General features: G+C 38.9%; 1 protein-coding gene across 1 annotated transcript; it reads left to right on the top strand.

The window, feature by feature from the left end:
* The first annotated feature begins 15,969 nt into the window (after positions 1-15,969).
* Positions 15,970-52,073, top strand: TNFSF13B (TNF superfamily member 13b). The gene is made up of 7 exons (XM_029210573.1): positions 15,970-16,106; positions 18,336-18,695; positions 18,774-18,861; positions 34,801-34,857; positions 48,403-48,515; positions 48,603-48,753; positions 51,878-52,073. The coding sequence occupies exons 2-7, from the start codon at positions 18,366-18,368 to the stop codon at positions 51,988-51,990; spliced, it is 852 nt and encodes a 283-aa protein (XP_029066406.1). The 5' UTR covers positions 15,970-16,106; positions 18,336-18,365; the 3' UTR covers positions 51,991-52,073.
* The last annotated feature ends 20,016 nt before the right edge of the window (positions 52,074-72,089 follow it).

Below are 72,089 nucleotides of genomic sequence, written 5' to 3'. Positions count from 1 at the left end.
TACAAATAGAACTACCATACGACCCAGCAATCCCACTACTGGGCATATACCCTGAGAAAACCATAATTCAAAAAGAGTCATGTACCACAGTGTTCATTGCAGCTCTATTTATAATAGCCAGGACATGGAAGCAACCTAAGTGTCCATCAAGAGATGAGTGGATAAGGAAGATGTGGCACATATATACAATGGAATATTACTCAGCCATAAAAAGAAACGAACTGAGTTATTTCTAGTGAGGTGGATGGACCTAGAGTCTGTCATACAGAGTGAAGTAAGTCAGAAAGAGAAAAAAAAATACACACACACACACACACACACACACACACACATATTTATATATATTCCATATATATATGGAATCTAGAAAAAAAAAATAGTTCTGAAGAACCTAGGGGCAGGACAGGAATAAAGATGCAGATGTAGAGAATGGACTTGACACGGAGAGGGGGAAGCATAAGCTGGGTTGAAGTGAGAGAGTAGCATGGACATATATACACTCCCAAATGTAAAGTAGATAGCTCGTGGGAAGCAGCCGCATAGCACAGGGAGGTCAGCTCGGTGCTTTGTGTCCACCTAGAGAGGTGGGATAGGGAGGGTGGGAGGAGACACAAGAGGGAGGAGATATGGTAATATATGTATATATATAGCTGATTCACTTTGTTATACAGCAGAAACTAACATCATTGTAAAGCAATTATACTCCAAGAAAGATGTAAAAAAAAAAAAAAATGATGGCAATACTCCCCAGTTTGATCAATGGATCAAAACACTCCCTATCAAACCTGTCTCTTTTTTTTGCAGAAGTTAACAAGCTGATCTTAAAATTCATGCATAAATGCAAGGATCTAGAATAGCTAAGACGATCTTTAAAAGAAGAACAAGGTCAGGGGTCTCATATATCCTGATTTTAAAACTTGCTAGAAAGGTATAATGGTCAAGACATACAGGCATAAGGATAGACGTATAAATCAATGGCCTACAGTTGAAAGTCCATAAATAAATATATATTTACAGTTAACTGATTTTTGACAAAAGTGCCAAGATAATTCATTGTTGAAAGGACAGTCTTTTAGCAAATGGTGTTGTGTCAACTGGATATTCACATGCATATGAATGAATTTGGACTCCTACATCTTACCATATAAAAAATTAATTAAAAAGGGAGTAAAGACTCATGTGTAAGAGCTACAGCTGTAAAACTCTTGGTAGAAAACGTAGTCACATCTTTGCGACCTTAGATTAGACAGTGGTTTCTTGGTATGACACAAAAGGCACAAAGGACAAAAGAAAAAAAATAGATTAATTCGGCTTAATTTAAAAAAATATTCCTCAAAGGACATTATACATTATCAAGAGAGTGAAAGACAACTTATAAAAAAGGGGGAAAATATTTGTAAATCGTATATCTGATAAGGAACTTGTTTCCAGAATATGAAGAACGCTTACAACTCAACGATATAAAGACAAACAACCCAATTTAAAAATGGGCAAAGGCACATTCTCCAAGGAAGACATACAGGTGGCCAATAAGCACGTAAAGAGATGTTCACTGTCATTAATAATAAGGGAAGTGCAAGTCAAAACTACAATGAGACACTTCTTCGTATCCAGTAAGACAGGTATAATCAAAGAGACAGAAAACAATGTGTCAGCGAGTGTCAGCGAGGATATGGAGAAATTTTGAACACTCGCATTGCTGGTGGGAATGAAAAATGGAGTAGCCACTGCGGAAAACATCTAGCAGTTTTTAAAATGTTGAAAATGGAGTTAGCATATGTCCAGGATCTGCACGACTGGGTATGTATCTAAGAGAATTGAAAATATATGTTCATACAAAAACTAGTACATGAATGTTCATAGCAGCATCCTTCGTAACAGCGAAGGAGTGGAAACAATCCAATAACTAATGATTGAATAAATAACGTGATGAATCCTACAATGTAATGTTGTTCAGCAATGAAAAGAAATGAAATTCTGATAGATGCTACACATAGACAAACCTTGAAAACATGCAAAGTGAAAGAAGCCAGTCACAAAGGACTATTCATTTGCAAAGTCCAAAATAGGCAACTCCATTGATATAGAAGGTAGATTAGTGGCTGTCTGAGTATAGGGGTATTGGGTGAGAGGGAATGGGGAGTGACTGTTCATGGATATAGAGTTTCTTTTGGGGAAGATGATAATGTTCTAAAATAGATTGTTGTGATCAATCTGTATCACAACTCTGTGAAAATACTGAAAATCATTGAATTGTACCTTTAAATGCATGAATAGTGTTGCATGTAAATTATATTCAGTAAAGCTGTTATAATGGGTGAGACTAGGAATATTCTAAGTAGAAACTCTTGGATTTAAATGATGGTAATGGATCTCGAGAGATGTGGATGGATTCAAGATGCACTTGGGTTGTAAGCCATTGTCAGAGGTGCAGAAGACTATAGAATGAATACATCTATATCTCTGCCTTTCATACCTGGTTGATTAAAAGAACCCAAGAATGTTCTGGGAGAAATATCAGGAGTTCAAGTTAAATTCGTAATGAGTTTGAGGTGTCTCCTGAAGAAGGTGTGAGCAGTCTTCATCCTTTTCAGCTGCCTAGCCCCTGCCCTTTGCTTTGGCAAATGTTCCATCCGATGGGTCAGAGCTGGATGCTCCCCTTGCAGCTGTGATGACCCAGACTTTGTCAACCAGGTAGAGGCTGGTGGTGTGGAAAAGGAAGGCCATTATCAAATCCATGCTAATGTGGCAGTAGCAGTGGAGCGCCAGCAACCAGATGCAGATTTCAGAGCCTCCAGCACCTATGCTTCTAGCAGTAGGTACCCAGAGCTATGACTGCAAGTGGTAGTCTGTGCCCAGCTGTAACAGCAGTGGTATTTTTATGGGCTCACTTCTGTATCGTGATTGCGAGAGGTATATATATTCAATCCCCCAAACATGCTTAAGCATGATTCTCTGATTCTTTCCATAGATTCTGCAAGTGACTCTAAATCCTTTCAATAGAATCCTTTCTATCTGATTAGCTAGAGATGGTTTATGTTGCTTGCACCTAAGAGAAACCTGACTGGAATAACATCCAAAAGAAGATGCTGAAAAGGCCGTTAGCTTTGGGGAAAGAGATCGGAGCTAAAGATACAAGTTTGAATAGCCATCAGTGATACTGTTGATAGAAGAATTGGTGGCGTACAGCAGTGTGATTGTACCTAATGCACTGAACTGTTTATCAAAAGATGGATGAAATGGTACATTTTGTGTTATATATATATGTCCACAATAAAAAAAAAAAGAAGGAATGGATGAGAATGTTTAGGGCACGAGTCTAAAAGGAAAGGAGAACGAAGGACCTAGGCTGAGGCATTTGAACCTTTAAAGGGTAGGAGAAAGAGATATGTCCCTAAAGGAGAAAGAGAATGAGGTGTTTATTCAGCTCTGCGGAGTAGCTGGCACTGGGCAGCCTGGAGCAAGGTTTGTAGCCTTGTTCCAAATCTGAACGAATGAATGAGTTTACTCCTCAACTGGGGAGCTCCTGAGCTTGTTGAGTGTTAATTGCATCTTTAATTACACATGGGTTATGAAATTTGGTATATAGCATCATGGTGAACAAGATTAGCAGTTGGGGTCATGGCACAGCACGGCTCCTTTTATTATACTTCAGAGTCCACAGGAATCCATGGTCCAGGACGGGGACTGGAAGACACAGTACTATTTACTCTGCACGTAATCAGAAGCAAGGCGCCGTTGCCTGAAAACACTTTTATTCAGTCTTCACATACAGTCATATTCCCGACATACACTCTAATTCAGTTTATTGTTTCTCTGACAAGTGAGATTTCGTCATGAATGTGGGCCACGTTCTGCAGCTATTATCAGCAACCTTCACTACAATCGATTGCCACACCTTTCTTTACTTAGTAATGTCCACTCTGCTAAGGTGGCAATAAAAATAATGACAAAGTTAAGTCTTATATTTTCTTTTTTCCCTTAGCTGGATACTTAGAGGTGGCAGAAGTGAACATATATATGATTAGGATAAAGAGCAAGAAAGAGAGATGACGGCATTTAGGTTTAGATTTTCTGTTACTGTGAAATTTTAAGATTTGGAATTATAACCACTCATTGACCAAGAGCAGATGAACAAGGCCGTTTTTGATAGTACTGACTCTGCTGCCTTTGTAGCAGCTGAGAGACACAGACCAACACAGAGTTTCTGGCCTTTTGACTCTGTCCCATTGACTTCTCTACCTTTATTTCAGTACCACTCGCTTACCCATTAAAGCTTTCTAGAACGTTTTGAAATCGTTTCGTGTAAATCCTCAACATTTATTCTTTTGCAAGATTTTTTCACTATTCTAAATCATTTTCATTTCCATACGAATATTAAAATGTTATTTTCTTTAAAAAAAAGACTTCAAATTGATGAACTGTTTGTTTGGGTCAAATAAATATCTTAAAAATATTCATCTTGAGGCGTTCTTTAAGTTCTCTCAGCATTCTTTTTAAATTTACAGTTTATCTTCAGATAATTTTAGACCTCTTCACGTGAAATTTGAGAACCTAAAAATGGTATGCTTATGTTCCTCCCCTTATTGCCTTTGTGCTATTTTGGTCATATATTTTGCTTCTGTATATGTTATAAATTTCACAACTGTAATTATTTTGTCATTAGTCAGTTATCTTTTTTTCTTGTGGTAAAAGTCACAAACATAAAATTTACCATCTTAATCATTATTGAGTATATGGTACGTTAGTGTTAACTATATGCTCTGTGCAATGGATCTCTAGATTTTTTTTCATCTTACAAAACTGAAACTCTCTACCTTTTGAACAACTTCCATTTCCCCCTTCCCCAAGCCCCTGGCAACTATAATTCTACTTTCTGTTTCTTTGAATTTGACTACTTTATATACTCCATGTAAATGGAATCATGCAACATTTGTCTCCTTGTGACTACTTCACTTAGCATAATGTCCTCAAGGTTCATCTGTGTTATAGCATAAAACAGGCTTTCCTTCTATTTTAAGGCTGAATAGTACTCCATTGTATGTATACATCACATTTTCTTTATCCAGTCATCAGCCAGTAGACATTTAGGTTGCTTCCACCTCTTGGCTATTGTGAATAATGCTGCAATGAAAATAGGTGTGCACATACCTCTTTGAAATCTTGTTTTCAATCCTTTGGGATATATACTAGGAAATAAGATGTGCTGGATGACATAGCAATTCTATTTTTAATTTTTCGAGGAACTTTCATACTGTTTTCCGTACTACCTGCACCATTTTACATTCCCACCAACAGAGCACAAGGGTACCAATTTCTCCATATCCTTGCCAACACTTTACTTTCTTTTTTCTTAATAGTGCCCATTGTAACGGATGTGAGGTGGTACCTCACTGTGGTTTTGATTTGCATTTCCCTGATGATTAGTGATGTTGAGCATCTTTTCATGTGCTTGTTGACCATTTACAAATTATCTTCTTTGGAGACAGGTCTATTCAAGTCCTCTGTTGATTATTAAAGCAGGTTATGGGGGGATTTTTGTTGTTGAGTTGTAGATTTTCATGTATCCTGGATACTAATTCCTTATCAGATCTGTGGTTTGCAATATTTTCTTCCATCCTGTAGATTGCTTTTTCGTTTTGTTCGTTGTTTCCTTTGCTATGCAGACGTTTTTAAGTTTGACGTAGTTCCATTTGCTTTTGCTTTTTATGCCTGTTCTTTGGGTGCCGTATCTAAGAAATCATTGCCGAATCCAGTGTCGTGAAGTTTTTCCTGTATGATTTCTTCTAGGAGTTTATAGTTTCAGGTCTTACATTTAGGTATCTAATCAACTTTGAGTTGATTTTTGTTTATGGTGTAATAGAAGGGCCCCATTTTGTTGTTTTGCTTGTAGATATTCAGTTTTCCTAGCACCGTTTGTTGAAGAGATTATCCCTTCCCCATTGTGTAGCCCTGAAAACTTTGTCAAAGGTCATTTGACCATAGAAGTGAGCGTTTATTTCTGTGCTGTCTCTTAAATGCTGTTCCATTGGTCCATGTGTCTGTTTTCATGCCAGTACCATACTGTAAATTTGTACTGTGTTTTAAAATCAGCAATTGTAAAGACTCTATAGTTTTTTTGTTCGTTTTCCTGTGAAGACTCTAGTTTTGTTTTTTGTCTTTCTTAAGACTGTTTTAGCTACTTGGACTCCTTTGAGATTCCGTATGAATTTTAAGATGGTTATTTCTATTTCTGTGAAAAGTGCCATTGATAGTTTGGCATGGACTGCATTGAATCTGTAGATCGCTTTGAGTATTGCGAATATTTTAACAATATTAACTCCTTTAACCCATGAACGTGGAATGTTTTTCTACTTATTTGTGTCTTGTTTAATTACTTTCAGCAATGTTTTATAGTTTTCAGTGTACATGCCATTTACCTACTTGGTTAAGTTTATTCCTAATTATTTTATTCTTTTTAAAGCTATTGTAGATGGGAGTGTATTCTTAATTTCATTTACAGGCGGTTCATCGTTAGTGTATGAAAACACAACTGATTTTTGTGCGTTGATTTTATATTCTGCAACTTTACTGAATTTATTTATTTTAACAATATTTTTGTGGAATCTTAGGGTTTTGTCCATATAAGATCATGTCATCTGTAAACAGACAATTTTACTTCTTCGCTTCCAATTGGGAAGCCTTTTATTTCTTCTATTTGCCTAATTGCTCTAGTTAGGACTCCCAGTACTGTTTTGAATAGAAGCGTCAAAAATGGGCATTCTGACCTTGTTACTAAGAGGGAAAGTTTTCAGTTTTTCACCATTGAGTATGATGTTAGCTGTGGGCTTTTTTAAAAAATTTATTGAAGCATAGCTGATTTACAATGTTGTGTTAAGTTTTGCTGTACAGCAGAGTGATTCAGTTATATCAATACATATATGTATATTCTTTTTCATATTATTTTCCATTATGATTTATCACAGGGTATTGAACAGAGTTCCCTGTGCTGTACAGTAGGACCTTGTTGTTTATCCATCCTATATATAATAGTTTGCACCTGCTAATCCCACACTCCCAATCCTTCCCTCCCCCACCCCCATCCCCCTCAGCAACCACAAGTCTGTTCTCTGTCTATGGGTCTATTTCTGTTTTGTATATAAGTTCATTTGTATCATTTTTTTTTAGATTCCACATATAAGTGATATCATATGATATTTGTCTTTCTGTAAGTGACTTAACTTCACTTAGTATGGCAATCTCTAGGTCCTTATGTAACAACCTAAATGGGAAAAGAACCTGAAAAAAGAATAGATACATGTATATGTATAACTGAATCACTTTGCTGTACACCTGAAACTGTCACAACACGGTTAATCAACTATACTCCAGTATAAAATAAAAAGTTTAAAAAAATCTCTAGGTCCATCCATGTTGCTGCAAATGGCATTATTTCATTCTTTTTTATGGTGGAGTAATATTCCATTGTATATATATATATACAACATCTTTATCCATTCACCTGTTGATGGACATTTGTTTCCATGTCCTGGCTATTGTAAATAGTGCTGCTGTGAACCCTGGGGTGCAGATGTCTTTCTGAATTAGAATTTTCTCTGGATATATGCCCAGGAGAGGGATTGCTGGATCATACGGCAACTCTATTTTTATTTTTTTGAGGAAACTCCATACCCTTCTCCATAGTGGCTGCACCAGTTTACATTCCCACCAACAGTGTAGGAGGGCTCCCTTTTCTCCACACCCTCACCAGCTATAGACATTTTTTTTTTTTGGCTGTGCCGTGTGGCTTGTGGGATTTTAGTTCCCCAACCAGGGATCAAATCCGGGTCCTCAGCAGTGAGAGCACAGAGTCCTAACCATTGGACTGCCTGTTTGTAGACTTTTTAATGATGGCCATTCTGACCAGTGTGAGGTGGTACCTCATTATAGTTTTGATTTGCATTTCTCTAAAGATTAGCTGTGGGCTTTTCATATATGGCTTTCATTATGTTGAGGTAATTTCCTTCTACTTCTAGTTTGTTGAATGTTTTTAGTCATGAAAGAGTGTTGAATTTTGTAAGATGCCAACAGAAGCAGACCCTGCCATGACAATTTGATCAAAGAATCAATGAATGAAGCTTCTCTTTGGCTGTTCTAGAGTCACATGGTCTCATATCTCTGCTTTCTCTTAGCAGATCGACTTCTGCTCTGCTTGGACTTAGCCCATAATTGGTGTCACCAAAGATGCCTGCAACTCCCAGCCCAGTTATTGGGCTATGCATGGGGCAGATGGTCCAAGAAGGGGATGTGAAAAAGGGAGGAGGGCCAATTAGCATCTTTAGTACTAGTTTATTTCTTTGGAATGTATGAGTTTTGGGAGGATTTGTTGGTTATTATCTTTTAAAAATCACAAGAATTTAATTTTTAGTGAAATTAGTATAGAATTAGGACTTTCTACTCCAGAGGTAGCTGGAATAACAGTTTAATTTGGTGTCAGTGTATAAACAATACACTGTTTTGTTTTTCAAGTTTAACAGGAACAAGATTTAAATAATTGATAAAAAATCTCATGCTGGCAAGAGCACAAGGAAGTGTTGCCGGCAGGATTGTGAATTGCTACACTTTGGAGACCAGATTGCATACATCTATGAAACATTAAGCTTTGTTTCCTCACTTTTTTAAAAATTTTATTTATTTGTTTATGGCTGCGTTGGGTCTTCGTTGCTGTGCGCGGGCTTTCTCTAGTTGCGGTGAGCAGGGGCTACTCTTCGTTGTGGTGCACGGGCTTCTCATTGCGGTGGCTTCTCTTGTTGCAGAGCATGGGCTCTAGGTGCCTGGGCTTCAGGAGTTGTGGCTCACGGGCTCTGGAGCTCAGGCTTAGTAGTAGTGGTGCACGGGCTTAGTTGCTCCACGGCATGTGGGATCTTCCTGGACCAGGGCTCGAACCCGTGTCCCCTGCATTGGCAGGCGGATTCCTTTTTTTTTTTTTTTTTTTTTTTTTGCGGTACGCGGGCCTCTCACCGCTGTGGCCTCTCCCGTTGCGGAGCACAGGCTCCGGACGCGCAGGCTCAGCAGCCATGACTCACGGGCCCAGCCGCTCCATGGCATGTGGGATCTTCCCGGACCGGGGCATGAACCCATGTCCCCTGCATCAGCAGGCGGACTCTCAACCACTGCGCCATCAGGGAAGCCCTGTGTTATTTTTTAAAGTAAACTTTAAAGACCTTTAAAAAATGTCCATTTTTCATCACTAATCAGGGAAATTGAAATCAAATCCACAATGACATATCACTTCACTTCTGTTGGATGGCTACTGTCAAAAAACAGACAATAAGAAGTATTGTCAGGGATGTGGAGAAACTGGAACCTTGAGCACTTTGATGGACATGTATCAATAAAATGGGTGCAGCCGCTACAGAAAACAGTATGGAGGTTCCACAAAAAATTAAAAATAGAATTAACATGTGATTCAGCAACTCCACTTCTGTGTATTTGTCCAAAGGTATTGAAAGCAGGATCTCAAAGAGATTTTGCACACTCATATTCATAGCAACATTATTCACAGTAGCTAAGATGTGGAAGCAACCCAAACTGATCATTGAGAAACCCAAGTTGATTATCATCCATCATCGATGGATGAATGGATAAACAAAATGTGGTATTATATTAATCAGTGTTTTCCAGAACCAACAGGATGTGTAAATATACATGTATTTCAGTATGTGTGTGTGTGTGTGTGTGTACACACACACACACACACACACACATACACATACATACATACATATTCCAGTACATGTCTGAAGTCCTGGGAACCAGGGGATCTGATATTGTAGGTTCCACTATGAAAGTTAGCAGGCTCAAGACCCCAGGAGAGCCAGTGTTTCAGTTCAAGTCTTGAGGCAGGAAAAGACACGTGTCCCCCTTAACAGGCAGGAGGAGTTCATTCTTACTCAAGGGGAAGTCAGCCTCTTTGTTTTCTTCAGGCCTTCGATGGATTGGATGAGGGCTGCCTACATTACTATCACAGGCAAACATATGTACATTGGAATATTATTCAGCACTGAAAAGGAATGGAATTCTGACACATGCCATCCCTGGATGAACCTTGAGGACATAATGCTAAGTGAAATAAGCCCGTGACAGAAAGACAAATATTGTATGATTCCACCTATATGAGTATCTGGAGTAGTCAAAATTATAGAGATAGGAAGTGGAATGGTGGTGACCAGGGCCTGAGGGAGGGGAAAGGGAGTTCTTAGTTCAATGGGTATGGACGTTCATTTTTGCAAGATGAAAAAGTTCTGGAGAAAGATGGTGGTGATGGTTGCACAACAGGGTAAATGCACTTAACACTACTGAATTGTACCCTAAAAGTGGTTAAGATGGTAAATTTTATGGTATGTGTTTTTAAACCACAATTTGAAAAAAAAAAATCTAGGGCCACAGGAGGCACTGTAGACAAAGGACAGTCCTGGGAATCAAAATGCCTTTCTCTGTACTGATTAGAGTGGAAGAGACCTGAAAGAGAAGTGAATTCCACAGAGGAATGAGATGAAACCCAAGGGTGAAGGGACCAAACCTAGACACGCAACTGTAATCAGGACCCAGATTTTCTGAGTGTGGCCGGGGCTTTTTCCGCCATGCACTGCCACCTTCTGGAGCCTGAGATGACGTGTACAGTGCCTCCTGCAGTCCTCTTCGTGTTGCAGATCCATGACATACAGAAGTTTCCCCAAATGAGATATCTTTCCTTCTCTGGGATGGGGTGAGGATTATAAATTCAAAAGTTAACCATATTGGGACTTCCCTGGTGGTGCAGTGGTTAAGAAGCAGTCGCCAATGCAGGGGACACGGGTTTGATCCCTGGTCTGGGAAGATCCCACATGCTGTGGAGCAACTAAGCTTGTGTGCCACAACTACTGAGCCTGCATGCCACAACTACTGAAGCCTGTGCGCCTAGAGCCCATGCTCTGCAAAGAGAGAAGCCACTGCAATGAGAAGCCCGCACACCGCAACGAGGTGTAGCCCCTGCTCTCCACAACTAGAGAAAAGCCCACGCGCAGCAACGAAGACCCAACAAAGCCAAAAATAAATTAAAAAATAAGTAAATGTATTTTTTTAAAAAGTCAACCATATTAAAGAGAAGTTGAAAAGTGAGTTCAAAAGGGTAACGTGGATACAAACGACTATATGTAAAATAAACAACAAGGACCTACTGTATAGCACAGGGAACTATATTCAGTATCCTGTAATAAACCATAATGGAAAAGAATCTGAAAAAGAATGTGTATATAGGTATAACTGAATCACTTTGCTGTACACCGGAAACTAACACAACATTGTAAATCAACTACGCTTCAATTTAAAAAAAGGTAAGGTGATAAATTTTATGTTATGTGTATTTTAACACAATTTTTTTTAAATCGAAAAGATGTGGTACATATACAGTAGAATACTACTCACCCATGAGAAAGGGGGAAATCTTGCCATTTGTGACAACGTGGATGGACCTTGAGGGTATTATGCTAAGTGTGATAAGTCAGACCGATAAAGACAAATACTGTTTGCTTTCACTTACATGTGGAATATAAAAAACAAACAGACAAACAAAATAAAACAAAACTCAGATACAGAGAGCAGATTGGTGGTTATCAGAGGGGAAGGGGCTTGGGGGCGGTGGGTGAAATGGGTGAAGGGGATCAATTGTACAGTAACAGATGCTAACTAGACTTACTGTGGTGATCACTTTGTAGCTCACACAAAGATTGAATTATGTTATACACCTGAAACTAACATAATGTCATATGCCAATTTTACCTCAATTAAAAAAACTCAAAAAGTGTCTGCAGTTAATGGTTTAAGATTAGTGTTCTAAAATACTGAAGGATTTTAATAGTCACCAGCAGAGCCCAGTTTATACTTTATTTTATTTGACTTGTTATCCTTAGTTAATTATTACTAATACTGCTGGCTGATAAGTGATAGTGGAAATTTCACATGAATTTTGTACTGCATCGTGATCACTTCTCTTGAGTGTGGAAATACGAAAATGGGTCTGGATTGTGTTTAATTTTTGAAACTAATAGAAACTCATTATTTAGTTTAAAATATGTAAACAGCTGTAGCTGTGAGATAACAGATTATGCTTTTGGTTAAAATTCTGGAAATCACCCTCTTTTTTTTATACCAGTGGTAGAAAAAAGAGGCTTATATTTAAAAGGAATAGGCAAAAATCAGCAAATTCATTTTAAATGCAGTACATTCAGATGTAATTAACAATAAATGCAATTTATGAACTCTGACAGATTAGACATGTTTTATGACACTTCACGATTATCTAATACAGCTTTTACAAAATTTCCTATAAAATTATATTTCTGTTGAGCAATCAGACTTGGTAATAAAACAATCTGAGATTAAGAGAGTCTTTATATTTTGAGTAGCAGGAAAACACAAGAAGAGAAGTTGCAGATTTCCAGGCCGCTCAGAGAGGGCTTCCCTGCTGGCGCAGTGGTTGACAGTCTGCCTTCCAATGCAGGGGACACGGGTTCGTGCCCCGGTCCGGGAGAATCCCACATGCCGCAGAGCGGCTGGGCCCGTGAGTCATGGCCGCTGGGCCTGTGCGTCCGGAGCCTGTGCTCCGCAACGGGAGGGGCCACAACAGTGAGAGGCCCGCGTACCGCAAAAAAAAAAAAAAAAAGTGACCATCCTTTCCTTTTTAATTCATCTATTAAACTGTTTCATTGGAAAATGATGGGGATCTTTTTTAGTTTCTAAGAAAACTTACTGCAGTTGAATTTTCTATTAATTTTTAGAACTCAAATTGTCCATCACCTCTGTTTTGCATGTTGGCAAGAGGATTCCTGTTTCTCTTTCCTTCTGTGCCTGTTCACCTCTCCTAAGCATCCTATCAGTTTTCTTTACTCACTCAACTGCTGGGAAACCAAGTCCTCTCCATCTGGATAAGCCGGCCTGGTGCCGGCAGAGAAGCTTGCCGTCTACTGATGAGACATGGGCGTTGGGGAGGCTTTCGTTTCCTCTCACCCCTTACGTTATCCCAGCTCCAGGGATGGGAGGAATACCTCCACTCACCTGGTTCCTCCATGCCGTCTCCAGGTCAAGGACACCTGGCACATTCATGGGGGGCTGATGGCCCCCACTGCCTGGGCCCACAGACTTCTGCTCTGCCATTTATTGAAGATTCACTGAGACTCCAGTCCCAGATTCAATACTACCTAACCTTGCTTTGGGGGAAGAAGCCTCACATCATTTTTCTTTGTCTAAGAACTGTTAGAGCCCAACATCCAGCTGCCTATGGGTTCCTCTGTAGTTTGGCTCAAGAAAGATGGATAACTCAGAGCCTGTAGAAAGGAGAAGAAAAATGGATTCAGGCTGCATTTTTCTCAGAATACCCTGGGCTTCCTTTGGTTTTTCTTTAATTCGAGGTGATTCCCTCCTTACATGGTGACCCACAATTCTGATTTCCTATTTCCCTTTCTGAAGAGGTGACTGAATTTATTCTGGGTCCACATAGAAAAGACAGATCCCTTCAATACATCTCCACAGAATGACACTTTTAAAGATGTTGTTTTCTTGTTTCCTAATTCTACTAAATAGCTGAAGTTATCAAAAAGTAACTTTAGAGTAGAAATGGAAATAAGAGTCTTCTTAGTGAGTGAGCTAGTTTTTCCAGCAATAAATGCTAGATGAAATATAAAACAAAAATTTCTCTTTACATTGTAATTTTTAACATGAAGACATTTGGAAAAATTCTGGAAGAACATTCGAAACACACAGTTTCTGGGTTGTAGGAATATAAATATCCTCACGCTAGCAGAACTAGTTAGGATGTTTCGGGATCCATTAACGTCCACTCTTGTCTCAAATTGGCTTAAAGAATAAGGCAAAAGGATTACTCAGTATAAAACATCCCCAAACAGGGAACACGAAGAGTTGATTAATTCAGCAGCGCAATGGTGCAGTTAGAGACCCAGGTTTTCTTCCTACCCTCCACCTGTCGGCCTAGACAGCACAGCAGTTGGTGGATGGCCAGCACAGTTCTGTGTGGTCATATGTGAACGTGTGGCAGTGCAGGAAGGATGTCTTTTTCTTGGGTTTCTCTTTAAAGATGATGAACTCTTTCTCATGAGCCCCCAAAGAGACCACGCCTCCCATCTGATTGTTAGAAACCTCTCTTATCCGTCCACTCTTAGCAGTCAACACTGATGTGGATGGAATCACCAGGACTGCGTTGCAGTGATTAGAATTGAAGCTTGCAGTGGGTCAGCATCCCACCAAAATGTCTATCTAAACAAAATCAGTTTCTAGATTTGGGGCAGGGAAGAGTCTGTTAAGATGGTAGAACAAAATTGGGCATACAGATGCGTCTGACTTCAGAGGCCATACATCTCACCCCCATCATTTTACTTCTCACATTTAATAAGCAAAATTTCAAATAAAGTATTAAAAACGTTTGCAAACTCTGCTTTATTCGTTTTTAAAGACAGAGAGAATTTCATAAGTAATGTTTCCTCCATGAATAGAATTAATCCTTTCTCCCAACATTTTTGAGATGGTCAAATCTGACCAGGTATTATTTGAGTGCCCCTCTGTGTCAATGTGTATTGTCTGTGTCATGCAGGTAAAGTAGAAAAATTAGTTGATGTATATGAAATAGGCAGATGATCTGACACATATTCATCTTAATACTAATGAAAATATTCTCGTAAGTATTATAAAGGTAAAGAATAACAAACTAAATTGCACTTTAATTGAAAATAGTATTAAACAGAAATTTCTTAAAAACACACACTTAAATAAACACTCAAGAGAATTAAATCTGAAGGCAGTTACACTACAAATTGAGGACAATTCACAAATGAAACTGAATTCTTAGCGGATTTTTTTTTCCAAAACTGACAAAAATTAAGCTCCAGTAAATACATACACACTCCTCATTTGAATATAACTATTAAGAAATAAAAATCAACATCGCAGGGACTGACATTATTTTTTGTATAAGAAATGACCAGTGTTGTCTATGTTTAAAATCACACCATTACTTCCTGGTTCAGTTTCACAGAGCAAATAGCACTTGGCCTTCCAACTCAGGTTTCACTATAATTATAATAGCAACTGACTGCATGTATATATTTCTACAAGAAAACAACATGATTTTTTCTGAAATTAATAATTATTTGCATCAAGCCATTTTCCATATTCTGAGCACCTGAGGAAGCCAGTTTTACCTAGGTCTATTTTTAGGTACATATGCATTTCTAGAAGAGCTGTTGTCTCCATGCTTGAGTTGTCCAAATCCTTATGAAAGACACTTTTTTCCTCAAAGAAATGGGTAAAGGATAGATTTCTCAAACCAGCCAATTCTTTATAGGATTGTTAAGCCAGAAGTTTAAAATTAAGCTTTCTGAATCTTTTTGAGGTTGTCACTATAAGAAGCAAGCAGTCAGAGTAGATGTTTGTTTTATGCTGTGTTTCATCCATCAGACAAACTCCTGACTTCAGTTCTTTTCAAATATACTCTCCCATGTTCCTATCTACTCTCTCCTGAATAGATGGGACAGGGAACTTGGGACTCACTTTGTTTATTCAGTTTGTTTCAGCTCTGTTGCAGGAGAATGTTTTACACTCCAGTTGAGAAAAAGAAGTGGCTGAAAAGGAGCTGAATCATGGAAGAGAACTGTGGCTCAGGTCCAGCCCTAAATAAACGTGAATGTGGTGAGCTAGTCAGTGACTATGGACGTGCTTGCTATCTGTTGAACAGAATTTCAGTTAAATTATTGTCACACCCTTTCCTTTGCAGGAAACAGATCCTTGATTGATGGAGTAATAACTTCCTTTTGTTCCTCTAATAAGAAATTCGAGAGCACATAAATGCCACTTCGTTTTCTACCTGTCTTCTGAGAAACCGCATCATGTGATGGCTATGGAGGACATCACCTGGCCATGTCCAGTCTGGGCCAGCTGCCCTGCTGCCTTTGGTCGAGGGAGAACTAGCCCTCCTCTGCTGTGGCTGCCCGCTGGTGGTCCAAGACCAGCTCCTGGTTCCAAACTGGCCGCAGGCAGACTGCTCAGTGGCTCTCCCAGGAGAGCAGCTGAAGGCAAAGGTAATTCCCTAAAGCAAGTTATTCCCTCTCTCTTGAGAACTTTTACAGCAGAACACGGAGCAGAGTGGCCTGCCAGAAGGGGAAGAATGTCCACTCACAGAAAGAAGCGGTGGCTGCAGGTGTCCAGGGTGGAAAAGAGAGTAATTGGTTTCTAGCACTGCCTTGAATTCTTTTATTTCTCCATGTATTTAGGTACTAGGAATGCACACACTTATAATCTGAGAGAGTTTCAATTACTTTCAGTCAGAAAGTAATCCCCAAACTAATCCTTTTGTAAAAAATTGAAATGTTACCTAGTATGTTTTACTGTGATGATCTGGAAACAAGGACTGTCACAAAGGAATTGTATTACAGTAAAGAGTCTGCACGCTTACTTATAGACGACAACTTCCACCTGAGAACAGCTAACTGGGGTGACCACGGGAATCACTAAAACCTTTTTTTAAACAGAAAAAAATTTTAAAGTCATTTTGAAAGGTCTTGGAACTTGCAGATGCAAAGGAAAAAACAACAATCCCAAGAGGTAAAAATGAATAAGGCGGATGACATCGCACTTAGTGAGACAAGGACGAAACAGGCGGTCCTGGGAGGGAGCTCAGAGACACCTGGTCAAGGTGACTGTGTGCTCTTCTCCAGCAGGTGTGTGCAGCTGTGACCAGGGGACAGGTACAAAGACGTCTATTGCAGCACTGTTTGTAAGAATGAAAAAGATTCCATGGACTGAATAAATGAAACATTCTGTTCATAATATGAATGAATGAAATAGATTCCACATGATGAATGAATGGAATGAATGGAATGAATGAAAAATGGGAACATCTTAAAGGTAGCTTGTTCTACATTCCTGTAAGTCTCCTTACAGCTCTCGGGGACAGTTATCACCCCATCCAACAGATGAGGACACAGAATCACAGGCGGGATTGGTGTCCTTACAGCCACGCCACGTCCAACAATAGAGATTTTTTTAAAAATTAATTTATTTTTGGCTGTGTTGTGTCTTAGTTGCAGTGTGCGGGCTTCTCACTGCAGTGGCTTCTCTTGTTGCAGAGCACGGGCTCTAGGCGCGCGGACTTCATTAGTTGTGGCTCATGGGCTTAGCTGCTCTGCGGCATGTGGGATCTTCCTGGACCAGGGCTCGAACCCGTGTCCCCTGCATTGGCAGGCGGATTCTCAACCACTGAGCCACCAAGGAAGCCCCCAACAATAGAGATTTGAAACTAAATTCTGTCTGGGTTGAGTCGGGTCGTCTTGTATACAGGTTAGATTGGAGCAGAGCCGGCCTAATGTGGACGAGCAGATAAGCTGCTTTAGGGAAAGAGCAGTTAATGACGGGACCCAGGCATCTGGAGCTGAGCTAAGACCTATTCTCCCCCAAATGGTGTCAGACGGAGCAGGGACTTGCAGCTCCAGAGGTGGGGACAGCAGAGGTGGGACAGCTCCTGGGGACTGGCCATCCTGTGGGTGGCTGCCTCTCTAGCAGTGAGTCCCAGGAGGAAGAGGATTACTTAGAGTCCCTTTCAAAATGCATACACCTGCATATAGAGAATCCCCTGCACACCTAATCTAAGTAGGTCCCCAAAATTTAGGCACTTTCTTCTTATTCCATTACTAAGGTGATAGTGGGGACAGTACTCCCCAGCGGACTTTTATGCCTTGTCTAAGGACATTTCATTGTATTTCCCACTTAGAGACTGTTACTAAATCACTCTCCAGCTGACTACAGTTCAATGCTGAAGTACTTAGCTTATCTGACCTTGGCATTCATTAATTTTATCACACCAGCAGGAACTTATTAATATTCTTTTCCCCCTTCCCTACAAAGCCACGTGGCCCCAAGTGGACCCAGTTCTCTCCTAATGCCTGAGGAGGAGTTCCTTAAACACCTTCCTATCTTAAAAGTTGTCTGTAGTGTGCTGGTCCAAACCCCCAACTCCTTGCCGTCAGTAGATTTAAGGGGCCCTTTTGTGCATGAGTGCTCTGAGATGCCATTAAAATTCTTACAAAAACTGAAAGTGAAATGAGGAAGACTGATTGAGCAATCACATAGAAGGGCGAATGCCAGGAAGACCTATCATACAGTAGGGGCAGAGATGCGGCCGGGCAGCGAGAAGAAAATTCAGGAGCACTCTCCGGAGGGCGAGCGCCGGGCTGGGCCATGTAGTCAATGTAGGACATCAACAAACACAGATAACAGGAAATGATCCATTCTCTGTGGTCACTTATTCAAAGGGCCCGAACCTTCAAAGTTCAAGGAGGGAAATGGATGACTCCACAGGGGAGCAGTCACGCCTTTCTCGCCTTAAGACCAGAGACGAAATGAAACTGAAGGAGACAGTCTCCATCCTCCCCCAGAAGGAAAGCCCCTCTGTCCGCTTCTCCAAAGATGGAAAGCTGCTGGCCGTGACCCTGCTGCTGGCCCTGCTGTCCTGCTGCCTCACGGTGCTGTCCTTCTGCCGCCTGGCTTCCCTGCAAGCAGAGCTGGGAAGGCTCCGGGCGGAGCTGCGGGAGCTGCCCGGCGCCCCCCAGGCGGGAGCCGCAGCCCCCAGGGCCGCCCTGCGGGAGGCTGCAGCCACCACCTCCGCCCTGAAAGTGAGTCTGCGGCAGCCCCAGCCCCATGCTCCCGCACCCAGACGCCCTGGCAATAACGGGGGCCTTTTCTCTTGGCAGGGGAGCTTTGCACTACCAGCTCCAGGAGAAAGCAACTCCAGCCAAAGCAGCAGGAGTAAGCGTGGCCTGCAGGATGCAGAAGAAACAGGTATGTTTGGGGCACAGAAGCGGCTAGGAGTCAGGGATCCCAGTTCACAGGTGAGGAGCAGAGGGGAGCCAGACAGGACGTGGAAACTTGGACACTTGCCAACTTGCCGTCCCAGCCGGGTGTGGCTCCAGGGAAAGCCAAGTCCTGGCCGATGTAATAGGCCGACAGCACGTTTTGTCCTACGGTGAGCAGGTTTTGTGGGGAGAGGTATTTATCTGTGCGGCACTTTAAAAAAGGGGAAAGGGGCCCACATTTCCCCTCCAATAGATAGTTCACTCCTACATCAGGAGCATCATCTGGCAGTGCAGGAACAAAGCACCACGTGCCAGTGTAGAATGAGCTTTTGTCAGCGAAGGGCAGCCAGACAGCATCTCCTGGGGGCGTAGCTGCCGTGAAACCACGTGTAGATTGCCCCGGAGGCAGGTGCATGTTTCTGCTTTATTTGGTGTCTTGCTTTTTTTAAAAAAGCTTATTGTACACACACACTCACACACACACAGAGATTTTAATGCATTTCTTTAATGTGTGCTTTTTCCTGGAGCTCCACACACGTTTATAGCCTCCTTGTAATAGTTCCTTAGCGATCGCTACCTTTCTTCCTGCTGCACATGTCCCACAGAACTGTGTGCGTCCCTGACACCTCAGGTTTGGTGGGGCCTCCCAAGACGTGATTCAGCTCTAGTTCCTTCATCTCAAGGCTGAGAAAGAGCATTTGAATGGCACTTACTAATATTGCAATTTAACAAATCCTTGGTGCTGTTTCCCTTTTATATTGAAGGAACCTTTTCTTGAGCCCCTAGAATGTGCCAGGCAGGCTTGTACTAGGAGAGGTATCGTCACACCTCCTGTTTCCTTTCATCTTCACGGTGAGTGTGAGTCAGACCCAACAGGTGTAATTATTTACATGTATTTGTACTTCTGAACAGAAGTGCATGAGAGACAGAATAGGTGTCCTATCACACCACACACACACACACACACACACACACACACACACACACACACAGGATGCTCCTTCTGTAAACTTATTTTTCACTAAATGCCTTATTCGTGGAAAAAATTCTTCCTCGTTTTATACAACTGTAAATTTTGTATCTGGTTATCATATCTTTGTGCCAATTATCAGAAACAATTGGGTTTAAAAATTTTAAAACTGGAAAACACTCATATTTTTACTATGCTTTAACACATCGATTATTTTCATATTTTGCGTTTTATCATCCATATTTTTTACATAATTGAAAAAATTCAGTATATATACTGTGGTATATTACACAATAAATGTTTTCCTTGTTTCTAAGTAATTCTCACACATCCATATTTATTTGTTATCATACAATTATTTATCATGATCATTTCCAATTTTTTTGATAGAATGGAACGTGCCAAAATTTTTCTGCAGATCTCTTTGTTTCTGAGGAATTTTATGCATATATTCAATATAAATTCCATACATGGAATGTCTGAGCCAAAGAGGATGAACATCTTTAGCACCCTTGCTACCTGTTGCCATACTGTTTTCAAAATGAATTACAAATGTATGTAATCAGAAATGCAGTGTACAAGTTCTCCACATTCTTACAGCATTTTATCTTTAAAAATATATTTTGGCTAGTTTAGTAGTTGTAAAAGAATGCCTCAAATTTAATTTTTTGCTTGCTTACTAACTTATTTCTGCATATTTTGATAACTTCTAATTTTATCTTCTAATTTTTATTTATAACTTCCCTCACTTGTCCTATTTTTAAAATAATTTTGAATAAACTCTATATTAGGCATATTGTTTATCAAAATTTTGATGTAAATATTTTCACGATATTTTGCAGGTTTTTAAACTTGTACAGAGATTTTGCATCTGTATATTTAATGTGATACACTTTTTAAATTTTCTGTAATATATCAAAGCTAAAAATATATTTGTTCATAATCTCTTAAGTAGTTTATTCTTTTCTCTGCCATTTTGACTTTTTTTGTAATTTAGTGTTGTAGTTTGGTATTTAATCCATTAGTCCTGGAGTTTATTTTGGTAGGTCATGTCATACTAACTTCCTTTCTTTGGAACTTCCTTCCTTCCTTCCTTAACTTCCCCTTTCTTCTTTTACTTTTTCCTTCCAAACTATTGCTAAATGTCTCGGCCAAATTCATTAGATGGTTCTTTTCAACTCATTTGCATTGGAATGCTTACTATATTATATTAAGTTCCTCATTTATAGTTGAATCTATTTTGAGACTTTTTTTTCATTGATTTGTTTCCTATTTGTATTAAATATTTTAAGTAATTTTATAATAAAATGAGCTTCAATGCCTAGTAGGGTGAGGATGCCTCAATCTTCTTCAACCTTGTCTGCTAGTATTCCCCTGCCTCTAAATATTAATATTAAAACTAAACCCTAACTTTTCCATTCCAAAGAGGATATAGACTCATTACATCAGATTTAAGAAGGAAAGAATTGAGTAAGAAATCAGTAACTCCCTGAGTCCCACTTGACCAAAATATGTTCTATTAATATTTTAAAATTTCCTCCCATGTGAATATTTTTTCATATTTGTGTTACTATGGCATCCAAAAATTGTATACTGACAAAAATTTTCCCCCCCAAATTTGCAATTTTTAGAAAGTCTGGAGAAGAGCAGAAGGTTCTAACCAATGAATCAGAATGCACCTGGTTTCCATAGCCCAGATGTAGCCACTATGGTCATTATCATGGTTTGCCTTAGATTTTTATAAACCCTAATGTAGCATATATATGGTGTTTGTATATATATATATATATATATATACATATATATGTATTGTATATATAGTGTATATATATATACTCTATAAATATACTTAGTACATATCTCTAAATCTCTCTCTACATATATTTATTAACATTCATAGATCCCACATGAAGGGTTTGAAGACCAGAACCTTAGTGATAGGTAATATCAGTTATTCCCGGTCAATGAAATTGGCTTGAATGTTGTTTTAGACACTGTCCCTTTGTGCAGGGAAAATTTATTTTGTTTAGCCTTACTCCAAAATTAATTCATATATATATACCAAGAAAGTTGTCTGAGACTCCATGATTTTTGTTTGTTTTCTGTTTGGTAGGGTCCTTTTTTTGGAATTGAGAAAATTCTATGCAGTTTGAATCTAGCAACTTTCTTTGGCTTTGGTTTCCATTCTAGTTGTTGTGATTTATTTTAAGTAAAACTCAAAAGCCAGAGTTATCCCTTTTACTTTCAAAGCATTAGTTTCTATTTTATTTATTCATTTTCTATAAACGTTTTTGTTGGAATTTTAGAAAAACTGTAACTCTGAAGAAGAAAATGAATGTTCACACTTTGAATTGATATATTCAAGAATTTTTAATATCTCTATTAAATATAGAATTTTAAATTTCACAATAAGACAGTTTTCCTTATATAGGTTTCACTATTCTTTCATAGTTAAATTAAAAAGGGTTTATTGCTATGAGGAGTCTTAGCATTTTCAAATAGCTTGTTAAACTGCTAAAAAACATAGAATTTGCAGTAAATGATTTAGTATTTGATCTCACGCTTATTTTTAAGCCACGTCAGTAGTACACTCAGTGGATCTATACTTAACAGATTTATAATATTCTTCTAGACTTTGTCTAAAATACTCTGCTTTCTGTATATACTCCTTAACATCAGGTGGTCATTATTTTATAACTGTGTCAAAAAGGTTCACAGCTGAATATTGCTAAGTAACATACCAGAATGTTACTCGTTCTTATTTTTCTATAAATCCAACCCAAATTTCACCAGGCATCTCAATTTTTATTGTGTGGATATTCAGTTTGTAAGTAAATTCCAGTATGCCGTGGGCTAGGAAGTCGAACCTCCCCAGCACACAGCAAGCCTAGTTATTGCATTGGTATTTGATACTCATCACATATTACCTAGGAAGGTTGTTTTCTTTTCATTTGTGTATACCCCGTCTGTTCAAATAAAGAGTAGAGACTTCTGTGGTCTGGTCCTATTTCTCCTTTTGTATATTCATCATGACACTTGCACCCTGTAGGTATTCCATGAATATGTGTTAATCAATTTTGGGCTCAATATCAAATAAGATAGAATGATTTGGCATCATTTTTAGGGGGAAGGGATTTTCCCCTATTTCTTCATTTGTCAGGTTTTGATCAAAGGCCATCTTATGAAATTTTTTTAACTTGACCTTTAAAATAACTAATTAACCAAAGAATGAGCATGATCATAAGGCTAAAGTCGCAGGGGCAGTCTGGAAACCCCTTGCCTCAGACTCTCTTGGTGCACCAGGTAGAGGCACTGTTTGGGCTCATTGAAAAGTCATAGAGAAGCTCCCATATTCAGCAACTTCTTTAAGTATAATTTCCTGGGTTTTTAGCTTAATTTTTTAAAATTTTAATTGACATATTGTTTACACACAGAAAAGGGCATGTATCTTCAGGACACAGGTCAGTGAAATTCGCAAGCTGAACAGCAGTAGGTGAAGGGCAGACGTCACCATCAGCCTACACACCCATTTAGTATTTCTTGCAGACCACCCCTGGAGTAAACGTGCTGCTTTTACTTCATTCTAGAATTTGGTGCTGTGGCTCCAGTTTTGTTTTTCTTAATTATGTTGTGTTTCAAATGAAAGTCTCAGTAAGTTTCATGTGTTTCATAAGATAATTTATGATTATAATATAACAAACAGAAATGTGGGGAAATCCAGGATTTAAATTGCCAAATGGCTTACAATAGCCAAAAATTCACTTTTAAGCCCATAAGTGTATTTGGAGATAGTCCCAATTAGAAAAAAAAACAAAAACAAAAACACTAAAGTGACATGGCTTTGAAAATATTACACATGAAAATTTCTTCACAGATGAAATCATGATGACCCATGTTTTGAACCTGCACTTAACTATAATTCTATTCATTTCAAGAATCTAAAGATAAGCATCTTCAGAGCCCATCAAGAAAGTGAATTCTTCCAAATGGGTTCCTACTGAATTAAAACAGTTTATTAATAAAATTAGGTGACCTTTCATTTTTTCCCTTGTTATTCAGTAGGGAGTTTAAGTTATCAGAAACCCATGTATTTTAGATTATAGAAAGACAAAAATTATTTTTTATTAATAATGTTTATTATACTCATCTCAACTGTAATATTAAAAATAGTGGTGAAAGGAACTTCCCTGGCAGTCCAGGCTGAAGACTCTGTGCTCCCGGTGAAGGGGGTGCAGGTTCTATCCCTGGTCGGGGAACTAAGATCCCCGTGCTGCATGGCACAGCCAAACAGTTAAAAAAAACCAAAAAACAAAAAAGTCATGAGGTGGTGAAAGCATGAGCATTTCAAAGAAATATAAAAACAAGAGCAGAAAAATTTGCCCATATTTTACCTTTCAAATATTTATTGTAAAATTCTGACCAATCTACTTTATTTTTCTCCATTTTTAAATAAACGTTTTAGTTTGAAATTATTTTAGAATTACAGGAAAGTTGCAATAACAGTGCAGTGAGCTGCCATATATCCCTCATGCCGTTTCCCCTAATGTTAACATCTTATGTTACCATGGTACCTTTGTCACAACTTAGAGACCAACATTAGGATTTAACTGAACTCCCGACTTTATTGGAATTTCACCAGCTTTTCCGCTAAGGTCTTACCATGTTCCGGGAGCCATCCAGGACACCAGAATGCATTTAATAGTTTTTAAAAATCAGAGTTTTGAACATAATGCACATAAGTTAACACCTAAGAGTATAACTAAAGTATTTCTCTGGGGTAAACATTCTTGTTGTTAAACATAAAGATATCAATACTATTAATATTTTTGAAATATTAACATTTCTTTCTTGAAATCCATAGTGCATTTCCTTTGCAAGAAAAGATGGGGTGTCTGAGGGGTCTGTAACATCCAGTCTTTGCTTCATTGGCATTTCGGGCTCAGCTGTAACTTACAAGGCTGTAAAGTGAGTGTTAAAAGCATGCAGTGTATAACTCAGCCATCCAATTTGTCCCCAGATGAGGCTAACAGCAGCCTCTTACCCAGCAAGGGTGTGTTCTTTCCTAGAACAGAAACAGCTGGCTGCTGTCATGGTGACCTTTGACCAGAATCTTCCCTGAGTGTTATTTTTCTTTTCTCCTGCTTTAAATAAGGAGAGCCTTCTTTTCAGTGTTGCAAGAGCTGGATTCTGTTCAATTTCCACAAAAGTATTTTAAATGAAAATAGTGACCTGGTAACCAAACCTTTGAACCCTGTTCTTATCAAGTTTAAAGTTTTGAGAAACAGAAGAGCCAGGAAGCGAATCAACCAGTGAAGCCAGAAGCGATATTGTATCTCTTCCAACCTTCCCTGACCTATAGGAGGTCCAAGCGCTGTTCTAGTTGTTGGGTATTGATTAGAAGACAAACAGATAAAAGTTTCCCGTGCATTGGAGATTACATTGCAGTGAGGTGGAAAGCCATAGAAAATAATCAATAAACATAATTAATGAGGAAATTATAATACTAGAAAATGTCAAATACATTGCAAAAGTGAAAAATGTAGGGCAGGGTTAAGAGAACCAGCAGAGTTAAGGGTGAAGAAGGGTAAGAGGACATGTCTGTATTTTAAGTAGGGAGGCCAGGGTAAGTCTTTCTATCTAATCCCTGAAAGCTCAATAATTCTTTATTGTTTCAACATTAAAAAAAATTGCAGACATTCTAGGTATTTTGACAATAAATTCATAACATCGAGGGATGCATTCTCATTAATAGTTCGTAGAAATGGGTGATATTAGTTTTAACGGTTAATGATGCTTTTTATAGGTCAAGTCCTACTTACAGGATCTGCAGTGGGCAGCTGCTCTTTTGTTGTGGTGGGATTTTCTTTGACCTAAATAGACATTTCTCCAAAGAAGGTATACAGATGGCCAACAAACACATGAAAGGATGCTCAGCATCACTAATCATTAGAGAAATGCAAATCAAAACTACAATGAGGTATCACCTCACACCGGTCAGAATGGCCATCATCAAAAAATCTACAAACAGTAAATGCTGGAGAGGGTGTGGAGAAAAGGGAACCCTCTTGCACTGTTGGTGGGAATGTAAATTGATACAGCCACTATGGAGAACAGTATGAAGGTTCCTTAAAAAACTAAAAATAGAACTACCATACGACCCAGCAATCCCACTACTGGGCATATACCCTGAGAAAACCATAATTCAAAAAGACACATGCACCCCAATGTTCACTGCAGCACTATTTACAATAGCCAGGACATGGAAGCAAACTAGGTGTCCATCAACAGATGAGTGGATAAGGAAGATGTGGCACATTTATACAATGGAATATTACTCAGCCATAAAAAAAAACGAAATTGAGTTATTTGTAGTGAGATGGATGGACCTAGAGTCTGTCCTGCAGAGTGAAGTAAGTCAGAAAGAGAAAAACAAATACCGTATGCTAACGCACATATATGGAATCTAAAAAAAAAAAAAATGGTTCTCATGAACCTAGGGGCAGGACAGGAATAAAGACGCAGACGTAGGGAATGGACTTGAGGACACGGGGAAGGGGAAGCGTAAGCTGGGACGAAGTGAGAGAGTGGCATGGACGTATATACACTCCCAAATGTAAAGTAGGTAGCTCGTGGGAAGCAGCCGCATAGCACAGGGAGGTCAGCTCGGTGCTTTGTGACCACTTAGAGGGGTGGGATAGGGAGGGTGGGAGGGAGACACAAGGGGGAGGGGATATGGGGATATATGTATACGTATAGCTGGTTCACTTTGTTATACAGCAGAAGCTAACACACCATTGTAAAGCAATTATACTCCAATAAAGATGTTAAAAAAATAAAAATTCCTCAAAGGACATATCAAAAAAAACCAAAAGTATCCCCATTTCTGAGGAGTTAGAGAAGAAACAGACTTCTCTCAAAATAGAGGAGACACCTACTGTGCAAAGCTCTGAGGTAGGCTCTCCAGAATATGCAGAAAAGGGGAGAGAAATGAAATGAAATTAGCCGAGTACGGTCCATGTGAAAGCTCTGGGTTAGACCCTGTGGACCTGTGATTATCGTTTGCCCTCTTCGTAACCCTGCAGTGCTGGCATTATTGTCTGCATTTTAGGTGAGAGAATTGAAGCAGGCACAGCCAACCCCTCTTTTCAGAAACCCAGTACTGAGTTGGAGAAGTTTTAAAAAACTAATGTAAATTTCAAGATAATAAATAATTAAAAAATAACAATGTCTTTTGCCTTTACAAAACACGTGCAAATTATGCCTTCAACTAATTCTCACAACACTATGAAATAGATATTGTTTTTCTCAGTTTACAGATAAGAAAAAATATTTCAAAATTGTGTCAATCTCATGATTAAATAGCTAATTGGTTTAAGAACTAAGGTTGAATTTATTATCTCGACTATAAATTCTGAGCTTTTTTGATCACGTGAGCTATATGTGCTTAATGTTCAAATAAAGCACCAGTTTTGAGAAAAGTTATTGGATCCTGGAGAAGCCTAAATTATTATTAATATTATTACCAGTGAGAAGGATAGCTAGTTATGGAATCACAGGATGTCAGTAGTGGAGATCACAGACTGAAAGATCATCTAGACCGTGGTCGAGAAGAGCTGAGCTGGGTTTTAAAGGTTGAGTAGATGTGGGTAAGAGGAGAGTGTATCCAAGGTATGGTAACAGTAATAAAACAGGAAATAGAAAAAATACAAGAAGAGACCTTATTATAGTAAGCGGCCGTCTCCTTGGGGATTTTTGCAAATGTTGATTGATTGAAGTTCAGGCTTTCCTCTTCTCCTCTCCATCCCTCTCCTCTGACTATCCTGTGTCAGGTAGACAAAGAAATGGAAAATAACTGCTTCATGGTATCTGCTGACACAAGTTGTGAAGCTACACTTCAGCTCATCTTTTTTCTCTTCTATCTACTACTCTAGAGCTTCTTCTGGCAACTAGAGAGTAAGAAATTCTAGAGAAATAGCACACAACCATTTACTTTTAAAAATATTATAGCGTGCTACAGTTCTATGGATGACGTTTCAAAAACTTATTGAGATTATTCGTTATGAAGAATGTTTTCCATAAAACCGTGGACCCAAAGATTTATTGTTACAGAGTTCAGACATCGTGGACATAGGTTTTTTTTTTTTTTTACTGGAACCTATTTTCCCTAAAACATTAATTTAATTTGATTTAACATGTCTTATAAATTTGGATGTAAGGATGGGGTTTTTAAAAATTATTTGGAAAGGTTAGATGTTGGTATGATGTCTTTCTTTTCTAAATTATTCCACAGATTTTTTTTTAATGTGCTGTAAATCAGACACTGCAAATTTGTAAATGATGGCCCTTAATATGAAGTGACTCACAGTCTAGGGATGGAAGCAGTTATAGAAACAATTAGTACATACAGTGAAATGTATTTCAATAGATGTACGTACAAAGTGTAATGGTATCAAATATTTAGCTAGAAGGATCAGGGAAAGATTTGATATGTGACCTGAGCCCTGAAGCATGAATGAGGTTTCACCAGTTGGAAAGGTGAGGAATATTTAGCCATAGGGAATGGCAGATACAAGGTCCTGGAAACATGAAGCCGACCTCCTGTTCTGAGAGGCGTGTTTAAGTACAGTGGGGGTGGGAGAGGAGGGTCACGAGGCTGTGCAGGTAGACTTGGATTTTGTGTGCAAAGAAATCCTTTGAAGGAATTATAAACATGAAAAGGACAAGATAGGATTTGGGTTTAGGAAGATAATTCTGGAGGAAATGCAAGTGATGGACTAGGAATTGTAGAAAATGGAAGAGGCACAACTAGGTAGACTAAGGTAATTGTGAAGAATGGTGAGGGTAAAGATCTGAATTTAGGCTACGATGCTCTCCATCTTACCATTTCTCCCTCTTTCTCTCTTTCTCTCTCTCTCTCTCTCTCTCTCTCTCTCTCCCCTTCAGCCAAACTTGCCACCATTCAAAGAAGCCTTCCTCATTGGATCAGACATCTAGGCACTGTATCTCTCTTACAGTTGCAATTTTAATTCTGTTTTGGTGCTACTCATTCATGCCTGTTCTTCCCACTAGATTGTAATCTCCATGGGGGTAGGAATTATATCTCCTTTTTTTTGGTATCCCTAAGTGCAACATGTGACACAAATCTAGTGCTCAGTAAAATTGTTGAATGGATGAATGAGAGATGAAATCTTAATTGAATGAAAGTTAAAAGTTCAAACCATTAGAACTTGGTTATTAGTTGAATTTCAAGATTGAGGAGGAAGAAATAAGGCATGTTTATAAAGTTTCTAGTTTGGGCAACTCAGAGGACAGTTATATATCCACTAAGAGAGAAAACAGAGAAGGAGTGAGAGGTGAGTGTGTGTGGAGAAGATCAAGAAATAGATTTGAGGCAGATGAAACTTGAGGTATCACTATGGCGTTCAGGTGGGAATGTCCAAGCGGGAGTTGAAAATGTAACAGCCAACTGTGCCATTTATTGCTACCTTTCTCCAGATATTCAGGTGTATTTCTATTTTTGGTTTTACCTTCCTTGACTTCAGAGCTGTTTGCACGTTGTGTTATGAAACTAATGTCCTTCACTGGTAAGTTAGTGATACCCAGTGCCTTCTGAGTATGCGTCATTAATAAAGTGAAATATCCTGGGCTTCCCTGGTGGCGCAGTGGTTGAGAGTCCACCTGCCGATGCAGGGGACGCGGGTTCGTGCCCCGGTCCAGGAAGATCCCACATGCCGCGGAGCGGCTAGTCCCGTGAGCCATGGCCGATGAGCCTGCGCATTCGGAGCCTGTGCTCCGCAACGGGAGAGGCCACAACAGTGAGAGGCCCGTGTACCGCAAAAAAAAAAAAAAAAAAAAAAAAGTGAAATATCCTAAAATAATGCAAAGAAGTCATGACCGAAGAAAAAACATATCCTGTGGAGATGATGACAACTATAAAATTGGTAATTTTAAGTTAAAATATTTGATCATTTGCAAAATTAAACAACATTAGACGAAGATGGTATTTTTGGGGTTTTTTTTATCTTTGTTACTTTTATGAGGCTATCCAGAGGGCTGCCATCTTACATATCCTGCCTTACTTTAGTCATAGAACATGATTATATTATGAGTGGTACATGGCAACTTCCAGTTCATGTCAAGACTCTTTCTGTGCACATATACACATAGAAAATCTTCAATTCAAATATATTTCTTTACTTCTATCCTTTATATTTATTTCTACTTTATCAGCTTCATTCCAAGCCCTCCAAAAATTCAGCACCCCTTTCTCACTTCCCCAAGGCCATTATAGTGCTGCCATCTTTGTGAATTCCCCAGAATTGAAAACCTGCTTTTATTATTAGTTTTTAATTCTCCTTCAAGCACATATACTCATTAGTCAGAAACTTTTAAATTTTTTTCACAGTTTGTCTTGGGTGCTCCACTTACATAATTGCATTTTAGACCAAATCACCCACATATTATATTTATTACCAGTCAAGAGCTGAACCTTGGCTTTCATTCTCCCTTTACAGCAGTTCATTCTACACGTAGACACATGTTTTGTCTTTCTCAGGCACAACATGTATCAGGCAAGCCCCTCTCAAGATTAAGAATTCCTAATATTTTTTCTATTTTCTAGTAAGTCAAATACAGACTTCTCAACCTAGCTCTCTAGAAATTCTTTCAAAACTCTCTCAATTCATTGTTTTTGTAAGTTACCAATAAGTAACTTAATAAATGTTGCCAGTTACACAAACTGCTTATCCCTGATCAAATAATACTTTATAATCCAGTTTCCACCCCTAAAATTTTTTCTTCCCATTCCAGTAGAAATGTTTATCCTAAAACCATGATTTCTTTGATTTCTTCATAAATCTATGTCCAGCATTATTTAGATCTGTAAGGGATTTCTCTTAACTAACTATTCCAGCCACTGATGATTTATTCAAAACTAGCTCAAGAAAATTCCAACTCCTACATTTGTCATGACTTCCATGTACTGAATGAAAGCTCTACAGAAATGAAGAGAGGCATCATCTCCAGAGTCCTCATTCTTGAAAAATGTACAATGTAATAAGTAAGGCAACAGAAAAAAGAAGAAAGATAAAAGAAGATGAAGGAAGGGCGTCTCACTCAGACTGAAGAGCTTAGAAGAAGCTTCTTGAATGAGATGAGTGAGAAATTTGGGAGTTAGTGGGTGTAGGTCATATGGACAGGACACGAGTAATGGGAAAAGCTCATGTGGGATGCTTTTCATGGGAACCACGTATAATCTGCAATAATTGCATTATTTATGGTAGTTTCTATTAGATTTAGCTTTGTGGAAATAATGTATAATAAACTGGATTCCAGTTTGAAAAGGTTTGGTTCCAACACAGAAAACAATACGACAGATATTAGCAATTCCATAAACCTATAAATCTCTTTTCCTGATTAAAAGCCACTTTAAAAGGTGGTTTTCAATCTCAGTCAGTCCAACCACTATTCTAATTGTGGAGTTGGTTGGATTTTATTATATCAAATATTGAGCAATAGCAAATGACTTTTGTCTAAAAGTTCTTATTTTAGGAATTCTCTTTTGTAAGCTAGTTTTGTCATCAGTATAATGTTTTGTTTTTAGAAATATTTTTCACATGGTTTAATATTATGAGGAAATTTTCTTATGCTGTAAAAATGTACTTAAGATTAACTATCTGTGGTTCTCACATCATTATAATATGAGATATATATATATTTAGAAATACGTGTCTCCCCATTGACGCAGAAATGTTTTAATGTATGCTACTGCCTTGCTTAGTTAAAAAGATAAACCATTCTCAAACTCTTGTATAATTCCCCTCAACTGTAGCAGCAGGAAAGATGTGTGAAAGACATTTGAAAACCAAACACAGTCAATTAATACTACGATTATCAATATTATGTTTCTTATATTAGACTATGCATTCTCAAAACTCTTGTGGTTGGATATCTATGCTATTGGGAGATACAAAAACAGTACTGCTCTCTTGGCCAACTTTTTGTGAGCAATAATCTATAGTCTAAAATCAGGTCTATGTTGAATTGGAAAGAGAGTCCTAAAAGACTGAACTGGAGATAAGTTGATAATAGATATCAAATTTCCTTAAAAGGAGGAGTTGAAAGCTGAAGAGGTAAGTAGCACTGATAGGGTTGATGGGACCTGAACAGCATCTAATGAGGGCAGGATGGAAAGTCCTGTTCTTATTTCCAAGAACTTATCTCCTTGAAAAGCCCAGTGACTTTCTCTGGAATAAGGAAAACTAATGAATAGCACTAGCTTTAGTGAGTATAATTCAAACACTACCCTTTTTTTTTTTTTTTTTTTGCGGTACGCGGGCCTCTCACTGTTGTGGCCTCTCCCGTTGCGGAGCACAGGCTCCGGACGCACAGGCTCAGCGGCCATGGCTCACGGGCCTAGCCGCTCCGCGGCATGTGGGATCTTCCCAGACCGGGACACGAACGCGTGTCCCCTGCTTCGGCAGGCGGACTCTCAACCACTGCGCCACCAGGGAAGCCCCAAACACTACTCTTGAACTGTCATTTTAATATCTCATTTTCTTTTCTGAAGAGTATTTCATGAAATAAAAATTTCTCTCCATAGTGTATTTTCCTCTGAAAGATAGATTTCTGCTACTGTGTGATAGAATAGACCATAGTTTTTCAATGTGTAGGTTGTGGCCAAGTTTTAGTTGGGCTTTGGAGATTAAAATTCAGATACTTTCATATCAGTTTGGTAGTTTCCAGGCAGCACTCATTAGGTAAACCCCTTTCTGTCTAAATAGAAAAGGTAAGTCTCCTACAGGAGTTTGTGGAAACAGTCAAGGAGAGGGCTAATTGGAATAGTATTTCTAGGCGGTCCAGAGGTTAAGACTCCACGTTTCCACTGCAGGGGTGCAGGGGGCAAGTGTTGGATACCTGGCTGGGGAACTAAGATCCCAGGTGCCTCGTGTGGCCAAAAAAAAAACACCAAAAAACAAGAAATAGTATTTCTAGTATTTCCTTGGGCCCTTTATCAGCTTCACCTGGTCTTCTTGCTCTCCTAATGTCCTTCCCTTGTGTTCCCAGTTTATTTGGTTCGATGCTACTAAGAACAATACCACTAATAATAGCCAAGATTGACTTTGCAATTATTATGTCCCAAGTACAGTACTAAATGTTTCAGATGTATTATCTCACTTAATCTTTACAATATGCATGCACATGACAAAGGAAAGATGGAAAGTTTGGAAATTTAACTTTGACTTTCGTCAAGATCCTCTTCTTTTTCATTGTGGAGGAAAGATTAGAGCTTTTCATGCTCTGATTGGCCCTTGCATCCCTCACAAAACTTATCATGGTGCCTTGTATGTAGTAATTCCTCAAGAAGTGTTTGTTAGAAAAATAGGTTTAATATGGTGACTCTAGACCTTGTGCTTTTCAGACTTTGGCTGCTTTGGATGTTCTGTGGTTCCTTTCTTTCAAGCTGTCCTTATTCACAGCTATTCTGCCTGTTACGATGCTTTTCCATATTTTCTGTGGCAGAGGGTCTGCCATAGTAACTGCAGTAATGAGTCACATTTCCCTATGGCATAGACACCGCTGCCATTGTTTTCCAGGTCAATAAAAGAACCACAAAGTGGCCAAAATGTTGTGCTCCTATCCAGACCATCACATTAACATAAAAATGTGTTAGAAAAGTCTCGTGGTTATAAAGGAATTGCAGTTTCTATCATTATAGTTCCACATTTAAATACCAAGGGAAATTTCTTAGCAGGTTTTCATATGTGATCACTGCCTGTAACAGTATTCTTTTTAGGCCTATGCATTTGCACAGCTTCAGAATATTACATAATTATTACATCTGTTATTCCATGTTTTCCATTAGTGACTTGCAGCAGGAACTCTCCACTGTGTTAATAAGCTCCTAAAGTGTATACATTGCGAAGCATGTTTTTAAAGCATTACTTCAATGCAGAATAAAATACCTGCTATATAATAAACGACCTAAACTAATATTTTCTTAATTTAAAGTGGGCATACTTAGGTTCATGTTCCATATTTACCGTAGATCTTGACTGCTTTGTTTCCTTTTCCTACAGGCAGTGTACCTATTTTGCTGTTACCCGAAGGCATTGTCTTTATTTAATAGCGTAGTTACGTATTCTTTGGAATACTCTGTGTAATATTCTATATGTGATGTGTGATGTGAATTGATGCTTCCCAGAAGCTTTACTGGTGATGCAGTGTCAGGGAAATCTTCCATTTTTATCCTAAAAAGACGTTGTAGCTCTCTTTCTCTTTCTAGTCCAAAACATTTTACCAAAAGCCTGACTTTGGCTCCACAGTGAAACAGGCGTGATTAAACTCTGGCCCTGTCACTTTCTATCCCTGGGGACTGGACAGGTTGTTTACACTTTCCATGACGTAGTTTCCAGTATGTAAATCTTGGGATTTTTTTGAAGTTGCCTGGATTTATATTAGCTCAATGCATTTTAGCAATTAGTTTTATTTTCAGTAATGTTAATAGTGATAGTTTCAGTACTAGTGAGTTGTCACTTAATGTTAGATTTTTTAAACAAAAAATCATTTTAGAGTGATCTGATAATTTGGCTTGTGTATTTAAGAGAATTGAAAAACAAATGACAGTGGCTAAACTTGCTTTCTATACAGGCATAAACATTTTAGAATAAGTTAAGCTAAACTGTTCAGATGATATACTTACTGTATTTCAACAGCATATAGAGTTTTTCTAAAGCTTGAATTTCAAGTACATATTGTATTTCAAGTACGAGTTATATTAAGAACCTGTGGGCACATTTCCTAAAGTAATTTTAAGGAGAGCATACAGGCAATATAGAAAGTATAACTGATTTGGTGTCACTGGAAGAGTGGGTTTACAGCTCTGTATTCGTGGTCATCTTTAGTCCCTTACTATTTCTCTTCAAGTAACTAAAATGATATATTTTTGTTTTTCAGTCACTCAAGACTGCTTGCAGTTGATTGCAGACAGTGACACGCCTACCATACGAAAAGGTAATAAAATATTCCCAGGAATGTTTCCACTTAGAATTCAATTCAGTCCAATTACCTGTACATTTCAAGTCTAAAGATTGTATTCAAACTCCATCTCAAATCACCTATCTGCCTCAAAATTTCTTACAATCAGATTTAAAATAATAAATTTATTTACAATGATTGGGGAGTAAATATTTAGACTAATGTAATAACCTAACAAAGAGAATTACCTTAAGGATACTAATACGTACAAATTTTAAATAAGTAGCACATGATAAAGCAAAATCAGTACTAAATCCAATTCAGTATTTTATTATTTAGAAATGATTTTGGCTTCTGTGGTGCCTCAAGATCCTCTTCACAAATATTCATTCTCTGTTATATTAGGTTGTAGAATATTACAATAGGATGAAGATAAAGCTGAACATACATTTTATATTAATTTATCAATAAGTATATGTACAAATAAATATAACATTTTTGTGATAAATCTCCAGTGTGAAATTATTGCTTTATATTTTACATATACTCGTTAAAAACATACAATGTTCCAGTTACTGTGTGGGTATTGGGGCTCAGCAGTGAAACATATATATAGGTCCTCATTTTTATGGAATTTACCTTCTCATGAAGGGAAAACAGAAAAGCAAACAAATGAACGAGTAAAATGTAGAATGATAAAATTAAATGGTATGGAGAAAAATAAAGCAGGCGGGGGGCAAGGGAATATTTGGGTTGTGAACCACAAGGGGGAGTTCAGAAGTGTCAGGAAGTTAAGCTGGGGGCCAGGAGTGGAGACACAAGAAAGATAATGAATTTGGATTGGCCTTTGCAATGATTCCTGGGAACGCTACCTTTCATCTATATTTTTCTATGTGACTTCAATTATCCTAAATGTAACCCAAATAATAAACTATTTGAAATTCTCTTATTATTTATTGTTCTGCATTTTCCAAAGTCATATGTTTGCAACTTTTATTAGGTAGCAAATTGTTCCCTAAGAATTAAAATAGAGCCAGAAGAAGACCCTAAGGACCAATTAAAAAATATAACTTGGAAAAGGTTTGTTTTACACATTTGGCCAAAACCAAAAATGCTATAAATCATGCAAAAAAAAATGCAGCTGCTACTCCATTGTGAGCTTGAATTTCACAGAGTGTTGTGATCTTCCTGGCGTGGTGGCTGCTCTACATTGATCCTCCTTGGAAGATCTGGGTGCTTATCTGGGTGCTTTGCCATTTGGGCTGATGCGTTGTGATGCCAGTAAACCTTGAACGTGTAAATGTTAGTGTGTGTGGACATTGCAGCAGTACTGCTTTACTGCATCCTGTAAGTTTTGGTATGTTGTGTTTTCATTTTTATTTGTCTTAAGATATTTTTTGATTTACCTTTTGATTTCTTTTTTGACTCCCTGGCTGTTCAGGAGTATATTGTTTAATTTCCACATATTTGTGAGTTTTTCAAATTTTCTCCTGTTACTGATTTCTGGTTTCATACCATTTTAGTTGGAAAAGATGCTTGATATGATTTCAGTCTTCTTTAATTTGTTAAGACTTATTTTGTGTCCTAACATTTCATCTAAGAGAATTTTCCTTGTGCACTTAAGAATGTATATTTTGCTACACAGTAGGCTAGAATGTTCTCTATATATCTGTTAAGTTCGTTTAGTCTGTAGGGTTGTTCAAGTATGCTATATCCTTACTGATTTTCTTTTGGGTGATCTATCCATTGTTGAAAATGGGGTACTGAATTATCCTATTGTTGTTGTATTGCTGTCTATTTCTTCTTTCAGATCTGTTAATATTTGTTTTACATATTTAGGAGCTCCACTGTTGAGTGCATATATATTTATATTTGTTATATCCCCTTGATGAATTGATCCATTTATCATTACATAATGACCCTCTTTGTCTCATGTGACAGGTTTTGACTTAAAATCTATTTTGTCTGATTTAAGAAAGCCACTTCTTCTTTCTTGTTTACCATTTGAATGGAATATTGTTTTCTAACCCTTCACTTTCAGTCTATGTGTGTCCTTAAAGCTACAGTGAGTCTATTGTAGGCAACATATGATTGGATTTTGTTCTTTCCAATCCATTCAGCCACTCTGTGTGTTTTGACTGGGGAATTTAATCCATTTACATTTAAAGTAATTATTGATAATGAAGACTTATTATTTCCCTTTTGTTAATTGTTTTCTGGCTGTTTCACAGTTCATTTGTTCCTTTCTTCCTCTCTTAATGTCTTTCTCTGTGTTCTCTGATTATTTTTTGTAGCGGTATGCTTTGATTCTCTTTACATTTTTTGTATCTACTACAGGTTTTTATTTCTGCTGACCATGGGGTTTACATAAAACAACCTAGTGATAATAGTCTACTTTAAGCTAATAACAACTTAACTTTGATCTTATCCCAGAACTGCACTTTTACTTCTCCCTCCCCTACACTTTAGCTTGTTAATGTGACAACTTACATCTGCTTATCTTGTTTATGTATTAACACATTATTGTAGTCATAATTCTATTTTAAAAAATACTTTTGTCTTTTAACTTTTATATTTACTAGAGCTAAAAGTGATTTACAACTCATTATAGCCATTTCTCTCAGGTTGTTTACTGGAGATTTTTTTTCTTCCTTTGTGTTGTTTTCTCTCGATTCCTCATATTCCTTGTAGATTTGCTTTGTTGTCTGTGCATTTGAAGAAGCAGCTACTTCTCCCCATCTTCTTGGACTGATTTTGACTGGGATACACTTTCACTGTCAGCAGTGCTCAGTGTTAGTCACTCTAAGGCTGGGAGCAAAGCCCCTTTGCGTCCTTCCTTCCCTCCTGAGGTAAAGTATCAGTTCTCTGCTTTTCCACAATCATGACAAAAAAATTTCTGACTATAAGGGGATGCACTCCCCTTTTTTGTTTCTAACTGTCTCAAGGGACCAAGATCTTTGGTTGTTCAGTGCTCAGTATGAGGCAAGATAGAAACCAGTTCCTCAGAAGGCACCCTAGGAGGCCCTGAGGCCTTGTGCACAATCCAACCTCACCATCCCTCCATGCGAGAATCATGGGCTGAGGCAGTCTTCTTGGGGTGGAGCTAAGCCTGTCTGGAGGAGGGACTGATGTGAGTAAATTGAAATTGCTTTTCTTACCTGTATAAATATGACTGCTTCTCAGTTTGTGCTCCTCTAGGCTGCTTCTGCTTCTTAGTTGGATCCTGAATGTGTCTTCACGGTATTTTGATAACAATATTATTGTTAAATCAGCATTTCTGTGGAGGGATGAGAGGTAAGTCTCCCTGCTCTACCATCTAACTGGCATAATTCCTCATTCAGAACCTTAAATATGTCATCCCACTGCCTTTTGATTACATAGTTTCAAGTAAGGAAACAGCTGTTGATCTTATGGAGCATCCCTTGTACTTGAGGAATTGCTTTTCTCTTGCTACTTTCGAAATTCTGTGCTTGCCTTTGTCTTTCAGCTGCTAGGTATAATGCACCTTGGTATGGATCTCTTTAAGTTTATTCTCCTTGAAATTCATTCAGCTTTGTGGATATGTAGATTCATTCTTTCTACAAAGTTGGGAAGAGTTTGGCCATTATTTTTTCAAATATTCTTTCTGCCTTTTTCTCTTCTCCTTCTGGGACTCCTATAATGCATATATTAGTCTGAAGGAGAGTGTCCTATGGGTCCTTTATGCTCTTTTCACTTCCTTTTATTCCTTTTTGTTTCTTCTACTCAGACTAGATAATTTCAATTGTCCTATATTCAAGTTTGCCGATTCCATCTTCTGCCTGGTGAAGTCTGCTGTGTAACCTCTCCAGTAAAAATTTTATTTCAGCTATTTTAATTTTTAGCTCCACAAGTTCTTTTTAAAGAAAGAGTTTGGTTCCTTTTACAATAATTTTTATCTCTTAACTGGTAGTGTCTATTTGTTCATACACTTTTCTCCCAGTTTTCTTAAGTTCTCTGTCCATGGTATCCTTTAGCTCTTTAAACATATTTAAAATATGTAATATCTTTGTCTAGTAAGTCCAATATCTGAGCTTCCTCAGGAATGGTTTCTGCCGATTTATTTCCCTGTGAATGGTCCATAATTTTCTGTTTGTTTGTATGCTTTATATTTTTCTTTGTAAATTGGACAATTTGAATATTACAGTGTGGTAACTCTGGAAATCCCATCCCCAGGGTTTGCTGTTGTTGATTGTTGTGGGCTGCAGTTGTCCATTTGTTTATTGAATTTTCCAAAACATTTTTTCAAAAAATAAACTGTACTCCTTGTTCTGTGTGGTCACTGAAGTCTTTTTTCTGTTATCTCTGCAGTAATCCTGTTGGGGATTCTTTTATCTCCAATCCTAATCCTGATAGAGATTTACTTTAATGCCAGGAAAGAAAACCCAAACCACCACCAACAACAAAAACCAAACTCCCTTTTTTCTGAGCACATTATCTCTGGGCTGGGGCACTCCTTCCACGTTTAGCTAGGCTACCAGCAACTGTGCCTTAGACTTCCCATCCTGCTTGAGCAAAGAGCAAAGATCGACTAGAGATGTTAGCTTAGGGTTCTTTCAGCTGTTTTCTGAACATGCATCCTGCTCTGGTCATGCACAACCCACTGCAGATTCCTTGGTGTATGTGGTAACCCTTCAAAGCCCTTATTCCTTGAAGTATCTTCCTCCTTAGCCTCATCCTTCTCAGGCTTTTTGTCAGCCTGCTGCTTGCCCTGTCCACTGCTCCTTGTTACAGGTGGCTACAGGTAGTGTATTTCTGTAAAGCTTTTGACTGACACCAGCCTGAGGAGCTGCTCCCATCTAAATGGAAACTCCAGGCAGGTCAAAATCCAGAGTCACAATGTTTTGAGAACAAAGTGAGTATTGCACTTCCTGGCATCAGCAAGACACCAACTGGAACTCAGGCCACCATCTCCATGGCTGCCACTAAGTTGGAGAATGAGGGGTGGTACATGAGTAAGCAGAAATACCACAATACTTTCTTACTGAAATTTACACCTTTTGTTTCATTAAACACTCCCTTGGTTTCTATAAGTTTTTTACTAGATTTCATATATCCAAAAACATGGATTCTATAAGTTCTTGCAAGTTTAATTGCTGCCTTAGCAAAGGGACTTTTCTTTTTCTTTCTCTTTTTTTGATTTTTGAATTTTATTTTATTTTTTTATACAGCAGGTTCTTATTAGTTATCCATTTTATACATATTAGCGTATATATGTCAATCCCAATCTCCCAATTCATCACACCACTACCACCCCCGATGCCACTTCCCCCCTTGGTGTCCATACATTTGTTCTCTACGTCTGTGTCTCAATTTCTGCCCTTCAAACCAGTTCATCTGTACCATTTTTCTAGGTTCCACATATATGTGTTAATATACAATATTTGTTTTCCTCTTTCTGACTTACTTCACTCTGTATGACACTCTTTAGGTCCATCCACGTCTCTACAAATGACCCAGTTTCGTTCCTTTTTATGGCTGAGTAATATTCCATTGTATATATGTACCACATCTTCTTTATCCATTCGTCTGTTGATGGGCATTTAGGTTGCTTCCATGACCTGGCTATTGTAAATATTGCTGCAGTGAACATTGGGGTGCATGTGTCTTTTTGAATTATGGTTTTCTCTGGGTATATGCCCAGTAGTGGGATTGCTGGGTCACATGGTAATTCTAGTTTTAGTTTTTTAAGAAACCTCCATACTGTTCTCCATAGTGGCTGTATCAATTTACATTCCCACCAACAGTGCAAGAGGGTTCCCTTTTCTCCACACCCTCTCCAGCATTTGTTGTTTGTAGATTTTCTGATGATTCCCATTCTAACTGGTGTGAGGTGATACCTCATTGTAGTTTTGATTTGCATTTCTCTAATAATTAGTGATGTTGTGCAGCTTTTCATGTGCTTCTTGGCCATCTGTATGTCTTTTTTGGGAAAATGTCTATTTAGGTCTTCTGCCCATTTTCGGATTGAGTTGTTTGTTTTTTTGATATGGAGCTGCGTGAGCTGCCTGTAAATTTTGGAGATTAATCCTTTGTTGATTCATTTGCAAATATTTTCTCCCATTCTAAGGGTTGTCTTTTCGTCTTGTTTATGGTTTCCTTTGCTATGCCAAAGCTTTGAAGTTTCATTAGGTCCCATTTGTTTATTTTTGTTTTTATTTCCATTACTCTAGGAGGTGGATCCAAAAAGATCTTGCTGTGATTTATGTCAAAGAGTGTTCTTCCTATGTTTTCCTCTAAGAGTTTTATAGTGTCCGGTCTTACATTTAGGTCTCTAATCCATCTTGAGTTTATTTTTGTGTATGGTGTTAGGGAGTGTTGTAATTTCATTCTTTTACATGTAGCTGTCCAGTTTTCCCAGCACCACTTATTGAAGGGACTGTCTTTTCTCCATTGTATAGCCTTGCCTCCACAAAGGGACTTATTTTTGAGCTTTGTACTCTGTCATTTTTCATGATGTTACTCTGACATCTATAATTATATCTTTAGATAATATATATTGATTGTCTACTCTGGTCTGTAATAAAATTAAATATGATTTTTCTTTATTTTCTCTATCATTCCTGTCCTCCACCATCCATTTTTTGGATAGTGGTGTTACATTTCTTAATGCTTATCTACACACTGTTACAATGTTTATATTTCTATTACTTGATCTCTCAACTTTATATCCTTTGAGCCACAGCTGTTACAAATGAGGCAGTTGATGAATTTACTGTCAACATTTTTTTCTCCACTACTTCTCAGTATTTGCTAGTTATATAATCTCTACATTGTCATGGCATAAAACTGTTCTATTCTTTATCATCAAACCATCCTCTTTATGTGTTTTTACAGTAAATATATTCAATACCCATTGCAAGTCCTTTTGCTATGGTTTCCTCATTCATATCTTAGTTTCCTGAATTTTGTTTTCTACTAGTTTATTCAAAATCGCCACAGGAGAACAATGCTCTCTTAGCGTTTGCATTAATAAAGCTGTTTCCTTGTAGTTTTTATACTTTAAGGACAGATGCCTGGGTATGAAATCCTCAGTTTACCCTTTCTTTACCTGGGTAGCTTGTAGGAATTTCTCCACTGTCTTTTGCCTTTGGCATTATATGCACTTTGAAGAAAACTAAAGTAAGAGAAAATTCCTTCTCATAAGTGGCTTGACTATCTTGCCTAGTTACACAAAGAAGTATATATTTACCTTAAGATTTCAGTACTTATTTTATTATATATCTGAAGGTAGACTATTGTGGTGGGTAGAAAAATATTTCCTCAGACATGTCCACACTGTAATCCCTGAAACCTGTGAGTTTATTACCTCACCTGGGAAAAGGGACTTGGAAGATGTGATTAAGATAAGGAATTTGGGCATATTATCCTGGATTATCCGTGTGGTCCCAGTATAATCACAAAGGTCCTTGTATGAGAGAGTTAGCAGGGTCAGAGTCGGAGAAGGTGATGTGGCGATGAAAACAGAGTTCAGAATGATGTGATTGCTGTCTGGGAAGAGGAAGGGCCACAAGCCCAGGAAAGCAGGCAGACTGTAGAAGCTGGAAAAGGCAAGGGATGGACATTCCAGCGTCCAGAAAGAACACAACTTGCCAACACCTTGATTTTTGCCCAGTGAGACTTCTGATGTTTCAAACGGGAGATAATAAATGTGTGTTGTGTTAAGCCACTAAGTTGGTGGTAATTTGTTACAGCTGCAGTAAGAAACTAATAAAACTCTGAATCAACTTTCTCTGACACATAATGGGTCTTTTAATTCTGCAGTAGCTCTATGTGGTTGTTCTGCTTGACTTTTTGTTGTTTTTGTTTTGTCTCTCTGGGTTCCAATTATGTATATGCTGGTAATTCATTACCTATCTTTTATATTCTATAGTTTTACAATTTTTCTCAAATTCTTAACTCTTTTTAAAATTTCCATCTCATTTTGTTTTGTGTGAAACCTATTTTCCCTTCTGAAACTTTTACTTTTACTTTCATTTAAGTGAGCACTTTCCCCCCCTAATTTCCCAAATTCTTTTAGCTAACATTGACATTTCCTGTTTGTTTGTTTGTAGACTTCTGTGTGTGTGTGTGCGGGCCTCGTCACCTTTAGTGAGTTGATTTTGCTGTGACTCTATGTGAACTTTGCTGTTCCAGGCCATTGACTATTTCCTTTGCTTCTTCTCTTCACTTTTATATAAGCTCAGCTTCAGTGTGATCTCAGTTGCTTTGGGCATCCCTTGCAGTTATTTTGGAGAACACACATCTATGTTTCTTTCATGGGATTTACAGGAGGTAATAAAGGAGAGATGTGATTTCCACAATCATTGATAGTGGAAGTCTCTCGTTTATTCTGTTTTTCAACATAATTATTTCACAGCGGCAATGATGAGATTTAATCTCACAGTAGAATTTGACACTTGATGATTTCCCTCTTTTTGAAACACGTGCTTTTCTTGGTTTGTTTCTCCAACCATGTTCCTAGCTTTTTTGGCCACTGCTTTTTAAACTTCTTTGCAAATTATTCTTAAATTTCTTCAGTATTGATGTTTTTCAGACCTCTGACACAGTCCCATTGTCTTCGTTCTTATTTCTTTGGCATTCCTAAATCCTCATGTGTTGTCACTTAACATGCACGTGTGATGGCTTAAATGTAGATCTTTAGCCCAGATGACTTTTCCGAGATCCAAGCCTATATATACCTCTGTCTACTTAACATCTTTTCCTGAGTATCTTGGTGGCATATCAGCATGAACTCTTTAGAACTTTTCCCCAAGTCTGGTCTTTTTCCAGCGTCTCCTATTTCAGTAAGTGCTGACCATGTCTTCAGCTGTTCAGTCTGGAATTCTGGGTGTCATTCTTGACAGCTTCCTCGAAGTCAGCACGTTAATCTCAAAACTTTATCGGTGATTCCTCATATATATAATTTGAACGAATCTGTTTTTCTTCATTTTCATTTCACCGTCCTAGTATAAACCACCATCGTCTCTCACCTTGGCTGGTTTCCTGGCCTCCCGTTTTGCGCATTTCTTACCTGGTAACCACATAGAGATGTTTCTAAAACACAGATATAGTCATTTTCCCCCACTGCTCACAGCCCCTACAGGGCTTCTCACTGCCCTTCTGGTAGCTCAGCCTGCATGGCTCTGCCTGTCTGGCTTCTGTTCCTTTTGATTTTTCTAGTCCTGCCTCATCTACAGAATCAGGCATATGATTACGTGGATTTCACTGCTAAACTATATTTGTTCAATAAAAAAAAAATCCCTATTTCTTTTTAAAAAATCCCTATTTCTTAAATTGGTTTACTTAATCTATCTTCAAAAAATATTATTAGTATCTTCTCCCTTAAAACTATTTCCAGGAGTTTTAAGATAATAAAATAGAAAATCAGGAACAGTAAGCAAATGTGATAGCTGTGATTGACAGCTGCTCTCGGGAGCGTCTATATTCAATTACTGAGGGAAATAACACTGGAGGTATAAATATCTGGGAGGAAATTTCCTATTCATAAAATAGAATAGAAAACAAATATTAATGAAATAGATCTGAATTTCCTATAAAAATTTCTTGTCCTAAAATTTATCTACAAGTCTTTCATATATATCAGTACAGGAAAGATCTACTCTTTCAAAAGCAGGCATTTTCAGAAATACATGTAAATTATTTTTACATTTAAATACTGGCATTATTTTTATTTAATTTCACATATTAATGTACACAGTAATTTATTAAGTTTTCCGAAACATTTAAATACATCAAGTATTTAAAGCTGAGTGGAGCTGGGAAGTTCACACTTTATATACCAAGATATATCAGTATTTTTAGCTGTTGACTAGCAAAATTAAGCATTAATACTCCTAGAATTTACCTCCACTGACTGAAATAAAAACACACAATATAAGATCTATGAGTTGGAGTTCATTCAGTGTCTTATTGAGGACTATAGCCTGGGAGACAGCCTCTCAGATAGCTCTGAGAAAGGTTCCAAAAAGGCAAGGGAGGAACCTGGATACATCTAATTTTTTTTTTTTTTCTGGAAAAGAATGTTTAGTTGAACATCAAAAGATTACTGCTAATCACAAAGAATAGACTCTGAATTTAATGACTTTAGTGCTTTTCTATGTATGAGGAGAAGCTGTAAGAATCTGTGGTCATTGAAATTTTTCCTTTCCAAATTCCTAGATACTATAAGGGGTGATTCACACTAGCTTAGATAAGCGTCCTACAGAAGAGTCATTTAGTACATATTTTCTTATTAGCATCTATCTGCGGCCTAACTAGCAGGCAAAGAAACCTAAGTGAATTTTAAGATGTAGAAACATATTATAACATTTATGCTTAAGTTTACAATTCCTTTAGCTTGTAATTAATTGTTCAGTCTGTTTTCTTAAATTAAAAATTCATGGAGCAGTGCATATTGATTGAATGCATACTGTGTGCTAGGCTCCATTCTTGGCGTCTGAGTTTCCAGCTGTGACTACAGCATAGTCATTGCCTTGGCCTAATGGAGTGTAATCCGTGTGTGTGTGTGTGCGTGCGCATGTGCATGTGTGAGGCTGGGGTTGGGAGGAGAAACATAGACAGTATATAAAGACAAGTAAATGTATACTCTCTCTCTCTTTAATAAGAATATTTCCAGCGAGGTATGATGAAATGCCGAAAGCAAAAGAGTAAATAAGAATATAAACCTAATAACTACTTGTTTTTCTTTCTATTATGACAATACAGCAGTGGAATTTGGTAAGACCTGGCTAATTTTATAGATATAAGTATTGTGTAAAGAAATAGAGGATCAATTTCAGGTATGGCAAAAAAATTTTTTTACTCAATATCTCTAGTCAGAATATAAACAGGCAGTTTTAGAAATACGTGTTTTACTTCAAGAGTTCATATTACCTCTATAGTGGAGGGTGTTTCATTTCCAAGAGTTTCAGAAACCAGGTAATACAATGCTTTTAAAAAACAATCGAATGCTAGTGACTAATTGCCTAGCACCCCACCATTTTGAATTATTTTATGTTTAAAGTTGAATTAGTTAACTCAGTAAATTTTTGCTGCATCTGCTGTGGGCCAGGTATCATTTTAGGCCCTGGGGAAACAGGGAACCAAACAGAAACAATCCCCAAGCTCAGAGAAATTAGAGTCTATGATGTGTATAGTTTTGAAGGGGAAGGAAAGCCCTTTGTGGTCAGAGTACCAAATAAGTATCACTTCCATGAAAACAATCACGTTCAGGTCATCAGCTTACATTTTACAATAATAACAACCATGATATTAATGTTCCCTCATGTTTTCAGAACTCTACCTTAAAGAATGCTTTGGGCACGTGATCTTTATTTAAACAGAACTTAAAACTACGTCATTATAATCTTTTCACCGAAATAATATTTTATAAAAACAGGTGATGATGAGATTACCTCTGTTATTTGTAAATGAGGAGATCTTTATTCATGGACTGTCATTACCCAGTGTGTGGCACTGGAGAGTTTTCATTTAAGGAAATGGTTTCTCAGAGACCGTCTTTGTGGACAGCAGATTGGGGGAATCAGACCTGCCTCATGTGTCGGGGGGAGCATTCACTCCTCCTGAGAGATGGAGCCATTCAGGGGAGCACAGGAGAGGAGTGGAGATCTGTGGGGTCCCCTCCTGCTGCTTCCTCTCTCCTCTCTTCACCCACCCCTCCCTCTCAGCTCCCTCCCTCTGTCTGTGGCATGTGATCCTGGAGGGCTGCCTTAAGGAATTGTTTCATTGTAACTTGAATTCACAGTATAGTGGCTTTGTTTGACCACTCAGGTTCTTAATTCCTCAGAAATATTCAGAAAATATGTGGTTCTTCTTTTGTATTCTTCCCTTGAGAATCCTATTTGGGGAAAGTTCAAGTAGGATGGTTTTGCCTTGGGGGCACCATTGAAGCGGGCATGCCCACTTAGAAATTGTGTTTATGAACATGAAAGCATCGTCAACTATTGCACCCTAGGGCGCCGCCTTAGGAAAATCCGCAGGGGAACATTTCCTTTATTCTCAATCTAGGACAAGTTGTTCTTTTCTTGAGCTTCTGTCATACCGTCTTGTAGACTTCTGAATTTTATTATTGATTTTGTTTCTCTTTCTGTTATGACCAAGGTGAAGCTTGGGGACACATGTGGTCCAGCATTGCCAATTATATGGGAACATTTTTTATATGATTTTAGATGACCCCAGTTTCATTTTACTAGTTTTTTCTTGTACTGCCATTTCCCTAATCTTCTTTTCCCTTACTTTATGCCATTTTATTTATACCCCAGATTTCCTAGCCCCTAGCCTCAGGGTCCACTGTTTACTCCACTATATGCATAACATGATGGTGGGAGCTCCAGTGACCTTAGCTTGTGAATTCACCGGAAAGCAGTGTTTACTCTTTCAGTGGGCATTCCGGCTCAGCCATCTGCACCCCTTTTGCCCATGCATTTCTTTGGCCTCTGTCTTCTCTCCGCCCCTTTATCCAACTCTTGAGAACCGTGGCTCTCCTGCCACTCCCCAAGTGATGTTTGAGGGATAGTGGAGGAGAATTGGTGTATTGAACAGAAACCACTTCAACTTGAACATTACGGATGGTTATCACAACGTTCCTGGACCATTTCCTAGGAGAGGTTGCATCTCAGTAATTTCTCTCCCTCTCCTTAAGCTCTGTCTTATTGCCATGTTGGGGAGAGGGTGGCTTCCTCTCCATATTCTTTGCTAAACTCTCCACATACAAACTCCCTCCTCTCTGGGAACTGGAGGGGAGCAAAATTTGCTGCCCCAAAATGTGTCTCTTTGACATGAGGATTAATTTAGGCTGATTATTATTAGCGATTATTTTTAAGAAGACTTGGGAAGTTTTTCTTGTTACCTCTCCCCTTAAGTGCCTAAAAGAATTTGGATAGAGGACTTGTTCCTAGAACAGAGCCATCCTGAGAGACGTCTGCAAAGAATATGGGCCGAGGGTAGCGAGGGAGAGACTCTGGTAGGGCTTAGCGACCAGAGTCCACTCTGTGTCCCACTGTCTCTGGTGGCCCAGCAGACATTTGTTTTGCCCACTTTGGGGGGTTACTCAGTCTTCCTGGGACTCTCCCATGTATGCATATTATTAAACTTTTGTGTGATTTTCTCCTGTTGATCTGTCTCATGTCAGTTTAATTCTTAGACCAGCCAGAAGAACCAAGAAGGGTAGAGGAAAATCTCTTCCTCCCCGACAGAATCAAAGGAAAACCAAAAATTTCTCTTGGTGTGTTATTCAGAGACAGTTTGTCCATGTTTTTGGCCTCAAACTGTCCCATCCAGACCAGCCTATATTTTGAAAATATTCTGAAATACAGAAGAAATCAAAACCCCAGACATTACATATGAAGTGTTTGCTTTCAAGTTCCTGTATCTGACAGTTGCCTGGGTGAGTATGTAAATATGGCTGAGAAACCAGTGGAGGATTGTGATTTCTCTTCTTTTCCCCTTTTTTTAAAAGATGAAATTCTTCTCTAGGTTTCAGACTTAGTTTAGCAGCTAAGTGGAGGTGAAGAAATGCTTTTCTCAGTTTTTTTTTCTTCTAAATGATTCTCTTCATTGTAGGAGCTTACACATTTGTTCCGTGGCTTCTCAGCTTTAAAAGAGGAAGAGCGCTAGAAGAAAAAGAGAATAAAATATTGGTCAAAGAAACGGGTTACTTCTTTATATACGGTCAGGTAGGTTCCACCCTAATACCGCTGTCACTGTCCAGTGCCTCCCATTTTGTGCTGACTTCTGACAAAGTTCTTTGGTTTGTTTCTCAGGTTTTATACACCGATAACACCTTTGCCATGGGACACCTAATACAGAGGAAAAAAGTCCATGTCTTTGGGGACGAATTGAGTCTGGTGACTTTGTTCCGATGTATTCAAAATATGCCTGAAACACTACCCAATAATTCCTGTTACTCAGCTGGTAAATAATAGTTCTATATACATAGACAGAAAGACATTCCTCAATATACTGTGTGGTACTTACTATCTTGAATGATAAGCCAGTCTGTGTTGATAGAGGCAAAATCATTATTAATAGGTTTATTATTTTTATATACATTTAGAAAGGGCAGTAACTTCACAGCAATCCACACTAGAACGATCGTAAGCGGTGTTTTCTTCAACCTGTAATAACAATGCTGGAATAATACGAGAATGATAAGCACGTGCCAGGCACTTTACCTGTGCCCCTTCCTTTAATGGTCCCTGTCGAAGGGAGGTGGGGTCTGAGGCACAAAGAGGAAGCACACATTGTCTTAGGCTGCACAGAACTTAGTTTAAACCAGCCAGTCTGACCCCAGTGGGACTCACAGAATCTCTTCTTCACCTCCTGCGGAAGAAGTGCCTTTGGCTGGTTTGAGGGTCAGGTCCAGTGGCCCAGTGGCTTTGCTGGTGTCAGTGGACACCAGGTGGATGCGTTTGGGATGTGAAAGTGTAGGAGTGAGGCTGCATTTCAACTCAGAAAAGGGAAAGGGCAGGCTGGCTTCATTGCAGGTCTGTTTGGGCTGTAACTGCCATCGTAGCCTTCATCTTGTCTTGGGGTAATTTCAAATTAATCGAGGCCAGTATTTGAAAAAAAAAAAATTGCCTTCGACACGTTTATTTCTCTCTGGTGATTTTGACAAATCCATTCAGGACCCCGAGGAATGTCTTCCCTTCCAGACAGCGTGAATGGCAGTGTGGAACACGGGGTGCAGCTGGGCTGTGCGATTTGAAGCGCTATATTCCAAAGGCGTTTACTGACAAAGGCAAGGTGAAACAAGTGAGAAGGCAAAATAGTTCCCAATAATGGAGACAATTGTCATCCTGGATCCACAGCCATAAATAGCTTTGACAGGGTGATGAGGAAGTTAATGAAATTGGAATTCCCTAATTTTCACAGAGAAATGTTTCCCTGCAGCCAGTGGTAACCAGTATTTTGGTGTTGCAAAGTGTTGCAAAATATTTATAAATGGTGAGGTCACTTCAGTCTGTTATACGTATTTACATTAATTAGTACTTAGAGCTTTACAACACACTCTTTTTCAAATTTTCTAATCATTAGCCCCTCATGGTTACTTTCTCAGCCAGATTTCCTAGGTGCCTTACTTTTTAAGAGTAATTAATTTGACCTTAAAGATATTTCTCAGTGCTAGTAGCTTAGTATTATTTACGAAAAGTGTTTTCTAGGAAATTTCAGGTTTTCAGTCTTTATCTGTTCTAGAACGAATTTGTTTAAAACCATTAAAAGCTACACATTGGTGTATACGTGTATAAAGTGCTTCCATAATAATCTGGAAAAAATTAAAATGGTCCATTTGAGGAGCCCAACGAAGCTGAATCTTATTATTTCATTAACAAATTGAATGTGTTTATTGTAGAAAAAGTTAGAGCTGATTGCTATAATCTGGAAGACTTGAACTAGCCAATAACCCAGTGTTGCAATTTTAAATAGAACCTACTTTGAAACGTAGTTGGTTCACACAGACCTTATTTGGAGAGTTACTGCTAATTAATGATCTGTGATCTATAGCCTTTGTCAAATTATTAGATTATCTTCAATCTCTATGATAATGACTAATCCATTCAACAAATAACTTCAATCTTTTTTTTTTTCCTCCTACTTAATGTAGTCATCAAATGCCTTGCCAATCCTAAAAGTGTACACTTTACCCTTAACAATACCTAGAACTATGTTCTTTTGTTTGTTGTCTGTCTTGGTCTATTAACAAAAAAACAAGGTCCTTGTAGACAGACTCTTTGGTTATTCTGATCACCGCCCTATGAGGGCCTACGAAGGTGTCTGGTATATCTGAGGTGCTCCGTAAATAAATACCCACTGGCTAGTGCTGCAGGACACCCAGGTGCTTTGGCTTGACAGTGGAATAGAGGTTAAAGTAGATGTGTTCCTGTAAATACATTTTCATGGCATGTTAATGAAACAATGCAACTACATTTAAAATTGTGAGTTGAATGTATTGACAATTTAGATGCTATTTCCTTTTTTATTTCGTTGGTTTTATTCTCTGCCCCTCCTCCTCTTTCTTTTTCTTTATCTTTTTCTTTTAAAATGATGTCAAGAATGACCTGATAGTATACTGAGTGTAGTTCCTGAGTTGTGTTTTGTATTCCTGAATCACAGGCTGCATTATTGTAAATTAGGCGCATGAATGAAGATTAGTTGATCAGTTTTGAGAAGGTAATTACCTTGTTGCTTTTGATTATAAAAACAAGTATGGAAACACAAATTATAGAGGGCTATAAAAGTAATCCAAATGACTTCTCATCCCGTAGTTTGTACTCTAGAGAAAGACTATGTTAGCAGATGTGCTTTGTGAATAAGTAGTGTTTTGTTTTTCACTTTTAAATAATTTATGCATTTTATATGCAAATTTGAAAGTATATTTAGGGCTATGCAGTATATATACGTGGGTGTGCTCATTTTTTTGTATTTTTATTTAACATTATTTTTTAAAGATTCCCATGTCAATAAAATGAAGCAAAACCAATTTTTTTTTTTTTTTTTTGCGGAACGCGGGCCTCTCACTGTTGCGGCCTCTCCCGTTGCAGAGCACAGGCTCCGGACGCGCAGGCTCAGCGGCCATGGCTCACGGGCCCAGCCGCTCCGCGGCATGTGGGATCTTCCCGGACCAGGGCACGAACCCGTGTCCCCTGCATCGGCAGGCGGACTCTCAACCACTGAGCCACCAGGGAAGCCCAAAAACTACTTTTAACTATATAACATTCCATCAAGGGACGTGCTATGAATTCCTAAACTTTTTTCTTATAGTTAGATGTCTGAGTCCTGTTTAGATTCTCCATTTTACGAACAGTAGGTGATACATCCATTTATGTCTGTTATAACTCCTTCTGCTTATTTCTTTTACTTTTTTTGGGGGGGGCGGTGTTTAGGCAAATCATAACTGGTTTAGAAGTCCACTGGTGTAATTTGAAGGGTGAATGCCTACTATTTTTTTCCAAAACAAAGTAGTTGTCTTTAATGTTCTCCCCTCCCCCTCCTTTCCGTGTACAACTGCTTAAAGTTCTTGCAAATCATTCTTTTCCAGGCATAGCAAAGCTGGAGGAAGGAGATGAACTCCAACTGGCAATACCACGCGAAGATGCTAAAATATCCCGGGATGGAGACGGCACGTTTTTCGGTGCACTGAAACTTCTGTGACCTACTTACACACCTTGGTGTGGCTGTTTTCCTCCCTTTCTTTGTACCTCTAAAGAGAAAACACTTAACTGGAAATACCAAAAGGAAAAAAAAAAGGTAGTTACCATAGCCTGGTTTGCTGAAACTAGACCAAAACAGGAAATTTAACAGACAACCACAGCCAAAGGGTGTCATGTGAATTACAAGAACTAGAGCCCGTTTAAGGAAAAATAGAACTAGAAAGACTTTTCACTATAATGCCATGTTGAACACCTTAGTCATAGTTTCTTACCTTGCAAGAAGCACAGGATTCAAAGGGGCAGTAATCATTTCTTCAAAAATGGTATCCCACTGTTTGCTATGGAACCGTGCCCATGGCTGTAGGACATTAAGACATTTGGGGGAAATCTGAGGATTTATCCTCTATTTTTATGTTAAATACCCTTTCTCCATTTTCAGTTAATATTGAGGAAACTAAAAAAAAGAAAAAAAAAGTATAGAAATCTTGCATTCCATACATGAAAAAGTAACTAAAAGTTTAAATTTAAATATCATTAAACAATCGGACTCAAAATAGGATATAGGTACTATTTAAGTCTTTTAGGTTTATTTCAAGTTTGCAGTTTTTAGCTCTAATATCATATATTACCTGCTGGAACACTCCTGGACATCTTTCACAGGAGGGAAATAATTCTCTCATGTGTTTACACTTAGGTGTATTTTTTATAGCTAATTTCAGTTACTTCAGAAACTTTTAATGTAGGGTAATTCCAATTCATGCATATAAGCATTAATTGAAAGAAATAACTATAAGTGTTTTAACCTAAAAATAAAATCTGCCATAGAAGTTAATAAGTACATTTGTAATAATGTAATATCATTTCCCTTTATTTCCTATCCTTCTATTTTAAACTGCTGGTATTGTAGTTCACATATCCCAGCCTTTAAAAAATACTCATGTTATTAGCTTTACAGAAGTTGAGGTTTAATTAAAGTTCTTGGCATCCTGAGTATGTTATATCCCATGTGCTTGTTCCAAAGATTATCACATGCCAGAAGACATTGTCCTAATTTTCATTTTATAAAGACTCATTTTTGAGAATGCTGTAATACTTATCTTTTATAACGTCATGTGTTTTGCTTATATTTTTAAATGTCATCAGTTTAAACAGTTTACTTCATTGTTTAAACAGATGGAAAAATAGACCCTGGTCTACATAGTTTTCCCCAGTTTACATTAAAATATTTTTAAAGGTATTTTTTTCAAAAAAAAATTATTTGTATTTTGTGCCTAAAATTAAACTTTGTTTAAAACTGATTTCTATAGTTTTGGCTTTTTGGTTAAAATAAAATACACTTTGCAGTTTATTCTGTTCTTCAATATTGTAATAAAAAAAGAAGTGATAGGTGAGGTAGAAGTTTCGATAATAGAAGGAAGTCAGAGATTTTCTTAGTGTTGCTGCTAAGTGGATTGCCAAATAAAAAAATGTTAGTGCCTTTTGCCTCATTTTTGGATTGTTTGTCTAACACTAGTCATCTTTTGGTTTCTCTCCATAACACTGAATGTTGTCTTAAGAATTAGGTGCATGCAGGGAACTATAGTCAATATCCTGTGATAAACCATAATGGAAAAGAATATGGAAAAGAATGTATATATGTGTATAACTGAGTCACTTTGCCGTACAGAAATGAACACAATATTGTAAATCAACTATACTTCAATTTAAAAAAAGACTAAGTAAAATGATAAAAAAAATTAGGTGCATAAATTGTTAACCATGATAAAGTAGTATGTGTTAGGGTATGATATAAAGTATTTGAAGTCATAAATATTTTACATGTTTCAAAAAGGATTTGGTCACCTCAATACTATATATGTAAAGTTATGGATTAAATATTTCTTAGAGCCTAGGTTAAAAAAAGATAAAACTACATTGTAATAGGCTTGTGCCCTAATCTCTTGTAAATCTACAGCTTGCAACATTTTTCTTTCTAAATGGCTTAGCATATTTTGTCAGCAGATGTAGAATTCAGCCACATAAAATGGTCTTAAATCTTATTTTGCTTTCTGTTCAAACCAGCCTTAAAATGTGAATCTTATCTTCCTAGTCAGTGAAATTGTGAGGAAAATCAGACTTCGGTTGAGTCAAAGTTTATGCAGTTATCAGGAAGTTGAATTAAGTCAGAAAGAGAAAGACAAATACCATATGATATTACTTGTATGTGTAATCTAAAATATGACACAAATGAACCTATCTATGAAACAGAAGCAGAATCAGGGACATAGAAAATAGACTGGTGGTTGCCAAGGAGGAGGGGTGTGGGAGAGGGATGGATTGGGAGTTTGGGAATAGCAGATGCAAACTGGTATATATATAAAATGGATAAACAACAAGGTCCTACTGTAGAGCACAGGGAACTATATTCAGTAACCTGGGATAAACCATAGTGGAAAAGACTATGAAAAAGAATGTAGATATATGTATAACTGAGTCACTTTACTGTACAGCAGTAATTAACATGGTGTTGTAATTCAACTATACTTCAATAAAAAATAAATTAAAAAAGAGATTAGGTAAATATAGAGGTGTGGGGGGATGTGACTGCAACAGTGAGTGAGATTGCCCAAGTTCAGCCTTTGCTATCTTTCCTCCCAATTTATTTTAGCAGAAAATGGATGTTATCCTGGGATTTCCTATGAAAGAAAATTTCTAAGGTTTAAGTGTATGGGCCCAGGCCAGATACTCTTCTGTCTTAAATCCGAAGTCAAGATTCGTGATGCTACCTAATCACCCAGTGAGGGCCCTCAATGCATTAGCAGAACATCCTGAGGAAGTAATGTGCTGGCCTCACTGGCGCCTGGAGAAACGCCTCCACTGTCTGATCACCGTGCAGAGAAGCTCCTCCCATGCACTCTGTTATGGGTACAATGACCTACTGATAGAAGGGCTTAATAAATCCTATTGTCATTCGAAGTCCAAACCAGAAAATATTACTCTGAAGATGTCCCTGCCCTAGGAGGCCCGTGCAGCCCCCTGACGTGTTTGGTTTGGCTCCCATGTTGCTTCGCAATTTTTGAGTTGGTTTCTTTTTTCTTTTTCTTTTTTTGTATTGGAGTATAATTGCTTTACAATGGTGTGTTAGTTTCTGCTTTACAACAAAGTGAATCAGCTATACATATACATATATCCCCATATCTCTTCCCTCTTGCGACTCACTTCCACCCTCCCTATCCCACGCCTCTAGGTGGACACAAAGCACCGAGCTGATCTCCCAGTGCTATGCAGCTGCTTCCCACTAGCTATCTACCTTACGTTTGGTAGTGTATATATGTCCATGCCTATCTCTCGCTTTGTCACAGCTTACCCTTCCCCCTCCCCATATCCTCAAGTCCATTCTCTAGTAGGTCTGTGTCTTTCTTCCTATCTAACCCCTAGGTTCTTAATGACATTTTTTTCCCTTAAATTCCATATATATGTGTTAGCATACAGTATTTGTCTTTCTCTTTCTGACTGACTTCACTCTGTATGACAGACTCTAGGTCTATCCACCTCATTACAAATAGCTCAACTTCGTTTCTTTTTATGGCTGAGTAATATTCCATTGTATATATGTGCCACATCTTCCTTATCCACTCATCTCTTGATGGACACTTAGGTTGCTTCCATGTCCTGGCTGTTGTAAATAGAGCTGCAATGAACATTTTGGTACATGACTCTTTTTGAATTATGGTTTTCTCAGGGTATATGCCCAGTAGTGGGATTGCTGGGTCGTATGGTAGTTCTATTTGTAGTTTTTTAAGGAACCTCCATACTGTTCTGCACAGTGGCTGTATCAATTTACATTCCCACCAACAGTGCAAGAGGGTTCCCTTTTCTCCACACCCTCTCCAGCATTTACTGTTTGTAGATTTTTTGATGATGGCCATTCTGACTGGTGTGAGATGATATCTCATTGTAGTTTTGATTTGCATTTCTCTAATGATTAATGACGTTGAGCATTCTTTCATGGGTTTGTTGGCAGTCTGTATATCTTCTTTGGAGAAATGTCTATTTAGGTCTTCTGCCCATTTTTGGATTGGGTTGTTTGTTTTTTTGTTATTGAGCTGCATGAGCTGCTTATAAATTTTGGAGATTAATCCTTTGTCAGTTGCTTCATTTGCAAATATTTTCTCCCAGTCTGAGGGTTGTCTTTGGTCTTGTTTATGGTTTCCTTTGCTGTGCAAAAGCTTTGAAGTTTCATTAGGTCCCATTTGTTTATTTTTATTTCCATTTCTTGAGGAGGTGGGTCAAAAAGGATCTTGCTATGATTTATGTCAGAGTGTTCTGCCTATGTTTTCCTCTAAGAGTTTGATAGTTTCTGGCCTTACATTTAGGTCTTTAATCCATTTTGAGCTTATTTTTGTGTATGGTCTTAGGGAGTGATCTAATCTCATACTTTTACATGTACCTGTCCAGTTTTCCCAGCACCACTTATTGAAGAGGCTGTCCTTTCTCCACTGTACATTCCTGCCTCCTTTATCAAAGATAAGGTGACCATATGTGCGTGGGTTTATCTCTGGGCTTTCTATCCTCTTCCATTGATCTATCTTTCTATTTTTGTGCCAGTACTATACTGTCTTGATAACTGTAGCTTTGTAGTATAGTCTGAAGTCAGGGAGTCTGATTCCTCAAGCTCCATTTTTCGTTCTCAAGATTACTTTGGCCATTCGGGGTCTTCTGTGTTTCCATACAAATTGTGACATTTTTTGTTCTAGTTCTGTGAAAAATGCCAGTGGTAGTTTGATAGGGATTGCATTGAATCTGTAGATTGCTTTGGGTCGTAGAGTCATTTTCACAATGTTGATTCTTCCAATCCAAGAACATGGTATATCTCTCCATCTATTTGTATCATCTTTAATTTCTTTCATCAGTGTCTTATAATTTTCTGCATACAGGTCTTTTGTCTCCTTAGGTAGGTTTATTCCTAGATATTTTATTCTTTTTGTTGCAATGGTAAATGGGAGTGTTTTCTTGATTTCACTTTCAGATTTTTCATCATTAGTGTATAGGAATACCAGAGATTTCTGTGCATTAATTTTATATCCTGCTACTTTACCAGATTCATTGATTAGCTCTAGTAGTTTTCTGGTAGCATCTTTAGGATTCTCTATGTATAGTATCATGTCATCTGCAAACAGTGACAGCTTTACTTCTTCTTTTCCGATTTGGATTCCTTTTATTTCCTTTTCTTCTCTTATTGCTGTGGCTAAAACTTCCAAAACGATGTTGAATAAGAGTGGTGAGAGTGGGCAACCTTGTCTTGTTTGTGATCTTAGTGGAAATGCTTTCAGTTTTTCACCATTGAGGACGATGTTGGCTGTGGGTTTGTCATATATGGCCTTTATTATGTTGAGGAACGTTCCCACTATGCCTACTTTCTGCAGGGTTTTTATCATAAATGGGTGTTGAATTTTGTCAAAAGCTTTCTCTGCATTTATTGAGATGATCATAAGAGTTTTCTCCTTCAATTTGTTAATATGGTGTATCACGTTGATTGATTTGCATATATTGAAGAATCCTTGCATTCCTGGAATAAACCCCACTTGATCATGGTGTATGATCCGTTTAATGTGCTGTTGGATTCTGTTTGCTAGTATTTTGTTGAGGATTTTTGCATCTATGTTCATCAGTGATATTGGCCTGTAGTTTTCTTTCTTTGTGACATCCTTGTCTGGTTTTGGTATCAGGGTGATGGTGGCCTCGTAGAATGAGTTTGGGAGTGTTCCTCCCTCTGCTATATTTTGGAAGAGTTTGAGAAGGATAGATGTTAGCTCTTCTCTAAATGTTTGATAGAATTCGCCTGTGAAGCCATCTGGTCCTGGGCTTTTGTTTGTTGGAAGATTTTAAATCACAGTTTCAATTTCAGTGCTTGTGATTGGTCTGTTCATATCTTCTATTTCTTCCTGATTCAGTCTTGGCAGGTTGTGCATTTCTAAGAATTTGTCCATTTCTTCCAGGTTGTTCATTTTATTGGCATAGAGTTGCTTGTAGTAATCGCTTATGATCTTTTGTATTTCTGCAGTGTCAGAAGTTGTTACTTCTCCTTTTTCATTTCTAATTCTATTGATTTGAGTCTTCTCCCTTTTTTTCTTGATGAGTCTGGTTAATGGTTTATCGATTTTGTTTATCTTCTCAAAGAACCAGCTTTTAGTTTTATTGATCTTTGCTATCGTTTCCTTCATTTCTTTTTCATTTATTTCTGATCTGATTTTTATGATTTCTTTCCTTCTGCTAACTTTGGGGTTTTTTGTTCTTCTTTCTCTGATTGCTTTAGGTGCAAGGTTAGGTTGTTTATTTGAGACGTTTCCTGTTTCTTAAGGTAGGATTGTATTGCTATAAACTTCCCTCTTAGAACTGCTTTTGCTGCGTCCCATGGATTTTGGGTCATCGTGTCCACATTGTCATTTGTTTCTAGGTATTTTTTGATTTCCTCTTTGATTTCTTCAGTGATCACTTCGTTATTAAGTAGTGTATTGTTTAGCCTCCATGTGTTTGTATTTTTTACAGATCTTTTCCTGTAATTGATATCTAGTCTCATAGCGTTGTGGTCCAAAAAGATACTTGATACAATTTCAATTTTCTTAAATTTACCAAGGCTTGATTTGTGACCCAAGATATGATCTATCCTGGAGAATGTTCCATGAGCACTTGAGAAAAATGTGTATTCTGTTGTTTTTGGATGGAATGTCCTATAAATATCAATTAAGTCCCTCTTGTTTAATGTATCATTTAAAGCTTGTGTTTCCTTATTTATTTTCATTTTGGATGATCCGTCCATTGGTGAAAGTGGGGTGTTAAAGTCCCCTACTATGAATGTGTTACTGTCGACTTCCCCTTTTATGGCTGTTAGTATTTGCCTTATGTATTGAGGTGCTCCTATGTTGGGTGCATAAATATTTACAATTGTTATGTCTTCTTCTTGGATAGATCCCTTGATCATTATGTAGTGTCCTTCTTTGTCTCTTCTAATAGTCTTTATTTTAAAGTCTATTTTGTCTGATATGAGAATTGCTACTCCAGCTTTCTTTTGGTTTCCATTTGCATGAAATATCTTTTTCCATCCCCTTACTTTCAGTCTGTATGTGTCTCTAGATCTGAAGTGGGTCTCTTGTAGACAGCAAATATATGGGTCTTGTTTTTGTATCCATTCAGCCAATCTGTGTCTTTTGGTGGGAGCATTTAGTCCATTTACATTTAAGGTAATTATTGATATGTTACTTTCCTATTCCCATTTTCTTAATTGTTTTGGATTTGTTATTGTAGGTCTTTTCCTTCTCTCGTGTTTCTTGCCTAGAGAAGTTCCTTTAGCAGTTGTTGTAAAACTGGTTTGGTGGTGCTGAACTCTCTCAGCTTTTGCTTGTCTGCAAAGGTTTTAATTTCTCCATCAAATCTGAATGAGATCCTTGCTGGGTAATCTTGGTTGCAGGTTTTTCTCCTTCATCACTTTAAATATGTCCTGCCAGTCCCTTCTGGCATGCAGAGTTTCTGCTGAAAGATCAGCTGTTAACCTTATGGGGATTCCCTTGTGTGTTATTTGTTGTTTTCCTCTTGCTGCTTTTAATATGTTTTCTTTGTATTTAATTTTTGACAGTTTGATTGATATGTCTTGGCATATTTCTCCTTGGATTTATCCTGTATGGGACTCTCTGTGCTTCCTGGACTTGATTAACTATTTCCTTTCCCATATTAGGGAAGTTTTCAACTATAATCTCTTCAAATATTTTCTCAGTCCCTTTCTTTTTCTCTTCTTCTTCTGGAACCCCTATAATTCGAATGTTGGTGCGTTTAATGTTGTCCCAGAGGTCTCTGAGACTGTCCTCAGTTCTTTTCATTCTTTTTTCTTCATTCTGCTCTGCAGTAGTTATTTCCATTATTTTATCTTCCAGGTCACTTGTCCGTTCTTCTGCCTCAATTATTCTGCTATTGATCCCATCTAGAGTATTTTTAATTTCATTTATTGTGTTGTTCATTGTTGTTTGTTTCATCTTTAGTTCTTCTAGGTCCTTGTTAAATGTTTCTTGCATTTTGTCTATTCTATTTCCAAGATTTTGGATCATCTTTACTATCATTATTCTGAATTTTTTTTCAAGTAGACTGCCTATTTCCTCTTAATTTGTTAGATCTGGTGGGTTTTTATCTTGCTCCTTCATCTGCTGTGTGTTTTTCTGTCTTCTCATTTTGCTTATCTTACTGTGTTTGGTGTCTCCTTTTTGCAGGCTGCAGGTTCGTAGTTCCCGTTGTTTTTGGTGTCTGTCCCCAGTGGCTAAGGTTGGTTCAGTGGGTTGTGTAGGCTTCCTGGTGGAGGGGACTAGTGCCTGTGTTCTGGTGGATGAGGCTGGATCTTGTCTTTCTGGTGGGCAGATCCACGTCTGGTGGTGTGTTTTGGAGTGTCGTGGCCTTATTATGATTTTCGGCAGCCTCTCTGCTAATGGGTGGGGTTGTGTTCCTGTCTTGCTAGTTGTTTGGCATAGGATGTCCAGCACTGTAGCTTGCTGGTCGTTGAGTGAAGCTGGCTGCTGGTGTTGAGATGGAGATCTCTGGGAGATTTTCGCCATTTGATATTATGTGGAGCTGGGAGGTCTCTTGTGGACTAGTGTCCTGAAGCTGGCTCTCCCACCTCAGAGGCACAGCACTGACTCCTGGCTGCAGCAGAAAGAGCCTTTCATCCACACGGCTCAGAAGAAAAGGGAGAAAAAGTAGAAAGAAAGAAAAAGGTGGGAGCGAGGGAGGGAGGATGGAGGGAGGGAAGGAAGGAAAGAAAGAAAGAAGATAAAGATAAAATAAATTTATTAAAATAAAAAATAATTATTAAATTAAAAAACCAAAAACGGACGGATAGAACCCTAGGACAAATGGTGGAAGCAAAGCTATACAGACAAAGTCTCACACAGAAGCATACACATACACACTCACAAAAAGAGGAGAAGGGGAAAAAATCATAAATCTTGCTCTCAAAGTCCACCTCCTTAATTTGGGATGATTCATTGTCCATTCAGGTATTCCAGAGATGCAGGTACATCAGGTTGATTGTGGAGCTTTAATCTGCTGCTTCTGAGGCTGCTGGGAGAGATTTCCCTTTCTCTTCTTTGTTCGCACAGCTCCCGGGGCTCAGCTTTGGATTTGGCCCCGCCTCTGCGTGTAGGTCGCCAGAGAGCGTGTGTTCTTCGCTCAGACGGGACGGGGTTAAAGGAGCCGCTGCTTCGGGGAGGGAGGGGCACAGAGTGCGGCAGAGGCCGGCGTGACGCTGCACCAGCCCGAGGCGCACCGTGCGTTCTCCCGGGGGAGCCGTCCCCGGATCCCGGGGCCCCGGGAGCGGCGGGCTGCACAGGCTCCCCGGAAGGGGGGCGTGGATAGTGACCTGTGCTCGCACACAGGCTTCTTGGTGGCGGCAGCAGCAGCCTTAGCGTCTCATGCCCGTGTCTGGGGTCCGGGCGGGTCCGGGCTTTTAGCCGCGGCTCGCGCCCGTCTCTGGAGCTCCTTTAAGCAGCGCTCTCAATCCCCTCTCCTCGCGCACCAGGTAACAAAGAGGGAAGAAAAAGTCTCTTGCCTCTTCGGCAGCTCCAGACTTTTCCCCGGACTCCCTCCCGGCCAGCCGTGGCGCACTAACCCCCTGCAGGCTGTGTTCACGCCGCCAACCCCAGTCCTCTCGCTGCGCTCCGACCGAAGCCCGAGCCTCAGCTCCCAGCCCCGCCCTCCCCGGCGGGGGAGCAGACAAGCCTCTCGGGCTGGTGAGTGCCGGTCGGCCCTGATCCTCTGTGCGGGAATCTCTCCGCTTTGCCCTCCGCACCCCTGTGACTGCGCTCTCCTCCGCGGCTCCTAAGCTTCCCCCCTCCGCCACCCGCAGTCTCCACCCGCGAAAGGGCTTCTAGTGTGTGGGAACCTTTCATCCTTCACGGCTCCCTCCCGCTGGTGCAGGTACCGTCCCTATCCTTTTGTCTCTGTTTATTCTTTTTTCTTTTGCCCTACCCAGGTAGGTGGGGGGTTTCTTGCCTTTTGGGAGGTCTGAGGTCTTCTGCCAGTATTCAGTAGGTGTTCTGTAGGAGTTGTTCCACGTGTAGATGTATTTCTGGTGTATCTGTGGGGAGGAAGGTGATCTCCGCGTCTTACTCTTCCGCCATCTTCCCGGAAGCTCTCCACCACTCAGCCTGAGTTGGTTTCTAAGATTCATTACATGAAACAGGACACTCATTTCTTTCAGAAATACAGACGTTTTATTTTACAACCTTGGAGGGTGATAATATAATATACGTACAATAATACTCAGAATCTTCAGGGCACGGTTTGGTGATGCATTTTTACAAAGTGGACCCTTCCTGAGGCCACTTCCGCAATCTCAGCACAGGACATCGCCAGCACCCCGAAGCCTGTCACCTCCTCCCTGACTTTAAGTAATCGCCATTCTGACTTCTGTCTTAAAGGAAGAGTTTTACCATTTGAACTTTATACAAATGGCACCTTACGGGATGTCATCTTTTGAACATCTGCTCACCACTTTGTGAAATCTTTCCACACTGTTTCCTGTAGGAAGTGTTCATTCTCTTTCTTTGCTGAATAGAATTTCACTTTGTGAATGTATCACAATATATTTGTCCATTTTACTATTGAAAGACCTTTGGGCTATTTTTAGTTTGGGGCTATTATGAGTTGTGTTTCTGTGAATATTCTCTGAAAATATTTTGGGGATCCTATGTACCTATTTCCGCTGGATCTATACCTAGGAGTGGAATTGTTACGACATAGACTATGCATATGTCCGGCTTCAGTTAATACTGCTAAAAAGATGTCTGAATGATAATTTCCAGAAAATCACACAGAACCGGGCTATTCAAGGCCACAATTGACAGGGCTAATTTTTCTCTGCCCACTGCAGCCAGACATGTGCTCTCTGCTTTGCTGCAGACCCCTGGGACTCTCTTTGCCCCCCTGTTATCTGTCTGGCCTGTGCTAGGATCCTGGGGATTATAAAGAGAGTTTACTCTGGATATCTGTGGGCTCATTCACTTTTCTAAATTAATTTTGTAAATGTGCATAAATCTAATTAACTTTCACAGATTCATCATGGTTAAAGGGGGTCCAAGATCTCTAGGTGTCCATCAAATCAGCTTCTCCTCTCTGGTTTCCCTTCTCCTGTGGAGGACGGGAGGGCCCCAGGGGCTGGCATGGGGCCCTCAGCAACTCCAAACACTGGGGATGTCCCTGCTCAGCCATGCCCGGGCCATCAAGAAGCGAATGCAATTTTCTTTTAAGCTCCGTTTGAGGGTGTCTTTGATTTCCTCCTCACCTTCCCCATCGCTAAGTTGACTAAGTCTTTTGTTACTTAAAAAAAAAAGGAAATAATGTTTAAGATCATTGAAAAAATAAAGATAATAAAATTGTAGAAGGATTTTAATAACAGTTACGAGTATCAATTTGTTGTTTATTTAGATTTATTTTACAATCTTATGCTAGCATGAACCTCACCAAAAGTTAAGATCATGTATTTAGAGTATGCGATACTTTTCCTGAATACTTAATTCTGTGCACGTGAAAAGATTTTAGGCATTTGTTTAGTTTTTGTTTTATCTTGTGTTTCTAGACCCCGCTGCGATCACACACTGTATTTAAAACTAATCACAAAGGTGGGAACTAATGGGCTAAGATGGAGTGGGTAGCTCTGTGTGAGGGACTGTTAGGTTTGGTGTTATGATATGGAACTGTCAATTTAGATCTCCCAATGTATAGTTAATTTGTCACTTTAAAGGACTAAACAAACAAGACCAACAACACAAAACTATGATATATCTGGAGTACAAGTTGATTAATTTTTCTGGGTCTTATTTTTTCCATCTGTTTAGCAACGATTTTTTTTCACAAATGAATGGGAAAACTCACAAAATCCATTTTAGACCACTTAGAGGGAAACACTGCTTATATTTTTACCTGTAGGCATGTATTTATAGTGGTAGAATATATTCTATGAGAACTTCTTGCATGAAACATTTTATTGTGTGTATATACATATAAAACTTCGATAGTGACTCTAGACCTTGTGCTTTTCAGACTTTGGCTGCTTTGGATGTTCTGTGGTTCCTTTCTTTCAAGCTGTCCTTATTCACAGCTATTCTGCCTGTTACGATGCTTTTCCATATTTTCTGTGGCAGAGGGTCTGCCATAGTAACTGCAGTAATGAGTCACATTTCCCTGTGGCATAGACATCGCTGCCATTGTTTTCCAGGTCAATAAAAGAACCACAAAGTGGCCAAAATGTTGTGTTCCTATCCAAACCATCACATTAACATAACAATGTGTTAGAAAAGTCTCGTTGTTATAAAGGAATTGCAGTTTTTATCATTATAGTTCCACCTTTAAATACCAAGGGAAATTTCTTAGCAGGTTTTCATATGTGATCACTGCCTGTAACAGTATTCTTTTTAGGCCTATGCATTTGCACAGCTGCAGAATATTACATAATTATTACATCTGTTATTCCATGTTTTCCGTTAATAGCAATTGGCGTATAGCTACTAAGTGCTTTTGCTTAAAAGACACCCCCATCCTCAAATATACACATAAAAGGAGGGATTTGAACCAGAATTCGAAAGAAGGAAATAGACATGCACTATTCGGTTTTATTTTAGAAAAAATATGAAAGCTAAATTGGAAGGAAATTGAGAAATCTAGTTTTATTATTTTGTTTTAAGATCTCTTGAATAGACCAGAAAAAAAGAAACCGAACCAGAGAGAAAGCAGCCCCCTGGGACTGGGAACACCTCTCCTGCCCTTCTTCAGCCCCATGGGAGCCTCCTTCTGTCCAGTAGTGCAAATGGAAAAGGAAACACACAGCTGTGACCACATCCTGCCCGGAGGCTACGTGTTTCCAGGATTTAAGAGGCAGGTGGGGCGAGAGCTTCAGTGTGGAAGTGGAAGGTCGCCCGAAATTTAACTTGATGGAAGGAGTGAAAGGAACCAGGATTCAGGAGGCTGGGAGGAGTGGCAAGAAAGCAGAATAAAGGGGAGTTTATGAGAAAGAAAACGTCCATGGGAAAGAGTCTTTCCGGGGCCGGGGGCTGTCCTATGGGAGCAGCCTACAGGTCTGAGCTGGGGCAAGTAGGGAGATGGGGGCGTGGTCTGCTCACATCCCTCAGGACCGCCCCTACCTAGCCTCTCTCTAAGTGCTGAGAAAGGATTGATCCTCTTAAGGGGTCTTGTCAGGGAAGAGCATAGTGTTGGGGTCCCTGGTCCCCCAGTGGAATAGGAGCCACACTCAATATGAACAGGACTGTGTGGGTAGAGAGTCACTTGGAAATGAAAACAGCCCACTTTCTCCTTCTGCATTTCAGAGAAGCCTATTGCATAATACATGACAAGTTGACTCCCTTGGAAGTGAAGAAAAATGATTATTTTTTGTAAGTGTTAACTTCAGAGTTGACAGGGCTACTCTAAAAATCACAGTAAAAGTGAACAAGACATTTCTAAACAGCTTCCCGCCTGCGGAGGACTCTGCTCTGCCACTTTGGAAGGTTGTCATCCAGCCTCGGAGGAAACACCTCCAGAGAAGACAGCCTGCTTTAGTGCTGAAATCGCATCTCCTTCGGGAAACTAGGATGCGGTCTGTGCTTTCAGAGGTCCCTCTCCCCACATCCCAGGAGAGGAAATTCAGCACTTAGCAGAAGATCTTTTTAACCCCCATTATCTGAGTGGATACGTCCAGCCATTTGGAAGAGTTTGCAAAGCTACAAGAATTTTCATTTGTGAAAATTAAAACTAATTGGAGTTCTAGCTGTTGCTTGAGTCTTATCTCAGGGAATGGGTGGTCCACTTGGGTCTCATGTAGGAGGAAGCCTGCTTTTTTGCACATGAGGTGAAAGAGCCCCCGGATTTCCCACTGTCACCTGATAGTGAGAAATGTGGAAAAGGTCAAGGAAGGAAGTGTCAAGAAACTACAAATTTCTGTACAAGAGAAAAAAATGAAAAAGAAAGCCCCTGCCCCCAAAAGAAGTCAAAAGAGACAGAGAGGAAGAGCAAGGAAGGAAGGAAGGGAGGAAGGAAGGAAGGGAGGAAGGAAAGAAGGAAGAATGGGAGGAAGGGAGGGAGGGAGGAGAAAAGGAGGGAGAGAGGAGGGAAGGAGGAAGAAACTTTTTCAATATTTAAAGAGGCATAACATGCTAGAGGGTAAAACTAGAATCAATGGATGGAACTTACAGAATGTTTTCTTTTTTTAGTTTAATTTTTATTTTATATTAGAGTACAGTTGATTCACAATGTTGTGTTAGTTGCAGGTGTGCAGCAAAGTGATTCAGTTATACATATATATATATATATATATATATATACACATTATTTTTCAGATTCTTTTCCCTTACAGATTATTACAAGATATTGAGTAGAGTTCCTTGTGCTATACGGTAGGTCCTTGTTGATTATCTATTTTATATATAATAGTGTGTATATGTTAATCCCAAACGCCTAATTTATCCCTCCTGGAATTTTTTCTTTTTTAAACAACTTTTTTAAGGTACAAATGACATACTGTAAAATTTACCTCTTTAAAATACATTTGAAGACTTGTGCAGAAAGTGACCAGATTTAATTAAAAGCCTTAGGAACTTGAAATTATAGTCTCAGGAAGGAAAGGGAGAGGCTTAGAGAAAGATCTAAAAAGAAGAAGAAAAAGAATTTTCTGAGAAAAGATTTTGTGCATCCTCCTATATTAAAATGGATTTAGATTTACAGAAGGTTACAAAGATAGTACAGTGTTCTGTACACTCCTCACCCAGCTTCCCACAGAGTGTCATACATACATGACATTGCCACAACCAAGAAACAAACACTAGTACGTTACTGTTAACTGAACTCCATACTTTATTAGGATTTTATTGGCTTTTCTTCTGCTGTCCTCTTGCTTTCCTGGATCCAACCCAGGGCACTTCATTGCATTTAGTTGTCACACTGTCTTCACCTCCTCTGATCTGTGACTGTTTCTCAGACTGTCCTTGTTTGCGTGGCCCTGGCAGCTTTGAGGGTGTTTTGTAGGATGACCCTCAGTTTGGGTTTGCCTGATATTTTTCTCATGGTTAGGATGGAGTCATTATGCCTTTTGGGAAAGAACACCAAAGAAGTGCCCTTCTCATCACATCAAATCAGACAGAATCACCTGGCTAGGTAGTGTTTGCCAAATTCCCAAGAGATCCCTTGGAAATTCATGTTTCTCATTACTTTGGAAACACAGCAGTGTCTTACCTTTGCCTTGTTGAGATGTTGTACCCACGTACAACCACCAGAGGGAAACCTAGAACAACTAAAGTAAATTGTCTTTTTTTTTTAAAGTCCTTATTGAATTTGTTACAATATTGCTTCTGTTTTTTGTTTTGGTTTTTTAGCCGAAAGGCACGTAGGATCTTAGTTCCCCAACCAGTGATCCAACCCGAACTCCCTGCATTGGAAGGCGAAGTCTTAACCACTGGACCGCCAGGGAAGTCCCAAATGGTCTTTTTTTTTTTTTTTTTTTAACATCTTCATTGGAGTATAATTGCTTTACAATGGTGTGGTAGTTTCTGCTGTATAACTAAGTGAATCAGCTATACGTATACATATGTCCCCATATCCCCTCCCTCTTGCGCCTCCCTCCCTCCCACCCTCCCTATCCCACCCCTCCAGGAGGTCACAAAGCACCGAGCTGATCTCCCTGTGCTGTGCGGCTGCCTCCCACGAGCTATCTATTTTACATGTGGTAGTGTATATATGTCCATGCCACTCTCTCACTTCGTCCCAGCTCACCCTTCCCCCTCCCTGTGTCCTCAAGTCCATTCTCTAGTAGGTCTGCATCTTTATTCCTGTCCTGCCCCTAGGTTCTTCAGAACCATTTTTTTTTTAAGATTCCATATATATGTGTTAGCATATGGTATTTGTTTTCCTCTTTCTGATTTACTTCACTCTGGGTGACAGACTCTAGGTCCATCCACCTCACTACAAATAACTCACTCCAAATGGTTTGTTTTTAAATACAACTAAGTGGGTAGAGAAATACTGAAAATGATAAAACCAGGAACTGGACAAGTGTTAAAAGACCAACCAGACCCTTTTAGTGATTCCTCAATCACATCCAACTCCTAATGAAAGCTTTGCAATGTCACAGTTTCTACTCTGTCCTGTGTGACGCAGACTGATTTCTGTGGGGTTGTTCTAACTGGTTGGCAAGCCTGGAAAATGTGGCCAATGTGTAGAGTCCACACAAGTTAGGGGCAGAAGGATGGCAGGAAGAACCTGGATAAAGGAAGTTTGGAGGACAGTTTCCTTCCTAAGTTTTCATAGAAATCTCTTCCCATCTCTGACTTTTCAACCAGGAAATGGTGAGCAGTATGTTTTAATACCTATATATAATGCATACTGTCTACCTCTGTTTAATTTAAAAAATCATTTAAATATATAACCGCACTAAGACAATTTGTACACACTATCTAATTTTTAATTAAAAAAATTAATAGACAATATTTTAGAGCAGTTTTGTGTTGGCAGAAAAATTGAACAGAGAGAGCCTGTCCACCTAATCATCACCACCTCAACTCCCCATGTTAGTAACATATTGTATTTATGTGGTAAATTTGCTATAATCAATGAACTCACATTGATACACAATTATTAACTAAAGTTCTACAGTTTACGTTAGGGTTCTTGGTGTTGGACAGTCTATGGGTTTTGACTGTATCCACCATCACAGGATCATATAGAGTACTTCCACTGCCCTAAAAGTCCCCTGTGCTCCCCCATTCATCCCTCCACTCCCTTCACGCCCCACCCTGAGGCTCTGGTAACCACTCAGCTCTTTTACTGTCTGCATAGTTTTACCTTTTCCAGAATGTCATAGAGTTGGAATCACACAGTGTATAGTCTTTTTTTTTAATGTTTATTTTTTTAATTCAAGTATAGTTGATTTGTAACATTGTGTTAGTTGTTTCAGGTGTACAGCACAGTGATTCAGTTTCACATTCTTTTCCCTTATAGGTTATTACAAAATATTGAGCATAGTTCCCTGTGCTATACAGCAGGTCCTTGTTGGTTATCTATTTTATATATAGTAGTGTGTATATGTTAATCCCAAACTCCTAATTTATCCTCCCCCTTTCCCGTTTGGTATCCATAAGTTGTCTGGCTTCTTTCACTTGCAATATGACTTAAGATTCCTCTATGTCTTTTTGTAGCTTGACACTTGTTTCTTTTTACTGCTGAAGAATCCTCCATTGTATGAATGATTGGCAGTTGTTAATCTGTTCACCTATGAAAGGACATCTGAGTTGCTCCCAATTTTTTTCTTTTTTTAAAGAAGATGTTGGGGGTAGGAGTTTATTAATTAATTTATTTATTTTTGCTGCGTTGGGTCGTCGTTTCTGTGCGAGGGCTTTCTCTAGTTGCGGCGAGCGGGGGCCACTCTTCATCGTGGTACGCGGGCCTCTCACTATCGCGGTCTCTCTTTTTGCGGAGCACAGGCTCCAGACGCGCCGGCTCAGTAGTTGTGGCTCACGGGTCCAGCCGCTCCGCGGCATGTGGGATCCTCCCAGACCAGGGCTCAAACCCGTGTCCCCTGCATTAGCAGGGAGATTCTCAACCACTGCGCCACCAGGGAAGCCCGCTCCCAATTTTTGATAATTATGAATGAAGCTGCTATAAACATTTGTGCACAGAATTTTGCGTGGACGTACATTTTCAAATCACTAGGGTAAAAGTCAAGGAGAACAACTGCAGGAACGTATGGTAAGACTATGCTTAGCTTTGTAAGAAGCTGCCAAAGTGTCTTCCAAAGGGGCTGCAGCATTTTGCCTTCTTACCAGCAGTGAATGAGAGCTCCTATTGCTCTGCGTCCTTGCCGGCATTTGGCGAGGGTCTCACTGTCAGTGTTCCAGATCTTAGCCGTTTAATAGGTGAGCAGAGTTGCCTCCTTGTTTTAACTTGTAGTTCCCTCCTGACACGTGATGTTGAGCACCTTTTCAGGTTTCTTTGCCATCTGCAGATCTTCTTTGCTGAGGGGTCTCTTCAGACCTTTTGGCCACTTTTCAATTGGTGTGTGTTTTCTTACTGTTGAGTTGTAAGAGTTCTTTGTCTGTTTTTAGTAGAAGTCCTTTGTCAGATGTGTGTTCTGTGAAGGGCCCCTTCTAGTCTGTCGTTTTTCTTTCTGTTCCCTTAAATCTAATTTAGTTTTCACCACAACCGTGGAATTGCAGGTGCTATTATTCCCTCTCTTTTATAGACGAGGAACTGGGGCCATATCTCATGCAAGGTCTCAGAAACTAGAGTATGTGCATCTGGACTGTGACCCCTGATGGGGACAGGGTCTGCAGAGCCAACTGCTTCTTCACTTCCGTATTCAGTGTTTATTAGCTTTACACCCCTTTGTGCTCCATTGAGGTCAGTAGTGATGCTGAGACCCTGATATTGGTCCAATTTCCATTTATGTTGCCCTAGATACTGGTGCCTACTTGGACATGCAGTGAGCTAGCAATAGTCAGTGTTTGAGAATAGACTTTGAAATACTGTAAAATCAAATCCAGCTTCCAAAAAGTTGCATTCAGACCAACAGCGGGGGTTTTTTCAATGTCAGAGAACAATGCAATGGTTTCTTGAAAGAGCAGGGAAAAATCCGCTATAACTTAACCCAGGGGATTTTCGTTTGGTCCTTGGTAGAAGTGAAAATGAAGCTTCAGAAGTCAGGCCGTGGGGTCAACTATCCTTACTTTTAATCACTTTGGCCTGGAAATTTCCCGGCAGAGGGCTAGACTATCCACTTCATCCAAACAGATGCATAGGAGAAAAGGTGGATGAGTAACACTGTGGGTATATTGTCACCTCTACCAATCTTTCTTAAAAAAGAAAGAGAGAGAGAGGGAGAGGACTTGGGAGATGAGATAGGGGAGGGCGGTGGAGGGCAGCACGAGTGGTACCTTCACGCTTTTTTTTTTTTTTGCGGTACGCGGGCTTCTCCCTGTTGTGGCCTCTCCCGTTGCGGAGCACAGGCTCCGGACGCGCAGGCTCAGTGGCCATGGCTCACGGGCCCAGCCGCTCCGCGGCATGTGGGATCTTCCCGGACCGGGGCACGAACCCGTGTCCCCTGCATCGGCAGGCGGACTCTCAACCGCTGCGCCACCAGGGAAGCCCTGAACATACAAGTTTGAATTAATAATTGCAGAGCAGTGTACATACGTCTCTAAAATGGCAGCTGGGGTGGAATCATGTCCATTTTGCTTGATTAATTAAAAATTGAATACCAGTGTGTACTTGTCTAGGAATTTACTTTCTTTGCCATGAAGATTTTGCATTTCTCTCCGTTTGGGAGTTGCTTAAGCCTTTTTCTGAAATGACACAGAACTTCATTTTTACCTGTTTGGTGTATCTTATTAAATTACCCTGAAAAGCAGTATAGAGTTGTGACAGGATCATGGGGTCCTTGGAATCCGATGAACTGGTTTGAATTGCAACTGTGTTAATTTTAGATATGTGTTCTTGAGTAAGCCCTTAACTTTTCCAAGTCTCAGTTTTTTGATCTGTAAAACAGGGATAGGAATCTGTACAAAGTTGATGTGGGAACCAGAGATAAGTTTATAAAACTCGTAAGCTCACTCAATAGCTCAGTTCCTGCCCATGGCAGGTGTGGTAATGATCTCCATCCCATGTGTGCCTTTATTACCAGGCTGATGCTGATCAGGGCAAAGGATGTCTCTGTCTTACCCACTTTTCTATCCCCCATCACTTAGCCCAGTGTTTTGCTCATAAAAGATATCAGCTTACGTTTCTTAATTGATAAATAAATTAAGGAATGTATTCACAATAGCCAAGACATGTAAATAACCTAAATGTACATTGACAGATGAATGGATAAAGAAGATGTGGTACATATATACAATGGAATACTACTCAGCCATAAAAAAGAATGAAATAATGCCATTTGCAGCAACATGGTTGGACTTGGAGATTATCAGACTAAGTGAAATAAGTCAGACAGAGAAAGACAAATACCGTATGATATCACTTATATGTGGAATCTAAAATATGACACAAATGAACTTACAACATGGAAACAGACTCACAGACACAGAGAACAGACTTGTGGTT

This window comes from Monodon monoceros, unplaced genomic scaffold (genome assembly GCF_005190385.1).
Source record: "Monodon monoceros isolate NGI ecotype Baffin Bay Population unplaced genomic scaffold, NGI_Narwhal_1 Super_Scaffold_8, whole genome shotgun sequence".
Taxonomy (NCBI): domain Eukaryota; kingdom Metazoa; phylum Chordata; class Mammalia; order Artiodactyla; family Monodontidae; genus Monodon; species Monodon monoceros.
The sequence above is the reverse complement of the archived record's forward strand: the minus strand, read 5'-3'. Positions and strand labels throughout refer to the sequence as shown.

What these genes read in the sequence shown, in the direction of transcription:
- TNFSF13B (XM_029210573.1), top strand. Translation starts at nt 18,366, where the DNA reads ATGGATGACTCCACAGGGGAGCAGTCACGCCTTTCTCGCCTTAAGACC. An exon ending in CCACCACCTCCGCCCTGAAA is followed by an intron (nt 18,696 to 18,773) that starts GTGAGTCTGCGG and finishes TTCTCTTGGCAG; the next exon opens with GGGAGCTTTGCACTACCAGC. An exon ending in CACGCCTACCATACGAAAAG is followed by an intron (nt 34,858 to 48,402) that starts GTAATAAAATAT and finishes TCTTCATTGTAG; the next exon opens with GAGCTTACACATTTGTTCCG.